Source organism: Urtica dioica, chromosome 6 (assembly GCF_054948205.1).
Source record: "Urtica dioica subsp. dioica isolate 48M chromosome 6, U.dioica_male_clone48M_v1_H2, whole genome shotgun sequence".
NCBI classification, from domain to species: domain Eukaryota; kingdom Viridiplantae; phylum Streptophyta; class Magnoliopsida; order Rosales; family Urticaceae; genus Urtica; species Urtica dioica.
Genome location: NC_142761.1, coordinates 7,874,523 through 7,945,793, shown reverse-complemented (window position 1 = coordinate 7,945,793; position 71,271 = coordinate 7,874,523). Strand labels below are relative to the sequence as shown.

The following is a 71,271-nucleotide window of genomic DNA, read 5'->3' as shown; positions in this document are numbered from 1 at the left end:
ATCGTCACCGATAACGAGTCTAAGTACAAGTGTGCGGGGAAGAAGCTTATGAGGAAGTACAATTTGTACTGGACCTCTTGCGCCGCACATTGCCTAGACCTAATGTTCGAAGATATCGGAAATAGGCCAAGTGTCGACAACGTGGTGAAAGCCGCTCGGCAGACGACCAAATTCATCTACAATCACAGCTCCGTGTTGTCCAAGTTGAGAGAGACTAGTACGGGTGAAATTGTGAGACCCGGGGCGACAAGGTTCGCTACCAACTACTTGGCTCTCAGAAGTCTCCGAGCCAAAAGATCACTTCTCAGGAACCACTCACTGGTGGGAGGATTTGAGGTTGTCGTCCTCTCGAGAAGGGAAATGGGTTGCCGAGAACACTTTACAAACCCGTTTTTGGCAAGGAGTTGACGACGTGTGTGCCATATTCGAGCCATGTACACGTGTTTACGACTAGTGGACTAGGAGGTGCATCGCACCATGGGGTTGTTGTACTTTTTGTTCAATGAGATGTGAAAGCGGTTGGAATCACTTCACGGACGTCACTGGATCGTAGACATCATCGACAACAGGTGGAACAACCAATTAGGCCACCCGTTACATGAAGCAGGTAGCCTCTTTTTTTAAATTTTAATATTATAATTATGTTCCTAACATTATTTTAAATTATGTGGAACTTTTTTCCTTAATCCAAATTTACAGTACAATATGGAAATCCATAAGGATAGTACCCATATGGCCTCGGTGACCAAGGTGTTCGACACTCTACACCTCGACGAAGATTCATCGACGTTGGCAAGTGAGTTGTTGTCATTTCGAGATATGCGAGGTGACTTTGGACAGAAAAGTGCAATGTCTACTAAGGGGACCGTGAACGCAGGTACAATCTTATGAAGATGTTATTCAAGTTCTATTAACTTATTAACTACATTGGTATTCAAGTTCTATGGCAAATCTTATCGCAAACGGCGTCCTCATCTGCCTGTGAGAAGAATTGGAGTACGTTTTCTTTGATCCATACGAATCAAAGAAACTGTTTGGCGCACTCAACGCTCGACAAGCTTGTCTTTGCAAGCTATAACATGAAGTTGAGCTTGAGAGAACGGACGAAATGGAACCTCTCGATCCTCTTGATATCATTGAAAGGGCTTTCAATAGGTCAGGCGCAGATAATGATGGCGACAATGAGCTTTACCATTGGATCGATCCGATCCACATGGATGGTGCTGACAACTTGCCCCGGGCAGAAGGAATAAACATCGAACAAGTTTTGAGTTAAGAGGTCGAAGTTGATACCCGTGATCATGATTCCGGTGATAGTGGTAATGACTCCATTTACTCTCGACTTTATTGTTTCAATACTTATGGTTCGAATGATTGTGTGTGGCAGGGGCAGGTGGTCGTAGAGGCCATCAATATAGAAGTGATGGGTCGTCGGGGGTAGCGGGTCACCACACAAGGGCGGCGAGTTTCAATATGTAGGCGGCAGCGGCGGGGAGCAACCCAGGGCTGGAGGATCTCAATAGGGGGGTGGCGGGTATCAATACCAGGGCGGCGGGGAACAATACAGGGATGTGCCATTCGATCCGATTTTTTTTTTGCTCTGGGAAGTGGAAGGAATCAAGGCGGGAACCAAAAACGTATGAACGATGCGATGTCAATGTCGGGTAGTAATGACGTTGATATGTTGACTTCTGAATTTTAATTATTCTTTATTACGCCCGACGGCTCTGAGACTAGTTATCCACTGCCAACGGCGTCATATGACCCTTACGAGAATCAGTCTTACTCATCCTACCCTTACGTCCCCATCCCCGTCCTCGTCCCCGTCCCCGTCTCCGTCCCCGTAATATCCGTAATCGCACACATGAGTCGTACAATGACAACAGTCAAACCCCTTTCACACATGGGGAGGGCGGATATTGTCCGCACTCGCGGCCCATTAGTCTTAGCCAGGAGTCCTACGATTATCACTTACGTACGTGGATGAACACATTCTAGTTCCATGACGTGGTACCAATATAACATGATGGTGGATGATCAACCAGCCGCAGATCTAGGTCGCGCATATCTCCACCCCCGAGACACTCCACTTATAATTAGTGTATTTTGTCGTATATGTTGTAATAAATTTATACTCCACTTATGGAACTTTTTGTTTAAGAACTCAATTTATGTTTGGTATGAACATTTGACGTTTGAACTATGAAAAGTATGTTATTATTGCAAAATATTTGTTTGAATACTCCTCGGTTTCCTACATTTTTTGTCGGTTTTCTCTACGATAAGCGGTTTCCTACGGTACCAGTTTCCTTTTATTTTTTTTGTTTGAATACTGCTCGATTTCCCCTCCGATAAGCAGTTTACCCCCAAAATTGAAGTCCTGATACGGTAACGATAACGGTAAGGCGATCATTGAGTAGTAGATTAATTTTTTTTGCTCGAATAATAGTAGATTATTGAGTCAGCTGTGCTGTCAGAGTTACCGCTCTATAGTCTATACAAATATATAGGGGAAAAGCGAATTATTCTTATCTGTAATGAAATGACGCTTTTAGATTTGACTTTTAAGTTTAAGCGACAAATTACACAGCTCATAGGACGGTACTAATTAACTGTCACATTTCTTATTTATCCGCCATTTCTTTTTTTGTATACTTTTACATAGGGCGACGCAAAAAAATCAGTAAAATCGTAAACCGGACCGAACCGTTGGTTTTTAGACCATTGGTCCGGTTTTAAACGGTTTAAAATTTCACCTGTCCGATCCGGTCAGGTTTAAACTTTTAAACGGTCCGCTCCAGTCTAAAAAGTCTAAACTGCAGTTTAGACTAGACTGGACCAGTTAGTATTTAAATAAAAAATTAATAAAAAAATATGTGTAAAACAATCCGGTCTAAAAGAAAACCGGACCGATTATTATTTAAGAAAAATATGAATAAAAATAGGCTAAAATAAAACAGTCCAGTTTAAAACGGTTTAACAGTCCAAAACGGTCCGGTCTAAAACACTTTAAACGGTTTAAACCGGACCAGACCGTTTTAACCGGTTCGGTCCGGTCCGATTTTTTTCTTATTTGATCCGGTCAGGTTTAATTTTTTTAAACCGTTTAAATCAGTTCGATTTGATTTTTTGACAGGTTTTAGACCGGATGTGATCGTGCACACCCCTACCTCTACATTTTTAGGTATTTAATTCTGTATCGATTTTTCTAAAAAATAATCTGAACCTGTTTTCAAATAAATAAAATTGGTCGAATTTTTAAAACAAAAAATAAATTTTCGGTACGGGAATAACGAGAGTTTTCAGAGAAAACCGTAGCTATTTTGGACATTTCTAATAAACGACAATGGTCACAATAACGAAAACGACAGTGAAATAAATAATCCGAGTTATAGTTACACATCATCAAGCAGCCATGGTGACTTCCACTCAGCATCCATTACATGTACACGTGTATACAGTCATGGTGGACCCCACAAGGAAACCCAGCTTGATGATGAGCTTCCTCTTCTCTTTCACTTTTCCTTAAATAATAAAACTAAATTAAAATTAAGACAAATTCTCATCTAATATTCCTCTCTCTCTCTCCGACTCTTCTTAATCAAACATCTCTATCTAAAGTCTAAATCCACAACCTCAACAAATTCTTATTTCTCTCAACTCCGAAGCAAAATACCCCTGAAATTAGGGTTTTCCTTTTTTAAGCTCTTAATTCAAGTCGCGAATCGGTTGAGCTTCGCCGATCACAATCCTCTCAATCATCTCAATTTTCAGGTTTGCGTGATTTATCATATCTAATCACTTACGGCTATGTTATTTTTCGTTGGCTGGATCTGAAATCCAAGTTTCAAGTTCATACGATTCGTGAACTTCCGATTTTGAATTTCCTTTTTCGCTGAGCCAATCAATTTCGTTTTTGTTGTAGGATTTTCGCATACTGACCTTATTGTGATTCGGGAATAAATAATATGGGTGCGTTGATGTCGAGAATGTGGTTCATGATGTTCCCGGCGAAAGAGTACAAGATAGTTGTGGTTGGTCTTGACAACGCTGGCAAAACGACGACGTTGTACAAGCTACACTTGGGAGAGGTTGTGACTACTCACCCAACCGTTGGAAGCAACGTCGAAGAGCTTGTCTATAAGAACATCCGATTCGAGGTTCGATGCTTAATTCTTTATATTTTTGTTATTCTTTATTTTGTTAAGAAATCTTTGCTTGACTTCAGTGTTCTGCCTCATTGTTTGGTGACCTAATAGATCAAAAGAATTCAATTAGTGTTGGCACCACGGAACATTGTTCTGATTTGTGATTTGAGGATGGTGTTATTCTTATGAGTTTAGAATGAGTTGAATTCAGTAGATTTAACCTACAGTTTGTATAAGTGTATAACGCATCACGTTGTTGATTTAAAACACCAGTTCTTTGCGAAGTTGTTAACTTGCTTTCATAGCTGATTTGCCGATTGTTTAAATATCTTTTGCCCTGTTATGATCAACGAATGTAGAAACTTTTGCTTCAAGATTCCAATGTTGAACGCCCTCGTCTATGTATCTGAGGTTATTATACTCATCTAAATTCAGTTTTCTCTGGCTGTGTTAGGAAGATAGGTACTGACAATATTATAAAGACAGTTAGATAATTAGTGGGTGGTTATATATAGAAACCCTAGAAGTTACGTTAACCTATAAATTAGAGGGTCTTTGTAGAGAATAGCATCTTCAAAATTGTATGACAGATTAGTTGGAACTTTTTCTTCAAGATCCCTACTGGCAGAGGTCTGACCTCTCGAGTATTTGAATCAATGCAGAGCCTTACTAAACACAGTCGTAGTTTAAGTTGGCTATGATTTCAATGGGATTGCTTTCTCGTTGCATAAGACTATTTTTCTTTTTCTATACTCACTTCAAGTAGTATTTGTTGATGATAATGGTGTGACGATGATGAGATGAATAATTATGTTTTTGCTTCAATTCTTACATCTGCCAATTTTTTGTCCACATTATCAGGTATGGGATCTCGGTGGGCAAGACAGGCTGAGGACATCATGGGCAACATATTACCGAGGCACTCACGCTGTCATTGCCGTCATAGACAGCACAGACAGAGCCAGGATTTCGATCATGAAAGACGAGATCTTCAGGCTTCTGAGCCACGAGGACCTTCAAAGCTCAGTCATATTAGTGTTTGCCAACAAACAGGACCTTAAAGACGCCATGTCACCGGCCGAAATCACCGACAACCTGTCGTTACACAGCATCAAGAATCACGATTGGCACATCCAGGCTTGCTGTGCCCTCACCGGAGACGGTCTCTACGACGGTCTCGGTTGGATCGCCCAAAGAGTGGCTGGGAAAGCCACAAGTTAAAAAAAGAGAGAAAGATGACATTTTTTTTTAATTTTATTTTTATATATATCATGTACTCATGATCTGTGGAGACTGCTTTTGGTTGTAAACATCATCGTGAGTTTGTCATTTCAATTACTATATGAAACATTTCACTCGGAAAAAAGAAAAAGGAAAACTGCCGTTACACTCTTCTCTTTCAAATGCATTTCAATAGTTAATATCAAAGTATCACTGTAAAAACTGACATCTCTGCACAATAAAAAAACCTGAAAAAAGGAATAAAGAGCTTCCGTGAATCTGGATATGGAAGCCTTCTGTGGGAAGAAATCGAAAAATTGCGACTTGGGAAAATTAGTAATGGTGAGTCAGAGGATCCAGCATCTGCAACCGCTCGAATCTTGTGGACCTTCAAACCATCGATCCCAACTCGGATTCACCGGGCCATGAGTTCTGACAAATCAAAGAGAGTTAGATCTCTGAAAACAAATAATATATACATATATATATACATATATACATATATATATATATATATATATATATATATATATATATATATATGGTTTTAAGTTTTCAAATCTTGAAAGGGAGATCATTACGCATGAAGTAGTGGGTCGGGTCTCGTTTCTACATTACAGAGAATCCTGAAATTCACGAAATTCGGAAATTTAGTGTCGACATATCCGATGTGCTACAAAAGCGTTCACATGGATGATCTGAATATTTGATTATTTCGTAATTGTATGCTTACTCGTTGCACACAGTCGTGGATCTGTCCAATCGTTCAAGCTGTTCAAGCTCTTCCTGCGAATTTCAAGGAGTCTCGTCTTAAATGTCAAAGTAAAGGGTTTAAATTTGCAAGTGCTAGTAAAAACAACTAGCAAATGAACACAGAACGGAAGGAACATCATAGAATTTGAATAAACTTAAAAAGAGAAAAATCCAAAATGAAATACTACATGTGTAGTAAGATATAAACAGTCCTCTTGTGTCTATTTTTTTTTCTTCGCATTGAAATAAAATATCTCAAACTTGGTAAACAGTTAAGAGATCTCTAAATTTCTTTAAATAATAATATAAAGAGATAAAGAATGAAAAGAAAAATAATTTACAATGCTAGTGACTCTGTAAATGCAACAATAAAAGAGCTTCTTCTTCATCTTCTTACTAATCCATGGTATATATTACAATAGTGTGGATCAAAAGATTAGAAAGTCAATGTTCATTGCTTCGTAAAGCAAACTCCACCATAGGGTCCATAGGGTGATAGGAAAGAGGTAAAAGTCAACTCATGAACAAATGCTGAAGAGCCAGTTTTTGTGTCGCTATTTCGTAGTTGTTTCTTTCTTTGGAAAAAAAATCCAAAAGATATTTAAAATAATCAGTTCATATAAAATAAAGAAGAAGCTAATTTTGCTGAATATAAAAAGCCCTAGAAGCATTACTTTTCTTTTTCTTGCAGAGTAAAAAACACTCCAAACATTGCACACAAAATCTGGAGGACTGGAATTTTTTTTCCTCTTACACAAAAAAAAAGAAAAAAAGAAAAAGAAAACACAGCTTAACCTTAAAATAGTTTATCGTCGCAGATCGTACATACCTGAAATGCTTTTTCCATCATAACACTTCTAGACAAATTCATCGGAAATACCCAATTATAAGCTCCTTAATTATCGAAAACCAATCTAAAACTGGCAAATTACGTGCAAGTAACAAGTTAATAACTCATAATCATAGACCAAAACTTAGTCGCACCACAAAAGTCCACAAATGAGCCACAAATTAGGACACTAAATACAAACCAAAGCAGACACACAATTGTCATTCATTACAAAGATAAAAACAAACGCAATTCCTCGTCTAGCTTCGTAGAAAATAACTTCAAAGGATTTCCTTATAATTTCTCCATTGCAATCATTTGTATAGGTAAGAAAAAGAAAAAGAGCTAAACGGTTCAAAACACAAATCGATGAACAAATACCATCACAACAGATCAAAATCCAAACGGCATAGCAGCAACAATACAGCCAAACTATTCCTGGGAATCAACGGAACAAAAAACAAGAAAGAAAGATAATCTTTCGTTCAAATTTGTAAATAGAATTTGGCTGACCTCTAAGAATCTGGTTTCTTGCTCAAGGCGTTTGAGCTCAGCTTGTATTCTGTGCTTCCCGCGAGTATCACTGGCTGACATGGACGACTGAGTCCTGTTGATCGTCGGACTCGCTGACTCGGACCCACTTGATTGCATACCTTCTTTTATTTATTTATTTTTTGCGACAAACAGAAACACCCAAAACAAAGGAAAAAGAAAGTCCACTTCTTTCCTTCTCAAGGACCAAAAAAGAGAGCGAATTGAATTGATCAACTCATGAACTCTGCCATTACAATGGAAAACAAGAACCATCCAGAAGGAAACGAGCGATCCTCATGGACCCCTCAGAGCCAGGAAAGAGATCTAAAGAAAATAAAAAGAAGTTGGGTTTATCCGGGTTTCTTAATTTTTTTTTCCAACAAAAACCGAACCTTTTTTGAGTTGGAGAAAAAAATATTTAAAAAGCAATGAAGAAGGCTTTCTTTTTTTTCTCTTTCTTTGTTTGTTGGGGTCTTTCTGTATGTCTGGGTGTTGGATTAAAGTTTTGATTTTTTAATTCTTAATTTTATGTGTTGTTTTCTTATATTTTTTTTTAAATATAATATTTAATTTGTCTTTGTCTTTCATATTAGACCCTATGGCTTTGGGGTTCGGTATTTTTCATGTTCTTTGCAACCCCACGCGATTCTTTTTCTCTATTTCTTTTCACTGTGTGAGAAGGAAAAGTTTGTTGAAGTGACTGTTAATGTGGGTTCAAAGCACGACAGACCAGACAAAGTTTTATTGCTTTTTCATCTCTAAAAAGAGAATTTTCAAAGGCACGAGGAATATATGCAGTAGAGTAACAGGTTAAAGTTTGAACAAGTTGAAGCGGGGCTATTATTATTTTCTTGTTTTTGTTTTTGAAAAACAGTTCAAGAAGATAATTCGATTCGGTTGTTCAAGGTTTAAAATATCGGCGATATATCTGATCGATATCCGAAGTTCGATATAAAAATTAATATAACAGTTAAATATCGATTTTATTCATCAAATACCGATATTTATGAAAAAATGATTATATCAGTCAGAATAAAAAAATTATTCATCAAATATCAATTTTTATGGATCTAAACAAACCTAAAATTTAAACTTGAGTTCTTGGGCCGACGAAAGCCCATTGTTGCTTCTGAAAGTTCATAGAACTACATAGATTTATATGGAGTGAACTATATTTGTTAGCTAAATAACATCAAAGATATTTTATTATTTTTGTTTTTTTGCATTCTCTTGTTTCAAGTTAAAATCAAGTGGTTCAAAATTAAAATAAATGTTTTATATATTCATTCATTAAGTATATTTATATATATATGTTATATATATCTATTTAAAATATAATTGTTATATGTATCATTAAATGATATATACATAATATCTATTTGTTATAGAATTTTTGTCGATATATCCGTCGGTAGTCGGTATATCATCGATATATTATCGGTATCATCGGTAGTCGGTGTTGAAATTGTTATAAGATACCCGTCGATATATTTGTCGATACTCGATATATAAAAAAAAAAAAAACTTCGGTATCGGTATCGATATTTTAATCATAGGTTTGATTCAATAGTATTTAAGAATTAGATAACCCGATTTCAAAAAATGTGCAACTTCTTTTATTCAATTGAATCTAACTTAAGTTGGATCTTAAACCTTCAGTAAAATGTGTTTTTACTCGTACATAGGGGCCGAGTCACCTTCGGCTTAGGAAAGACAAATGTTCCCCATCGACTTTTAGAAATTATATTTTTACTCTAATTTTTTTTAGCATTTTCTATATTTTTACTCAAATTTAGGAGTGTGTACGATCCGTTTAAAATTGTCCTTCAAACTAGACCGAACTGTTGTAAGCGGTTTGAAATTTTTTAGATCGGACCGGACTATTTAAGAAAATAAACCCCAAATCGGACCAAATCGCTTTAGACCGATCCGCTTCGATTTAGACCGTTTTGAGTATTTTTTTATAAAATTTTTGTACAAATTTAATTATAAAATAGAAAAAAGAAAATAAAAAACTTAATATTAACATAAAAATATATAAATTATGTCCAACTCAAATTCGTTTATCAAAATGTCTTAGTATTATTTAAATAAATAAAACACTTTACAAAATTAAGACCGGTTCAGTCTAAACCGCGGTCTAAAATTTTCAATACAGACCGCACCGTTTTTGACCGGTCTTAAAAACCGGACTGGACCGGATTAGATAAAATCGTTTTAAACCGGACGGTGGTACATTTTTTTTTTTTTTTTTTTTTTTTTTTTTTTTTGCATACCCTTACCCAAATTAATATGATTTTTTTAATTTGTCCTTTTGAATTTTTTTCAAAATTTTCCCCCTGAATTGAGTTTCTAGCTTCGTAACTGGTCGTACATATCTTAAGGTTATAGAAAGTCGTCCTTGAAGGTGACCGAAATTTTCACCACGTCTCTTGATTTTGGAGTTGTAGTACTTTTCGACTTTGTGCAGTGAGGCGGATAAAGGCCTCGGACCTCTTTTTGTCGATCAAGTCTAACTCTAGGCGCATGACCTTGTTGTTGTCTTCCTCGTTGAAAGTCTCAATTCAGAATGTGGGGATCTCACTTTTGATCGGCACCATAGCTTTGATCCCGTAAGTGAGGGAGAAGAGGGTTTCCCCTGTGGCATTCCGGGCAGTCGTTTCCGGTTAGTCCATAGGATGAATTGCAACGCCTCTACCCACATGTCTTTTTTCTCCTCAAGCTTCCTTTTTAGGTTTCTTTTTATCATATTGAATTGATTGCTTCATCTTGACTGTTGGCCTAAGGATGGCGTGACGATGAGAATGTCTTATTGATCTTAAACTGAGTGCAGATCTCCCTTACTCGAGCGTTGTCAAATTGTGCCCTATTGTCGATCAAATTGAGGTCGGGATCATGTGACGACAAATGACGTTCTTGTAGATGATGTTCGTGGTGTTTTCCTAGGTGATCTTAGCCAACGACTTGGCTTCCACCCGCTTGGTGAAATAGTCGATGGCGACGATGGCGTACTCGTACTGGTTTGGCGCTCTCTAGAGCTTTTCGATGATGTCCACACCTCATTTGACAAAGGGTTGTGGGACAATGATGGTGCACACTGGTGTTAGCAGCTGCCTCGGATCATGAGAGAAGCGTTCGCACCTGTCGCATCTCTTCGCCCACTCGTAGGCATCTTTCTTCAAGAATTGCCAGAAATAGTCTTGTTTGAGGGCCTTCTGTGTGAGGGGGAGTCCCGTAGAGTGATTCCCACAAATGCCTTAGTAGATTTTGCGGAGGACCTTGCACTCGGCTCTATCGAGGCATCTAAGCACCGATGTAGAGTGACCGTGATCATACGGTACACTCTCTCTCAGCGTGTACTTGGATGCTAGGGTTCTCAATTTGTTAGCTTCTTTGCGGTCTTTGGGGAGTCCTTATCTTCACATGAATTCCAGTATTGGGCTCATCCAAGTGGACGGAGCCATATTTTTTATTATCCCGACCTCGTCTCGTGAGATGAACGGCCGAGATAGTGACTAGATTGGGATAGTTCCCAGCCTTTCTTCATCGATGTTAGACCCGTGATCAGCAAATGCATCAGCCTTCGAGTTTTGTTCTCTCGGGATTTGGAGGATCTCAAATCAAGAGAAGGCGTCGTGCTTTGAGTTTGTTTTTTCCAAGTAGGCAATCATATAGGGCTCTTTTGCCGTGTAATCGCCTTTGACCTGGTTGATGATCAACTAGAGTCGCAGTGTATGCGAAAGTTTTGACCTTGAGTTTTTGTGTTAACACTAGCCCCATGATGAAGGCTTCGTATTCGGTCTCGTTGTTGGAGGCATGGAACCCATAGTGGATGGCATACCTTAGCTTTTCCCCGTTAGGATTTGTTCATACGACGTCGGCACCAGCCCTCCGAGCATAAGATGCTTCGTCTTTGTGTAGTTCCCAGATGGGACCCGTTGGGTCGACCTTTCTTTTTCTAACCAACAAGTCATCGAATTCTTCTTGTTCTTCTCTTCCCATGTCGGGAGTGTAGGAGAATTCTACCAAAAGTCAGGTTAGGCTTGACCTTTGATGGCTAGTCTTGGGCATAACTCAATCCCGTACTCGCTCAATTCTTGAGACTATATCGCCATGCAAGAGAATGATCCTTTCTGAAGAGCTTTATTGATTTTCAGTGCGAACTGCGATAGACTGAGCTTGAACTTCTTCGCCACCATTACGAGAGCTAGAGATAGCTTCTCGATTTTGATGTAGCGCGTTTCAACATCAAGTAAGGCCTTGCTCACGTAATAGGTCGATCATTGGACCTTATAGAGCGTCTCAAGAATATAAAGCGTCTCGCCTTCTTTTGGTTTGGAGATGAATAGTAGTGATCCGAAGTAGGCCTTCATCTCTTGGAAGGCTTTCTCGCAGTCTTCGATCCACTCAAAGCCATCCGTTTTCTTTAGAGCTTTGAAGAATGGTTGACACTTGTTGGTTGCTTTTGACACAAAGCGCGTCAGAGCAACAATCCGACCAGTTAGACTTTGCACCTCTTTGACTCATCTTGGAGATTTCATATCAAGGAGTGCCTTGATCTTTCCAGGATTTGCTTCAATCCCGCGCCGACTGACTGTGTAGCCTAGGAATTTCCCCGACTTGACCCCAACGGCACATTTGTTGGGGTTGAGTCTTATCTTGTATCAACGGAAGATTGTGAACATCTCCCTCAGGTTGTGTACGTGGTTAGTCGCATATAGGATTTTAACGAGCATTTCGTCCAACATACACTTCCATTGTTTTTTCAATTTGTTCGGCGAAGATCCAGTCGACCAGTTGTTGAGATGTGACTCCCGCGTTCTTAAGGCCAAAAGGTATGACCTTGTAACAGTAGAGACATCGATCAGTGATGAAGCTCGTCTTGATTTGATTGGGCTAGAGCATGCGAATTTGATTGTAGCCCGAATAGGCGTCCATGAAGCTGACCAATTTTTCGATGCGCGGGAGAGGGAAATTAGCCTTAGGGCAGGCTTTGTTAAGATCAATATAGTCAATGCAAATGCGCTACTTTGTGCTGGGCTTTTTCACCACTACGACGTTGGCTAACCACTTGGGGTACTTAGCTTATCAGATGAATTTTGCGGTGAAAAGTTTTTCGACCTCTTCATTTATGAGCAGGTATCGTTATGGGTTGAACGTTCGTCTAGTCTTCACTTTTTTAGTGATGTTTTGATTGTCGTTCAACCGCTGCACTATGACCTCGGTGTCAATTCCAGACATGTCAGTATGGGTCCATGCGAAGACATCCTCGAACTCCCAAAGGAAGGCAGCGAGTTATGTTTGGTATAATTATTCATATATATGTATATATATATATCTTGTGTTTTAGTGAAATGTCGAGTTTAGCCTTTGGTTTTAAAAAATTTCGACTTCATAGCCTCTGTTTAACTAAAATGACGAAATTATACCCTGAAATGAATAACGAAGTCATAAATCTCCCTTTCATTGATATTAACTCTTCTTTAAGAAAAACAGAATCAAATCCAAACCAGTACCCTAACTTCCAAATTCCCAAATTTGAAATAAAAATAGCATCAAATTGAAATTAAATAATAAAATTCATATATCCTAAGAGATGATTTCATTTCTTGTTTGAATTACAACTCTGAATCCTTGATTCTCTATTCGAATATGTGATTTTGATGACTACAATTGTCGATTTTTACACCTTTTTATCTTTATGTGTTCTTCACGATTAAGAGACTGATGTTTATTTTTTAGTTTTTAAATAAATTATAGTCAACATCAATGAGAAGTCAATAAAAGGAAGATTCATGACATTGTTGTCTGTTGCATGGTATAATTTCATTATTTTAGTTAAACAGAGGGTATGAACTTGAATTTTATGAAAACCAAATGTTAAACTCGATATTTCACTAAAAACACAAGATATATAGGCATCATTTTCCCGTTAAGTTTTGATTGAGAGTTGAAGTTTGGCGCTAGTCTTTACAATCTGGTCAGGTTTAGATTCTTCGAGGATGACCGAAGTAAGACCGTCAGAAGTGTCAACTTTGAGCCTTTCGATTTCGTCACGAGGATCGAGTTCCCCGAACTTCCTCGCATCTTTAGGGTCGCATGGATAATTGTCTTCTAGTTGGAAGATCATGTTAAACATCTTTTTGACAGTCTTTCCATTGACCCCTTGGATGTAGCATATCTTGCATGGGCTTGATCGCGGTCATGGTCCCAATTCCATTTTCAGTGGGGAATTTTAACAGTAGGTGATATATGGACATGATAGCCTTTAATCTGTTCAGTGTGGGCCGTCCAATGATGATGTACGACGATGGTTGGTCACCCACTAGAAAGGGGACCATGTGAGCGATTTTGATGACCCGGGGAGCCCTGAACATGACTGGTAAGTCGATGGTTCCTTCAATCATGACTCTTTCTCTAGCGAACCCAAATAGAGGTGTCTGGATTGGAGTTGGTGATAGGTGCGTTTCATACGCGTTAAACTCTTGTTTTCTGGCTTGGATTTCACAAGCTCTAAAGTGCTTTTGATTAATTTTAGTGTATTTTTTTTAGTGAATTACCAGTTTGAGGGAGTATTTTGGTGTTAACGATGTAATCAGAGCAATTCAAGACGATTCAAACACGTTTGGATAGCTTATTACAAAACACGAAACAAGACGTCCTATTTTGCACGATTTTGAGATGTTATGTTGAATACGTTGGCTTAATTCTTCCCATCATTGGATAAAGCTTTCTCTTAGCTTTCCAATACATATTTATTTGTAAAAATCGAACATCGGAACAAGGAGATATAGCCGTTTCAAGCATGGGTGCGTGTTGGAAAAATATCCGCGCTCCGTGCGGACTGCCTAGATAGCAACATTAAAATTCACGATTTTTGAGAGTTTTGAGCGTCGGATGCCATCCAAGGGTTATTCAAAAACACCTTGTAAACCTACACATACGACTTAGAGACTCTATAAATAGAAGTTTACTTTTTTTAGAGTTTAGTCTTTCTGTTTGGCTCGTCGGAAGATAAAGGGAACGGAGAAGAAGACCCGTTCCACCACCATCACCACCAAGACCGAATTCAGCGTTACGTCTATCCTCTTATTCTCTATAACTCTCGTTTATTATGCTTTGTTTTAATTTAGTTTTCATGATTTGGTTTTATTTATTTTACTTTTTTTACTATCGTCGCCATGAACTAATCCCCGAGAGAGTGATGACAGCTTTGCTTAAATATGGTTGTGGCTTCATGTTTATTTAATTGAAGTATTTTTTTTGTTCATCCTCTCTATCGCTTGAATTAATTATGTGCTTAATGCTTGTTTGAGATTCATGACTTCATTCATGATTTTTAGGATTGTTTAGTTGCTCGAGAGAGAATTAGTAATCGTGCATAAGGATTAGTTCACCCTAGTACATTCCTAAGCTAGAGATAGTTAGGTGAGTCGTGTGTGCACTCTTGTTTGTAATGCTTTTCATATTTTTAGGGTTTAATATAGAGAGATAAAAATCCGGTATTGACATAGATTGTTAGATGTTCGAGAAAGATTTATTGATAATATTACGTGAGTGAGATTAGTGAAGAGAAAGAATCGAAAAATTGTGAGTAGTTCTAGGAATCCCAACCATAGGAGAGTTTAGGGAAGCCGTTGCCCTTGCCTTTCTTATATCCGTTAACTCGTATTTAATTTTGTTTGATTATTTATTTTCTACAGTTTTTAGTTAATAATCACCTTGTTATTCTAGAGTTGAATTCGTTTTGTTAGTTAGTTAAGTTTCGGTTAAGAAAAGTCCTCGTGAGATCGACTCGTACTTATGATTATATTACTTGAGCGACTACGTCCACTTGCGTATGAAAAATATTGCAACAGTTAGGCGTAGCCTCCCGAGCTTCATGCGCTCCAAGGTGGTCTTGAATATCACGTCGGCTGAGCTGCCGCTGTCGATGGAAACCCTAAACACCAAGCTGTTGGCCATTTGAGCCTTAAGGACGATTGCATCATTGTTCGGGTGCACAACTCGCTTTGCCTCTTTGTTGGTGAAATATATTGCCTTGTGTGGCATTGACAGAGGTTCCTCGTACGTGAGGTTAATGTGTCCTGCGGCGCCTTCTTGGGATGCGGCCCTTAGGAATTTCTTCCTTTGTCGGGCTGAATCAACACCTTGCGGATCACCTAGTATGGTGGTCACAACGTGAAGTTGCTGATCAATGGTTGATGTAGCCTAGGTTTGGTTGGTAGCGGCTTCTTCTTCTCCTCATTTGCTAGATAGTGGTCTGTCTGAGGTGGGGCCTACAACGCCTATTATATGCAACACTAACTCTTTGAGCTTACCCCGTTGGATCAGGGTCTCAATTTGTCTTTTGAGTGGGAAGCATTCAGAGGTAAGATGACCACATGTACATCTTGGTCTTCTTTTGGACCATAGATCTAGCGAAGCGTGCCATGAACGTGTCCTTCAGGTCTTTGAATGATTAGATGCTACATGGTCTTAAGTTTCTTAACCATTCGAAGCCGAGTCCACCGAGTGTGAGATAAAAGGCTTGCCACATGGGATCTGCTTAACCTCGTAGGGGGCAAGGTTTCGGAGTTTGAAATTTCTTGTACACATCCCGACCAATATTTGGGCCGTAGGCTCCGCTACCGCCTACACCGTATTCTCGGAGGTCATGGACTTCGTTTCTAAGGTTGATGAATCATTGTGACGACATCGAGATCAATGGTTGGAGTAAGCCTTTACTCGGGAGGAGTCACTTGCCGCCTTTTGTTTGACCCTTGATCCGTGAAGTGATTCCCATTAGTAAGGGCCACATGAAGAGTGTTAGGTCGAGAACTGACTCGTTCTATCAGGTCTTTGCCACGCGCAGTGCGTTGGGCGGTACAGTGATCCCTAAGATCTTGGTTCGCATCACAGAGGGGCGAGCTTCATCTAGGACATCTTGCTTTTCGTGTACCTTTCTTTGATCAAGTCGATCAAGGGCCGAAAGTTGAGAGTTTCCTTTTTGGAAAACCATAGGTGCGTTCCTTATCTTCGGCGGACGATTCGATGGACCGATTTACTTCACGGTGGGGACTCCCCCATCCTTTGTGAGAGAAGTTTCGATATCCTCGAAATGCCTTCGTACTCAGGATCGTCATAATGACCTTCGTTAATGAGGTTGTTGGGTTCTCTGTTAGAGATTCCCTCGGTGTATATAAGTTGTTTTGCAGCCAGTCGGCTACGAAACCTTGCATTTGTTGCCTTTAGGCGGCGAATATCCTCATCCATCTCCTTAATGCGGGCGTTCGAATTATCCGAAGATGGAGATTGCGAGCGGGTTGTTGATTGCTCATCTTTTCTCAAGTCTGAGAAAATTGACTTTTTAAAAGAAAAGAAGAAGATGATTGGAAGAGACTTCAGGCTGTTTGAGTCGGAAGTCCCCCCTTCTAACGCCAAAATGTTGTCGTTGAAAATTGAATAACTATTTAAAGCTTCAGGCTGTTCAACACAAGGTCAGACCAAGTGACCACACCCGAGCCAAGTGGGGGATACTCAAAAGTCATAAGCGTCGCTCCTCTAACTTAATAACGCTCTTCGCTCGTCGCGGGGATCTGAGAATAAGAAGAAGAAAAAATAATATTAGAGGCCCGCATATGCAGTGCATCAGGTGTGTTCCGACGCTCAACATTAGTCTGATTGCTATGGTTAAAGTTGGGGACTGATATTCGTTAGTGAATATTTAGGAGATTAAAAGGCTCGATTATAGGAAACTATGCGTGGAGGGTTATCGCCAGCGTTTCAAAACTCTAGAATCGAGTAAGGAGATGAGAATTTTGTGTCGAAATGAGGCACAAAAAGAGACCTTGGAAGGAGGCAAGGAGCACGCACGATGGTCTTTTAGAAGCACTTGCGAGGGATTATCCTTGTCGCGTCGGCGTGGTGCGTTGAAGGGGAGGCGCGGCATTCCAACCCCCTTGATTTTTGAATGCCTGCCTTTGCGCGGTGTACGCGTGTGCTATGCTGCGTGGGTGAGCGCTAGCTTGAATTGGGCCCGTCTTGAGTGGGATTTGGATCTTTGTTAGGCCTTGATGTTTTAGTGGCCTGGACCGTTGGATTTTCGGATACAGAATCCAACGCAAGTCGCGTTTAATTTAATAATTCGGATTTTCTTAGAACAACCGACAACAATCATGTCGAACCCTGAGAAAAGTGTAGGAATTTAGAGTCGAATTAAAAGACGACATTCGATGGAAAATAATTTCGTTCCTCAAAAGAAAAAAAACAGACCTTCGCATGGACAACTGAGGACATGCATGGGATAATAATGGATGTAACCTCACAACAACTCAATTTTGATCCGAACATTAAGCCGGCAAGACAAAAATGAAGAAACCTATGCCTCGATCAGGCCAAGTAATCAACGAGGAAGTCGATAAGCAGCTGAAAGCCTGCACTAAGGGAGGTAATATTCCCAGATTTGTTGGCCTATACGGTATAGGTGAAAGAGAAAAAAATGAAGTATGCATCGACTATATCGATACTTGTCTAAAAGACAACTTTTTGCTTCCACACATCGATCGTGTAGTCAAAACAATACCATGACATAAGATACTACTCATCATGGGTGCATTTTAAGGGAACTTACATATCATAATGTATCTTGAGGACCAGAAAAAATACCGCGTTCATAAGAGATCAGGGGATTTACTCCTACAAAGTAATGAGTTCTCCCCAGATTTGAGTACTCAGCGCTATACAGACCACCTAGGTCTGCCACAAACATAAGTCGTTGACTTGTGGGTACCACCGACACAAGTTTAATTAAAGTTTGGGTACTCTGCGGCTAGCAGCGTACACGTTAAACTTATATACGGAAGAGCGTAACGGGATAAACCCCGAAAGAAATTATTATTTCCCTTTGAAGCTCGTTAAGTGTTTTAAGCTGAAAGCTCGAAATGTGACTTTCGAACTCTCTACTCCCGATTGAATTCGAGAGTCTTATCGCTCTTCCGTCTTCTCGATTCTAACCTACTTCCTAGAGTTAGAAGAGAGGTCTAACTATACACATAGAAAACGTGGTTGGTTCAAGTTAGCGTTTGAACCTAACGGGCGTACCCGAATTAAATTTTCAAGCAAGAGTAGCTGAAGCCTTAACTTTTAAGTTTATTCATTTTAGGGCTTTCACCTACTCTTGTTCACTAGCAAATAAATGCACAAACAAACATGGTTATTCCCTTGGTAAGTAGTTGACTTAGGTCTCCTCACTTACCTCTATCTCCAACTCTTGCTGCTTGTTGGTCTCAACGCTTTCCTTCGCGTGACTACCAAAGCTAACAGAGGAACAACCTGCAAAGGTCTGAGCAGAGTAAGATATGTTATCATACTTGCTAAACAACGGATCATTGAAGAGACTCTGGCTCGCAACGCTAAAGGAATTGAATTCTAGGTTGTGCTCAATAACTTAACTTATCATTTATTAATATAATTTGGTTCCCCGATCGAGAATCTGAAAGTCTCGTACCGTAAAACACGATACACAAAATAAATTCCTTAACCAAACAATTAAAGACATCATAAAAGGAATTTATCGACTTTACACAGATTCCAGACTTATAATACGAGTATATCTCTACAACGTGAAAATCGCAACTTTAACAATATCCAGTTTAACCCTTTTTCGAATGAGTCCGGGGTTTCCAAATTATATACGAACGATAAACCGAAATTACAAGATTAAAATATGAGCACAACGGCGAACACAAAAGTCATAAACTCTACGATAGTGCACTAGACACGTGACGATCGAACATAAAATCACGAGTTTATATACCAATTTCTTCTTCCTCGTCTTTCACCAGCCTCGTCGAGTTGAAAAGTGCCAATACTCGTTCGCTGACTCTCGGTCTTCTACAACCACACTGCGGGTCAAACAATACACCAACAATTCAGAATTACGCAGCCAAAACAAGTCGCACGGCCAAGTAACACACGGCCCACAAATCACACGCACACGGCCAGCCTTAACCAAACGAATTCTTGAAATTTAACGATCATCACAACTCAAGCATTAATTCAAAATCAATTCCAGCAAAACAATCTCAGAGTCACGTCACAAAAATTAATCAAGTCTGTATCAAACCCGAACACACGGCCGGAACAATTTCAAATCCAAAATCAAGAACAAATCATCTCTAACTCTCAGAAACATCATCGAACTCTACTTTTGAATCATTGATTCCGAAAACAAACGTCTAAACAAAATCATTTCAGACGGAACCCTAATCCACAACAAATCCCCAATTTGATTTCCAATCCCTAGCTTTTCAATGAGGGGATTTTGAAGGAGAAGAAATAGAACATAAGTTAATCTTTACCTCGCGGTCTAAATCCGGCGACTCCTCTCGGCTGAAACGCTCGCGCGAGGTTGGTTCTGGGTCTCGGTGGCTGTCGGCCGAGCTTCCACTTCGCGAGCTCAGACCTCGTCGCTCTCCTTCTCTCTATCTCGGTCTCTCTCTCTCTCCCCGCGTTCTCTTGTTCTTTCTTTCTTTCTTTCTTTCTTTCTTTCTTCTCTTTTTTTTTTCTTTCCTGCGTGTGGTCTTCTCTTTTTGGGCTGGTGGGTTTTGTTTTGCTCGGCTAGAGAGACTTAATGAGGAAGGCAATAGATGAGGATAAGTGATGAGTTGGCAATGCTAAACTTATCCTTCTATTTACAATCCAACCCCTCTTCTCCTTTTTGTTTCAAATGGGTCCAAAAAAATTGTTACAACTAAGTCCTTATCATATAATTATTTAATTAAATCCATAACCAAACGGATTATAATTATATGATTCAAACCGAGAATTTTCTCGTTCGTTCTCGATTAATTTAAATATATTCAAGGTTTCTCGGAAATAATTATCGTCCTTGAGAATTTATTTCTTAAATTAAATTTCGACATGTATCTTCAGAAAATAATCTATTATTCGAGGCGAACTCGATAAATCCTTTATTTATTCCGAGATTTTCCACTACCTTAAAATAATTTAAATTAACTCGATAAACATATATGTCCATCATTCACTCATTAATTTAATTGTAACAAACGGAAGCTCGTTTATTCAACGTAAATTACAAACGGCGAGATTCAAAAGTTATCCTTTACACACACACACTCTCTCTCTCTCTCTCTCTCTAATTTTTTTTATTTAAAATAACCTATTAGGTGCGACAAAGTCGCATCTGATATGAAATGATCAGCTTGGACATTAGGTGCGGCATGTCGCACCTAAAAGTGTCGCACCTAAAGGTATATATATTAGGTGCGACATGTCGCACCTAATACCTTTAGCGACGGACTTTTAGGTGCGACGATTGTCGCACCAAATACCTCAAAAGTCGCACCTAATACTATTAGGTGCGACTTTTGAGGTATTTGGTGCGACAATCGTCGCACCGGATGACTATATTTGTCCTAGTGATATAAATTTATTTATTTTGAAAACTGTTGAGATGATATCGAGCAGGTATTTGAGATTCAAAAACACTCGAAACTAAATATAAAAAAGTTATTCTAGAAAGAAAAAAAAGCAAATGATTTCTCTCCCCTCACACTAAAATCACACATGATCATTGAGGTTAAAATATATAAGGAAGGCTAAAAGTGTAAAATGATTAAGAAAATGTCCTCGATGCAACAATGTCTTTCTTGTGTTGGTGCTTGTGGACGTGTTAGTGACGGTTGTGCCACTCGGCGGGGCGGATGGTGATGTAATTGTTGTCGTAGTGAAATTAAGTCATGGTGCTCCATGGAGCCGCTCGTCACGGTGGAGCACATCGAAGAAGTGGAGATTAAGAGGAAAGTATTTTTTACAGGTTGTACCGGGGTGCAAGAAGGTTGTGCCACATTACATAGAGAGAAACTTTTCAAGCTATGGTGCAGACTGCGGTACAACAATCTTGTACCGCGGTATAGTTCCTTTTTTAAGAAAACACAAAACAATTATAATAAAACATAAAAAATAATTGGAAAGAAAAAAAGAAAAAAATATAATAAAAATCACAAGTTGCCTCTCGGGAACCGCTTGATTTAGCGTCTTCGGCCTAACGTGCTGTTGATTTTACTACTCAAAGTATGGTGTCCTCCATGAATAATGGAAAACGCCACCACAAACAAATCTTTGTTGTCTATGTCCTCAAGCTTGGAATGTTGTTAGTGGTCAGAGGATTGCGCGCAAACTAGATCGATTTCATTGAGTTACCTATATGAGCTCTAACGAACATTGGTTTCGTTGGTGGAGAGGAAGCTAGCCACATCGGGTCCTTATCGATTGAATATTCAATTATCAGTGTTAGCACACTAGATGAGGGTTCATAAAACTTAACCTTGCAATTCACGACCTTCGACATCTTCGTGTAATGAATCATCAAATATGAAGTCAAAATGCCTAATTTCTATTGGACAGACTGAAAAGGATTCTTCGATGATGAACTTTAGTGGCACCTCCATAGTATTATGCTCCAATTGGCTTAAGGTGGTAGCCAAATAGCTCGCATGATTATACAATCTTTGAAGGTGAGCATTTGTACTTTGTTGGAATTGTTGAACGCCAATACCTTCATAAGGTCTTCTATTGATGCGGCTTCTTGTTGTTGAGTGTCATAAAATATCAGCTAGATCATGTTAGACTCGTTCTCCCAACGGTATTTGTTCATTGAACAATTCCAATTCCAATAATCAAATTCTTCCATATCATCCAACATAAAATAGGCATGATCAATAGATTGTTGTTAAAAAGAGAAGTTACCATTTCCATGTTCATCCTAAGCCATTGCTCGTGCATTCAAGTTGTTAAGAAATATGTCGAGTTGGCATTCTCGTGAGAATCCATGATATATGGAAACCGGTAAAGCAAATTATTGAATCTCCACCAAGAGTTATGCAAATATTCCAAATATTGTTGCGAAAGCGACATGCGATATGATAATGCGAAACCTCGAACTAGAAAAGCAAGACTAAGAAGGAAAAAAAGAAGAAAATTAATAAAATAAAAAAATCTGAAACCGAATAATTAAATAAAGGTCCCCGACAACGGAGCCAAAATTTGATGCTTCTCGTTCCGCGATAAAAAAAATAAATTCCTTAACTAAACACCAAAGTCTAGCAGGAAATAAGGGTCGAACCCGTAAGGACCTAAATTAATTAAATGACTACATAATTTCATAAAAATAAATAAAAAAAACTGGGGTTTTTGAGAATTAAAAAGTTAACCATGAAAATCAAATGGAAAAAGGACACGGTCAAGGATGCATTCTCTCCCGCAATAATCCTATCTAGTCGTTGTTCGACAACACTCACACAACTCAATTGAAATCAGCGTCCACAGAAAATCGACACACCCGACCTATAATCTCCAAATCCTTTTTAAAGAAAATTTTTATTTTCCGCCGCTTGCTAGAAACGTTAAATCTTTTCTTAACCCTAGATCAATTCCAACACTCTCAAAATCAACGAAACACATGTAAACACTCAAATAATAACATGCAATTATAAACGTGATTTTAAGTGATTACAATGAATAATATGATAAATAATAATCACAAAATGAATAGGAACTTATCTATGAAATATCATCAAGTTGAAAGACTCATATGGGAAAATATCCTTTGCCGACATGGGATCTCGTATGAGATAATTCCTGACAATGGGTCACAATTCATCTCGACAAGGTTCAAAAAGTTCTGCGCAAGCTTGCAAATTAGGTTAAACAAGTCCATGTCTCGTTAATTTCTTGAAAAATATAGTGGAAGCAAAGAAGGAGAGATGGGCCGATGAACTACCCTGGGTCATGTGGGCCTATGGGTCCACATCCAGGATAGACACCAGAGAATCAACATGCACACTCGTATCTGGAATGAAAGTTATCATCCCGATGTAGACTGAGGTCCCAACATCAAGGATAACACATGCCCGTCCAACCAATTAGTAAACAATCAAATGACATGGATGAGTTGGACCTCATCGAGGAAAGGCGTGAGTGAGTTTTGGTAAGAGTGCATGATTACCAACAAAGCCCATGCCAATACTACAACAAAAATGTGAATCTGAGAACGTTTGGTGTAGGATAACTAGTCCTAAGAAGGTTTTTCCAAAACACTGTTGAAGAAAATGTTTTTTTTGGGAAACTATGAGTAAATTAGGAAATACCCTATCATGTAAGGAAGATAGTTAAACGTGGTGTCTTCGACTTGAAAACCCTAGAAGAGGTCCCAGTCTCCAGATCTTGGAACGTCCAACATCTTAAAAAAAAATTACTACTAAAGTAGTAAAAAATTGAACTACATCAATACTTGATCTCATGCAATGGTACGTAGACACCTTGCTTGCCAGATCAACCCCCAATCTATCAAATCTACTTTAAGTTGGACATCAAGTTCGACTTATTCCTAAAATTTTAGTAACGAGCTCGCATATTCTTTAAGACGGACAACGAATCAAAATTTACTGCAACGAGCTCACGTTTTTAAGCCGAGCAAAATGAGCTTGCATATACTTTAAGCCGAATAACGAGTCCACAATATTTCCTAAAAACTGAGCAATGAGCTCACACTTACTTTAAGTCAAAGAACGAGTCCGCAATTATTCCTTAAATCGAGAATCGAGCTCGCATCTACTTTAGCCGGACAACGAGTCCACAATTGTTCCTAAAAACATAGCAATGAGCATGTGTTTTTAATTAAGCCGAGCAACGAACTCACACTTACTCTAAGCCGGACAGCGAGGCTGCACCACTCCTAAGAACCAAGCAATAAGCTCGCAATTTTTTTCCTAATCCATACAATTTCCTCCTTGAAAGATACTTTCTTAAAATATGACTGTCATTTCAAGAACTTGAATGTCCTAATGAAGTCAAAATATTTATAAAGTATTTAACACTTCAAGGAACAAAACATTCAAGCGAAAATATATATATATATATATATATATATATATATATATATATTTTTAAAGGAACAAAAAGGAGGCACCGGGCCTCCAAACAAAGTGATACTTGTCTTCAAATAGATAAGAAAGACCCAAAACATTCTGACAAAGTACTTGGCAACGAAAAAAATGTAAAACCTAACACATGGAAAATACTTAAAAAATCTAAAGCAAACTGAAATTATGTTTAGAGAAAGAGGCAAGATGTCGCACACAATGTAGAGTCAATGTGTTCGACAACTTGCTTTAACACAGATAATGGATAATGGAATAAGCAGTGCGTAGAGTAAAAGACACACAATATAGTAATACCATGTTCGTTGCAACGTCACCTACATCTGAGGGCTCTAAACCAGTGGAAAGGAATACATTATCAAGTAGTCAATAGTACAAACAAGGACTTACATGAACAACACAATGCCCTAGAAACTATTACTACAAGTGATTACCAAAACAGGGACTCCCCTTGAAATTGACACCCCTCTCAATTCCACTCTTCAAGCATGCTCCAATGCTTGGTCAGCTTCAAAATCAATGCACGTGAAGACTTCAATTACGTAGACACAAAACCCAATCTCATAGACACTCGGACTTGTGGAATAGTGTTTAGAATTACACCGCTCTTATCAAAACAAATACTCTCCCAATCTGCCAATCGTGCACGTCTAGGAACCCCAAGTATTTTAATAAAGCGCCAAGAACTGCTAAGGGGGGGGGGGGGGGGGGGGGGGGGGGGGAGGGGGGAGCATTCGTCTTTTACAGCAGTCATACAAGTTAGGAAGTCAATCTAGGGTTTCCTTACCCATAAACGCGTGAAGATCATCAAGGAAAGTCTTCAGCGATACGATACGACAAAATAAGAAACTTGCCGGAATTACATTCTGCGCACAAAGAGAAAGATGTCTCTACAAATCCCGAAGCATGTTGACCGACATCTTTCCTTAACAACTTGCATAAAAAAAATAAGCCAACACATATCGTAACAACAAACTCCTCCTTTGGCTATTTTTTAGGCAAGCACTTCAAGAGCAGTTCTCAGTCACATAAAGTCTCAGCCAAGGTTAAAGGCATGATACCAAGAGACTAGCAATCAAATAAGTCAAAATAAATGACAAAATGACTGCCTCTCCCCTTGATTGCCTCAACAACATACCAAAGGCACGGATAAATCAAGACTAGGGAAGATAAAATATCTGAAAAAGCACACGAGAACCAAAGCAAACAGCAGAAAAAAAATCACAATCAACATAGTCTGAATACACATACTGAAGAGAGAGCAGAGGCTGATCACAAAGAGAAGCCAAGGAGTGTACAACCAGAACAAAAGCAACTAAAAGTGACCAAACATTCAAATAATACAGACAAAATAAAGAGAGAATCTAGAAAGTAGGAGTCCCGACAGAACCTTATCATCCTCATCTTCATCTTCCTCATCATCACGATCGGCCACATCTTCTTCTTTTTCCTCATCTTCATCTTCACTCTCTTCATTTTCAGGAGCAAGCTGAGCAGAATGTGCCGGTTGTGAGGTAGAAGCACCATCAGTACCAGGTAGAGGGTCATCACCTTAATAAGACCCTCACAAACAGCTTTCATGCGAGTAGATGTCTCAATGATCTCTTTGAGAGAAAAAACTTCCTCATAAAGAGCTTTGAGAATGTCAATCTGCACAGTGTCGGAAGGAATAACAACTTTCACTGTTCCACCAGAGGCGACAGATGTCGCGACAGAAGGCATGACAAGGTCACGAGCATGATTCCCTTCAAACAACTTGTAACTAAAGGTCAGTTCACTTGGAGTCTTCCCAACAATATCATCAGAACGCAAGAGGTCCTTCTTTTGAGCCAAAAGAATCCCAGAGATCAAAGAGGGAAAGCCAATAGGAAGCTTCACAACATAAGACTTGTCATATTTGACCAAGTGCTTAAAAACAAACTCTCCAAAATCAAAAGAAGCTCACGTACCTATCTAATTAATGAGACAGGCCACGTCAGCCTTGATGCTTGACCCGTGAGAGTAAGGTGCCCAATTGGAAATACCTATGCTGTATAGAACGGAGTACTTAGCAGAAAGATCAGACGAAGATAGGGAACCTTTCTTCGGCAAAGTCTTCTTCTCATCATTTGAGAGCTCTTTAGCCACATCATCTATGGAAGGGAGACGGTCAACATTAATAATCTTCCCACGACCCAAGAAATCGTTGACCACAGAAGAAGAAACATCAAAGCAGTGGCCACACACACAGACTTTTCTGAACTTTAGACAATGTGGCTGATTAATGGACGCATAAAGATTCACAACAAATTCCTTTAGCAATTTGGGATAGTAAAGACCTATCTTTGTGACAGTCTTGAGCAGCTGTGCATCATGCATAAGCTCCATAATCACATCAATCTTCAGAGCCTCTTTGGATAGCTCTTTCTCAGGGAACACAGTCCTATGGTAAACATACCCCCACTTCCTCACCCGATCTTCTTCATGGAAGATGACATTGTCCAGATGGGCAGGAGGAACATCTTTCGGGAGCTTTTGACCTCTAGCAGATTTTCTATTAGCCAAGGATAGGCTCTCAGGATGAGCAACTTCTACATCTTCCTCAATGTCTCCCAAAACGTCGGTGACGTCTTTTTTAACGTTCCTCTGTCTCATCTTCTTCTTGTTTAAACCCATCTTCTTCTTCTTCTCATGAGTCTAGGACAGCACAGACTCCACCTCTTCCACATGACCCTTGTCCTTTACAGGTTCTTCTTCTTCCTTTTGGCATAAAGGAAGCCCAAATTTCATCATCACCAATGTCTTTCCTCTTTCCAGAAACAATCACTTCTTCTTCAATCTCCATAACAGCATCACTAGGAGGCACCCTCACATCCTCAGTTTCCCTGACATGCTCACTGTTAGGCAAGCACTACTACAAACTGGGGATTCCACAACGGTACAGAACCGTTGTGGAAAGCTTCCACAACGGTTCTGTACCGTTGTGGAATCCTCCGCTGTGGAATGTTTCCACAACGGTACTCGTCCCGTTGTGGAAAAGTAATGATTCCACAACGGGACGAGTCCCGTTGTGGAAATGTCCATGATTTCACAACGGGACAGTCCCGTTGTGAAAAAATTTAACAGATTTTAACACTTCGCCGCGACAACGTGTATAGTTCGCCGCGGCAAATCTTTCCACAACGGTACAATCGTACCGTTGTGTAAAGTTTCGCCGCGGCGAAATATACACGTTGCCGCGGCGAAATTTTTCCTGAGAGTTATTTTTACAGTTTTCTAATTAAAAAAACCTGAAATGAAATTATATATCCAAAACCAAATATCCATAACATCCAAAACATATCCATTACATCCAAAACCAAATATATATCCAAAAACAACCAAAACAAATATAGATATCATCCAAAATCAAACTAATATTCTCATTCTATAAAAGTTTGTACGTAAAATACTCACTCCTCTTGAACGTTTTCTAAGTTATCCGGTGTATATGACTTCTTCAATTGTACGTAAAGTTTGGTTGACGCTACTTCGGGCTCCTTGGTTGTCAAGCTTGAAATCCGAAAAAAAATCCTTAACGCACAACAACAAAAAACATTAGAAAACAAATATTCGCGAAATTAAATACTTCAAATAACATGTAATTAATTTACCTTTTTATCAACTTCCTTGGTTGTAGTAGACATAATCTATGAAAAAACAAAATTAAATATAATCTCAATTCAAACCAATCCCAATACAAACTCAAACCGAAATTTAATTTCAATTCAAACTAATTCCGACATAAACTTAAACCGAAATTCAATTTCAATTCAAAACAATTCCAACACAAACTCAAACCGAAATTCAATTTCAATTCAAACTAATTCCGACATAAACTTAAACCGAAATTCAATTTCAATTCAAAACAATTCCAACACAAACTCAAACCGAAATTCAATCTAATATTCTAATTCGAATCCAATATAAACTCAAACCAAAATTCAATTCCACACTCATTTTCTACATAAATATCAAATTCAATATTCAATTTCAATATAATTTAGACACAAATAAACAATTCTAACCTAATTTCAACATAAAAATACAAATTAAATAAAAAAAAGACTTACCCGGAGTGAAGACGATGAGCATTGAGCGTGGTGAATCAATGAAGTTGTTGGAGATGTGGGTTGTGGTCGGAGGCAAGGTTTTTGTTATTGTCTACTACAACAACAAAAAAACATTAGAAAACAAATATTCGTGTAAATGAAATACTTCAAATAACATGTAATTAATTTACCTTTTTTATCATCTTTCTTGGTTGTAGTAGACATAATCTAGGAAAAAAAAAAAATTAAACATAATCTCAATTCAAACCAATTCCAATACAAACTCAAACCGAAATTCAATTTCAATTCAAACTAATTCCGACATAAATTTAAACCAAAATTCAATTTCAATTCAAAACAATTCTAACACAAACTAAAACCGAAATTCAATCTAATATTCTAACTCAATTTCAACTCAAACTCAAGGTAATCAAATATTCTAACTCAAATCCAACATAAACTCAAACCAAAATTCAATTCCAAACTCATTTTCTACATAAATATCAAATTCAATATTCAATATCTATATAATTTAGACACAAATAAACAATTCTAACCTAATTTCAACATAAAAATACAAATTAAATAAATAAAAAAAATACTTACTTAGAGTGAAGACGACGAGCATGGGGCGTGGTGAGTCAATGAAGTTGTCGGAGATGTGGGTTGTGGTCTGAGGCAAGGTTTGTGGGTTTGTGTGGGGGTGGGTCGGAATGTTTGGTGGGTTTGTGAAGAGTGGGTTTGGTGGGTTTGGAAGAAGGAGAGGCGGAGAAGAAGAAGGAGGGCGGAGAAGAAAATGGAGGACGGGGGAGAAGAAATGGGCGGAGAAGAAAAATGAGGCCGGGGAAGAAGAAGAAGAGCGGAGAAGAAGGAGAGGGTTGCGGGGAAGAAGAAGGGCGGGGAAAAAAAGGTGAGAAGAAGAGAAGGGTGGAGGAAGAAGAGAGAAGAGAGAGAGAGGGCGGCGACGGCGGCGGAGGGGCGGCGAGTGGGCGTGGGTTGGAGAGAGAGAGAGATAGTGGGGTTGGGTCGGGGGGAGAGAGAGAGAGAGAGAGAGAGAGAGAGAGAGAGAGAGAGAGAGAGAGAGAGAGAGAGAAGAAGAGAATGAAATTTTTGAAAAAAAAATCGAGAGGAAAGTTTTTAAGTTCCAGTCTGCGACATTTCGCCGCGGCCAAATATATACGTGGCCGCGGCCAAATGTTTCCACAACGGGTTATTGTACCGTTGTGGAAACATTTCGCCGCGACCAAGGCTTAAGCTCGCCGCGGCGAAATGTTTGGTTTTACAGTTCTCCCACAACGGTACCCTGTACCGTTGTGGAAGAGTTTGGCCGCAGCGAGTTTATGCCTTGGCCGCGGCGAGATTCAACAACGGGTCACCATCCCGTTGTTTAAACCTTAATTTTTTTTTGAATTCCACAACGGGACAACTGTCCCGTTGTGGAATCATCAAGATTTCACAACGGGACAGTTGTCCCGTTGTGGAAACATCAAGATTCTACAACGGGACTCTTGTCCCGTTGTGGAAACGTCATGATTCCACAACGGGACAACGTTTCGTTGTGGAATATCCGTTGTGGAATCTAACATTTGTAGTAGTGAAGATAGGTGCATGGACATCTTGTGCAACATCATTCTCATCGACCAGATTGGCAGCAACAAATTTATGAGATAAACCAAGAATCCCTCTAATGACATCGGCATGAGGGGGATCAGTGGAAACTAGTAGAGAATCTCTTTAATACTCACATGAGGGGCCTCAATCGACGGAGCAGTGTCCTGTTCCTTGGATGGAACATCTTCATTGTTGTGATCTGAGACGCTGACATCAGCACTCTCACCTATTTCAGTAGACGAATCACTGGAAGAGACAGACCCAGTAACATCTTGGATTGTCAAGGCGGTCTTCCTTGGCGCAAACTTCACAACTTTCTTTTTGGGAAGAACATTTTCTCTTGTAGGCAGAGTCTTCTTGGGTTGATCACCTTCGGACTGACCATTGACACTCTTCCCAGAGGAAATTCCCTTGACATGAACACCATGTTGGGTGATTTGAAAATCCGAAGCTTCCTTCGCGACAACTTTCTTTTTCGCCATGGCAGAGGTTTTTTTCCCGCTCCTTGTTTCAACTATTCTGGAAAATTTTGCAAAATAACCTCCAAAAAATAATACAAAGAAATGAGTGGTTACACTAACCAAAAAAATCGCGAGAAGATAGGGCGAAAATATAGGGATTTTGAAGCTCAATAATTTTTAAAAATGAGTAACTTCCTCGAAATACAAACCTTCAATTGCATGAGCTGGGAGCAGACAAAACATAGAACGACGTCGTGAGATAAACTGGGTCAATAGATGATTCAAGCCCAAGTAGTGGAATCAAAATGGCATTAAAGCCTTGTACGCACGTCGAATGTGCCAACCAGATAAATGGACCCATGAATAAAAATAGAAGAAATTCCAAAAAGTAACTATCCACACACAATAACTCAAAATAATCAAAGGCCTTTAAGGAACAATACCGCCATAGACCTAGTAATTGCTATTGATTAATAACCCACAACCTAACTGAGCATCGGAGATCCTCAAAACGATTAGCATCTAATGCCTTAGTGAAGATGTCAGCTAATTGTTTTTCAGTGTGAATATACTCGAGCCTAATCTTCTTGTCTTCCACAAGGTCTCGAATAAAGTGGTGTCTGGTCTCTATGTGCTTATCTTGCTGTGTTGAATAGGATTTTTAGAAATATTGATAGCACTGATGTTTTCGCAGAACAATGTCATGACATCTTGCCCGGCACCATACTCAACAAGCATTTGTTTCATCCACAAGAGTTGAGTGTAGCTGCTGCCTGCTGCAATATGTTCAGACTATGCAGTAGACAGGGAAAAACAGTTATGCTTTTCGCTGAACCATGAAATCAAGTTGATTCCAAGATAAAAACAACCACCTAAAGTGCTTCTTCTATCAAATGCACGTCCTGCCCAATCAGCATCACAATATCCCACAAGATTAGATGTGGTATCAAAGGAATATAATAGCCCAAAGTAAGCAGTTCCAGAGATGTAACTTACAATGCGCTTAGCCTGAGAGATGGCTAGCTTTGGGATTGACATGATACCGAGCACATACACCAACAAAATAAGCAATATCTGGACGATTGACTGTAAGGTATAAAAGACTTCCAGTAATACTTTTGTACATGCTTTGATCAATAGATTCACCATGTTCATCTTTAGTAAGTTTAACATGAGTGGCAGCGGGAGTACGTTTAAGAGAAGATTTTTCAAGCCCAAACTTCTTCACAATATTCTTGGCATACTTAGTTTGAGATATAAAAATTCCATCATCCATCTATTTGATCTGAAAACCTAGAAAGAAATTGAGCTCACCAACCATGCTCATTTCAAACTCAGATTGTATTTGTCGCACAAAAAGGTCCACCATCTTGTCTGACACCCCTCTAAAAACAATGTCATTGACATAAATATGTGCAATCATGATATTTCCTTCTTCATTCTTTATGAACAGAGTCTTGTTGATTCCTCCACGAACATACCCATTCAACACAAGAAATTGAGTTAGTCTTTCATACCAAGCACAAGGTGCCTGTTTGAGACCATAGAGAGCCTTTATGAGCTTGTACACGTTCTGAGGAGAGTTAGGATCAACAAATCCTTTTGGTTGTGCAGCATACACCTCTTCATTCAAGTACCCATTTAGAAAGGCACTTTTGATATCCATCTGAAAGAGTTTGAAGTGTAAATGGCAAGAGATGCCAAGTAACAATTTGATAGCTTCAAGTCGAGCCACCGGAGCAAAAATTTCATCAAATTCCACTCTTTCCACCTATGTTTAACGCCGCGCCACAATTCTAGCTTTGTTCCAAGTTATATTACCATGTTCATCGGATTTATTCTTGAAAATCCATTTAGTTCCAATAACATTTACATTTTCTGGTTTAGGAACTAATTCCTACACTTCATTTCTTTCAAATTACACAAGCTCTTCTTGCATAACACTAATCCAATATTCATCATCAATAGCCAAAGTAACATTTTTAGGTTCGATTTTAGAGACAAAGCAGACATCACCAACATTTCTTTGTAGTTGACTGGATTCTTCGTCCGATGACCTCTTCAACAAGATGATTTTTCTGAATTCTCCTAGAAGGCAAAGCTTCAGTTTCCTTGTCGTAGCACAATTTTTTAGAAGGGGAATCATCTTCCGAAACAATGTCATCTGTCTTATCAGCAACATCTGTCCTGACATCTGTGCTACTAGGGGTAGTATCATCATCATCATCATCAACACTCACAGAAACATCAGGAGAATCATTAACAACAACATTTATGGATTCCATCTTAGATTTAGTTCGCTTGTTAAAGACACGATAATCATGACTGTTTCTATAGTAGCTAAGAAAGATACCTTCGTCACTCTTTGGATAAAACTTCCGACAAGGATCTCGATCATCCAAAATATAGCACACGAGCCAAAGACATGAAAGTATCTAACATTGGGCTTTCTCCCCCTCTAGATGTCATAATGAGTTACAGTAGTACCCAGGCGAATGGTAACTCGGTTGTGAATATGGCAAGCAGTATTGAGTGCTTCAGCCCAAAAGTGTAGTGGAATGTCTTTGGCAAGCATCATTACCCTCGTCATTTCCTGAAGAGTGCTATTCTTTTTTTCAACAATCTCATTATGTTGAGGAGTAATAGGAGCAGAGAATTCATGAGCCATGCCATCTGCAATACAAAAGTTAGAGAAACTAATGTTCTCAAATTCCCTCTCATGATCACTAATAATTCTGACCACTTTACTAATGCTTTCACCTTTCTGTCTTTGCACTTGTTTGCATAAGGCTTCAAAAATAGCAAAAGTGTCAGATTTATTGCGAATAAAATCAACCCATGTGTACCTGGAGAAGTCATTGATACAGACAAACACATATCTATTTCCACCAAGGCTTTCAATCTGCATATGACCCAACAATCCCATGTGTAAGAGCTCAAGAACACGTGAGGTGGTAAGATGTTGCACCATCTTGTGAGACTTCTTAACCCGTTTCCATATTAACAATCACTACATATTTTTCCTTCAACAATTTTAATGTCAGGAAGGCCAAAAATATCCTTTTCATTAACAATCTTGTTCATGCTTCTGAGATTTAGATGATCAAGCTATTGATGCCATAATTTAGCTTCATCAACTTGTGAGATGACACATGTTTTGACAAGCGAGCCTTTGTTTGGGGACCACACGTAGCAGTTGTCTTGAGATTTGAGTCCTTTCATAAGCTCATATAGTTCCTTGTTAATCACAACACACTAATCACGAGTAAAGTTAACAGAAAGATTCCGATCACAAAGTCGACTAATACTTATGAGATTCACGTTAAGAACTTCAACCAATAATGCTTCTGTTAAGTAAGATAATCCAAGATAGTTAGCTGAAATTTACCAATAATTTTGGCCTTGACTCCATCACCAAAGGTGACATGGCAATTTGTGTAGGGCTTTATGTTGGATAGAAAATTCTTAACTCCTGTCATGTGTAGAGAGCACCCACTATCAAAATGTTGGTGATTATAGCACCTTGATAACCATATTAAGAGCGGAAAGATCTAGAGTTACTTATTAATTATTCATGAAAACAATGTCAAGCAACCAATAACAGTAATGTTCAGAGATTCAGTACTTACATGTTTTGGATCAGCTACTGAATCTTCAAGCTTTGACTCTTCTGTCTTCAGTCTTAAGAGAGTATCTTCAAGCTTTTAGCTCCTCGATGCTCTGAACTCGTCAGTGATGATACCGTAATCTTCCGAGACGTAATCTCCGAGACGAATAAGAAAGATGAGTGGACACAAGCTTTATCTCACTACGATTTACAACGAGGTGTTTAGATCACACCGTATTTATAGGATTGGAATCACGGACTTCCAAGAGGGGAAAGGGAGAGGCTTCTTGGTCGAAAATTTATAATGCAAAAAAATCTGTTTTTCTCTTCTCATGAACCCCTTATTTATAGTAGTGGAAAAGATATATTCTTGGTAGTTTCCAAAATATATTGTTTCCTTTTATTATGTTCACACTAGTGAATCTAAGCTTGGCAATGATCTCATCTCATGAATCCTACTTTCTCTCTTAGTCATCAGATCAATATCTATAAGATTTTATTTCCTGTTTAAATAGAGAATATTTATTAATGAGAGAATAAAGGAAATTTCTTATTTCCTTTTAAATATTATTCTCTCCTAATATTCATGAGAGAGAATAAATGTCAATATCTTATTTCTTTTTAAATATTATTCTCTCCTAATATTCATGAGAGAGAATAAATGACAATATCTTATTTTCTTTTGAATATTTTTTCTCTCTCCTTTATTTAAATAAATGACAATATCTTATTTTCTTTTGAATATTTTTTCTCTCTCCTTTATTTAAACAACTAAAGAGAAAATATTGGTAAGTACCAATAATAGCATGGACGAATTTTGGCACACGGCCAATGAGGAATTTGCGCAAATCTTGTGTCGAGATCCTCAAAAATTCGTGCACCTCAATATGTGCAAGGTCCAATTGCTTAAAACTCAATTAATTATTTATTTACTTGGTCCAACAATACACAAGTAAGTAATTGATTAATTATTTACTTGATCAAACAATAAATAATTAATACTACCATAAATAATTATTTAATTATGCAAATACCCATATTTCAGAATTGATGTTGTCAATCACAACTACAGCTAGTGAGATTATAATAATGAAAACATTATTATTCGAAAGTTCTCAAAATCGCTAATCTTGGCCAGACTCCACTTTGCAAGCCAAGACTGAATCCTCCTTGGTACTAGAATTATATTTACTCATCGTGACGAGTGTCCACTGATATAGTCAGTTCGTGATCAAGATCCTCCAGGTTCAATCCGTGTCGAGAAAAGTCAATTATTCCGTTATACTTTTCTTGACACCTATATGCCCTAAACATTGTTGCTTCCCCAGCGAAAGATTCTTCCGAACGTACAAACTTCGGAAGTGCGCGCAATCTATCGGTTATGGAATAAACCCTTAGGTGAGAGAACATTTACCTTCTTTCCATGAAGGCTGGATTCCGTATCTGTAAATCACTTCCCACTCGAACCATGTTCTTCAATGCTCCCAAGACATAAGCCGTGAATAGAATGATAATGGCCTTTGAGCGAATGAGTCAAAGAGTGCGGTAACATAATCTAGTGTCCATGATCACTTCAAGATTTAGATCAAGTCTCACTGTGACCATCATTTGTGATCTCTGTTATTGTGTCGTAACGGTCTTTAAATGACACATCTATAAGCAAGATCTATCCAGGTCGTACACTTACCACAAGTGTCGAATGCTCCCATTATGTGATCAACCTTCACTTGTGTTCCATATATATGATTTCAGATTCAGCTACCCAGGCATGAACCAATCATCGACTAGTTTCAATTCACCGCCCAAGCTTAGATGTCGTGCATGTGACTCAGTTTGATATGGAGACTATGGGTTGATGAATGTTTGATAAATCTTAATATATAAGAAATAAAGCTTTCGATTCGAATAACTTATAAATGTCAAAACTTTATTTTATTAATATTTCAGTGAGAATTTACAAAAGCATCTTCTCGTGGGCAAGAATTCCCAACAATCTCCCACTTTGACCTAGAGAAGATGTGGCATATATCTAAGACCCATCCCTTCTATGTATTTCAAGAACACACGTTCAAGAAGCCCCTTAGTCATCGGATCTGCGATGTTATCTAGCATCGAGATCTTCATGACATCCACTTTTCCTCTTCAAACTATCTCCATTATGAGGTGGTATTTTCGCTCTATATGCTTTCCTCTCTTATGGCTACAAGGTTCCTTTGAGTTTGCAATCAGTGGAGTTGCACAGTCTCGTTCATATCAGGAACAACCTCCAGTTCGGCTAAGAAGTTATTAAGCCAAACAGCCTCTTTGGCTGCCTCGGATGCTGCAATATATTCAGAGTTCGCGATACTAGATTGCTTAATGCTTCTCCAGACAATCGCCCCTCCATTGAGAGTGAACACTGACCGAGACGTTGACTTCAACATTTCAGGGTCTGCTTGAAAATCAGAGTTAGTGTATCTTTGTAGCACCAAGTCATCACTTGTATACACAAGCATCATGTCCCTAGTTTTCTTAAGGTATTTGAGGATATGCTTAACAGCTATCCAATGATCAAGACCAGGATTTGACTGGTATCTACTAAAAACTCTCACTTCATAGCATATGTCGGGTCTAGTACACAACATGGCATACATCAGACTCCCAACCACAGAGGCATATGGAACTCGACTCATATCCTCCACTTCTTGAGGTGTCGGTACTTGAGTTAAACATCCTGACACATTTGGTCATCTGTTCAAGGTCACCATTTAGCCAGCTCACTTCATGCTTTAGCTCTACAATGGTTTCCAGGAGCCTCATTTTATCCTCAGTGAGAGCAAGAATTAGATCATTTTGCTTATCTAGAACCTGAGATTCTTCAACCCACTTAGTATGCAAAACACTATAAGCATCATTAAGATTATCATCTGATAATTCATCCTCATTAATAGGTAACAGTATTAATCATAGTGGAACCAGCAACATCAGTATGAATATCATAAATAGGATTAGGAATAGTGGCAGTAAAAGCAACAAAATTGCTTATCTTGTCAGAATCACTCTCATCTGCTCCATCTTCGGAAAGAGTGGCATTGTACCATCTCTTTTGCTTCTTCAAGAAATTTGGAAATTCTTTCTGAATATGCCATAACCTTCACATTCATATTCATGACACTGAATACCTTTTCCTTTGCCATAATTTTTATAGGTTCTGTCTCCGCCTTTGCCATTTTTGTGGAAATTTCCATTCTTCTGAAACGTTTGTTGGAAGTTGTCCTTGAAATCTTAAGAGACATTATTGCCGGTCATCTGGTTGAACCTCTTCATCACTTTGTTATAATTCTTGGAAATCATAGAAATAGTGTCATCAATGTCATTATCTGAGTTAGAGTATACCTACTCTTTCTAATCGGAGATAGAGCTTTTTAGTGCCATTCCTTTATTCTTCTTCTCAAGTTTAGGAAGAAACAACTCAAATGTCATTAGTGATCCCATGAGCTCATCAAACTTCAAAATCTTCAAATCATGAACCTCCACGTTGGGACTTAGAGTTTATCTGACTAGTTCCTCATCAGTCATCGGTTTCTTGAGGGAACATGATTCATTAGCCAAATCCCGAATACGCACGTTGAACTCAGCTACAGACTCATCTTCAAACATGGTAAGGGCTTCAAAGTTGGTAATGATATATTAAAGCTTTTGCTCGCGCATTTTGGTAGTCCCTTCATAGGCAACAACAAGAATCTCTCATTCTTCTTTTGCACATATGTGGGTATTTATGAGCCTGAAAACATTCGTGTCAACCCCATTAAAAATAGCATAAGAGCATGAGAGTTACCCAAGGTAGCTTCATCCTCTGTAGGATCCCAATCCTTCACACGTTTAAGGCCGGTTCAATGCCTTTATCATCTTCAGTGAAGGAGCAGTCCACCTGTGAATAACGGTCTTCCACGTCTTGCTGTCAAGAGACTTTATGAAGGCACCCATGCGAGCCTTCCACTAGTTATAGTTTGTTCCATTAAGAACAGAGGGACGATTAACATATCCTCCTTCCCTGGAACTAATTATTATAAACAGAAGAGATTATACAGGAAACCACCCTAACATTTGGGTGCCTGCTCTGATACCAAATGAAATTCTGTTTAGAGAAAGAGGCAAGATGTCGCATACAATGTAGAGTCAATGTGTTTAAAAACTTGCTCTAACATAGATAATGGATAATGAAATAAGCAGTGCGTAAACTAAAAGACACAATATGATTACCCAGTTCGGTGCAACGTCACCTGCATCAGGGGGCTCTCAGCCGGTGGAAAGGAATTCACTATCAAGTAGTCAATAGTACAAACAGTGACTTATATGAACAACACAAAAATCAATGCCCTAGAAACTATTATTACAAGTGATTACCAAAACAGGGACTCTCCTTGAATTTGAAACCCCTCTCAATTCGACTCTTCAAGCACGTTCCAATCATGATTCACACTATCGTATTTTGTGTATTTTCAGTTGCTCTTGAACGATTGGAAGATTGAAATCCACAAAATAAACTAGCTTTTGGAGTCTATTTCGCACATCCAATCATGAAGCACACTATCGATCAACATGTTTAACATATAGTCATAGTACTGTTGGAAATATAGTAAGTAAAGAACATTTATCAACAATTGTTTGACTGATTTGTGGCTAATATTTTAGTGGTGACCACTTAACAAAATTGGATAATTCCAGCATATTCGTAATCCTCGTAGCAAGGGGTATAAGATCGAATATTTATTTTCCAAAATCGGAGTCAAGTTAAATGAGAAATTGATAGGGCGGCGCAAAAAAACCGTAAAAACCGTAAACCGGACGGGACCAATGATTTTTAGACCGCCGGTCCGGTTTAAAACGGTTTTTTGTTTTCCCGGTCCGGTCCGGTCTGGTTTACTCAATGCAACTGGTCCGGTCCGGTTTTTTTTTTTTTTAAAACCGTTAAACCGGACCGGACCGGTTTATTTATAAAAAAAAAAAAAAAAAAATTAATGTCCAATTAGACAAATTAGACATTTGTGCATGTATTTAACTCCCATATATGACTATATGTTTGTGTTTTGGTGGAAAATTAATGGTTTTTATTTTTTTTTAATTATGTAAAACGGTTCAAAACGGTCCAACGGTCTAAAACGGTCCGGTCCGGTCCGGTCTAAACGGTTCAAAACGGTCCAAACGGTTCAAAACGGTCCGGTCCGATCTAGATGATTTAAAACGGTACGGTCCGGTCCGGTTTTTACAGTTTTTTGGTCCGGTCTGGTTTGGGTTTTTTTGAACCGTTTTGAACGGTCCGGTCCGGTTTTTTGGCCGGTTTTGGATCGGACCGGACCGTGCACATGCCTAGAAATTGATGCTCTACCTCTATGTGTGTTGGAAAATACCAATATTTGTGAATGAAATTGAATGTGCTGTGGTTGAATATGTACATTAAAGAGTCCCACATGGACAATTTAAGAAATTCACAAAATAAACTAGCTCTTGGACGATTGGATGTGCGAAATGGAGTGATGAAATTTGAATAGAGAGTAATTGGATGATTGGATGTGCGAAATGGAGTGATGGAATTTTTTGAAAACAAAGTTTGATGTCATGTGACTTTTTTTTTGTCTATTTCGTTTTGTGTTTCTTAATTTAGACCTTTATTTAGACCTGAAACGTTCATGAGCATGGCACCTTGAGAATCATTGTTCATCCTTGGGCGCGCAGGTACTTGGAAGACATCTATTCTTATCAAGAAATGTCATCTTTTTGTTACTTGAAGCACAAAGCAATGCAAAGCTGTCAAGCATACAATAAACAGAACGAGCAAAATAGATGACAAAATTGAAGAAGAGGTCAGATCATTCGTTGATATAAAGTCCGGCTCTTTCCTTTTGTTACTACATTTCATCAGTTTTTGCTTAAGATGGATAAATGCATGGAAAGCTTTTTTTTTTTTTTTTTTTTTTTTTTTGCCATTGTAAAACCCAATGAACCTTATGATGGATAAATGCGTGGAAAGCTCTTTTATCATGATAAGTGAATTCGCCTTCTTCAAGTACATTTGTGAGGCGCTAAGAATGGATAGGTCTTCTGTGGCGATACTGTGCAGACAATCTCAAAAGGAATCGAGGACTTTTTTACACGAAATTCCTTTTGGGTAACCATAAAGAGAGGAAAGAAAAAGGAATCATTTCTGATCTTTTCGCCTTGACTGAGAATTTTCGGACTCATTCAGAACTTTTAAAGCTGTACAAGAGTTTAATTGTCTTACTCGTGCATTTCTTCCCACGTGCGATCGACAATGTTAAACCCGACGAGAGTTTGGTTATAGAGAAAGCTCCAATGTTGGTGCACTATGACAGACTAGTGAAGGAAAACAATTTGAGTTTGGTGCGGAAAAAGTTTTTGTTGTTTAGGGACGAAAAGTATCGTGAGGAGCTAACAAACATCGTAGGGAAGAAAAGCATTGTTCTTGATATTTTTGAAAGCAAAGGACTTTAATTCCAGGTGATTTATTGAGCTTCTTATGGTCTATAATCAGATTGGAGGGTCATATACAATTTCATGTATGTGTTGTACAGGATATGATATTGTACAATTTCTTTGGGACATCCCCATTGAAAAATTGGAGGGTCATATACAATTTCATGAATTCCAAGATTCATAGCTGCCCGAAATTTGATATGTCCAAGCACTATGTATTAAAGCAGATGTAAGTTACTATTACACGAGCACGAAAGAGGCTATGGATTTGAGAAACCACAGAATCATCGAAGCCGATGTTTGATTTATGGAAAAAAAGTATGTGGCATGGAAGTCACGGAATTCACCGAGTCGCTCGTACGAGCTATGGAAACAATGATCACTCAGGAAGAGTGGATAATAAAGGGAATGGAGGTACAACAATCTTGCAATAATATTTTTTTAAATAGCCTTTACATTCTGTGTTATTCTTATGTTCTATCAATATGTAGCTATACGAGGACCTCGACTATAAAATGGCAAGAGTATATTTTGAGAAGGCTGGAAAAAAAGGATTGGGAAGAACTGTGTAAAGCTTCTGGCTCCAAGGCTATGGCTCAGCCTATCGAAACCTCAAACCATGGAAACCAACAGATGAGATTATTTTCGGCAAGTCTGTGGCGGATCATGATGGCAATGCAATACCATGGACAATTTCAAGACTAAGCTTGAAATTGATTTGAACCATTTCGGTATGACATGTGATGCCTTGGACAACTTAGGGAATGAAAGTGGACAAGGGCTGATCTCAAGTGCAAAGAAGATCAAGGTAACATTTTTCTGAAAGTATATTAATTGTGTTTCTTCAACTGTTGTTTGACTAATTGATCCCTGAAATAATATGCTGATTCGTTCGCGAAAATTGATGAGTCCATCGTGTGTTTAGAATTTACAGATGCAGAAGTGACTACCAAATTTGAAATCTTAAATTCTTGGACAAAATCTTTCTCGATGGCTCAACCAGTTTTATCAATGCTGAGAAAAATAAGTAACTTGTTGCCTACAAGGTTAGCTAGTTATATTTGATCCTTTTTTTAAAGTAATATTTATTCTTCTTTTAAAGGTCAGCTAGTGTATTTTTGTTGTTCTTGTAGTGAGAGAGGAGATGGTAACAACTTATCCGAAATAAAGAAGCTTACCGACAAATCGAATCTTCATACCCTGATGAGAATATTGGGAAGCAAGACGAGCGAGTTTCTTTGTGACTACGACAACGTTATGCAATCAAGTGTGAAATCGGAGAAGAAGATTTTCGAAGTGGGTGAAGCTTCGAGAGCTGGTTCTTCTTCTACTAAAAAGAAGAAGCTGAAGAAAACAAAGAAAGGAAAGAAGTGATACCACTGAGCCCACAAATATTTCCGTTGCAATTTTTTTTTTTTTTTTTTTTAGTATTTTGAAGTTCCAGAATATTAATTGCTGTGCAATTTTATGCTGAATTTCAGTAAATAAATATCTAGAAATTCCTCTGTAAACACTTTTCTAAGTTTTGAAACAAAATTTGGATTTCTTCTTGTGAAATTGAGCTCTACATATATTTGAGTAAATATCAAGAAATTTATCTTCAAACCTCTTATGTATTTCGGGCTCCCGGATTTCTCGTTGCGAACCGAATTAATTCAATTCTCGTTCATTCCTACCAAGATCCTCTAATGAAGTCCTTCAGAAGATTGTTATCCAGGCTTTTACTAATTATATGATTGAGCACCTTTTGAATTCCGAACACAATTATTTAATTGTGAAGATGACCTGCACAGTCAGCGTGCCACCTCAGCAACACCTCCATGCCACCTCAGCAAGACCGTGGTGATACACACTCGATCACGTGCTGAGCACACTTGTAACCAACTAACTAACTAACTAACTATAACTGAAGTGTAACTTAAGTTAGCTTAGTATATAAGCAATGTACATTTCAATGAAAATCAGTTAAAACGAGTTCATCGATAACAAACACAATTCTCTCTTCTTCCTCTCTATTTCCTATTCTTCTCTATAATCAAATAAGTCAATAGCCTGCGCGCTGATTTTTTTGTGGGAAAGCAACGATCAATCAAAGAAGATCGATTGTCTTTACTGATCCAAACAACAATGTAAGAGCTTAAGCTCAGTGGAAGATTGAGTCGATAACATAAGTGTCTGTGTCTCAACACCAATGGAAGGCAATCCCATAACGTACCAATAACGGTCAACACTAATACCAGACTCAATTATGTGGCTCTCTAAACGTAACGGTTATTGTGGAACAAAACGATTATCAAATCTATTATAAATAATTTTTTTTTTTTTTTTTTTGATCACCATCCATAAAGTTACACCTTGTTAAATGAATGGTGTAGACAGAATTAAAAGAGCTCATTATTTAAATCTTTAAGTATTTAGTAGTGAAACTTAATTACTAGGATATCCAAATTATTCTAAATATAAAATATCTTCGTTTCTGTTTTCTTTTTTTGAATAAAAATATCTTCGTTCTTATAAGTTTCAGCTAATTATTTGCTAATTAACCATTAAAAGCTCAATTAAACTTAATTAGAACGAATTTTTTCTATTTATGGTCCATTAGATATATAATCTTATTAAGTTTTTGATAAAAAAAAAAAAAACCCATGATAAAAAATTTACACACGTAAATTGATATAAAAAAACTCTATTAAAACGTTGGTTATCTACCTAAAACTTAGAAACGTTGAATATTTACCTAAAATTTATAACATGTTGACTAATCAGAAATTCGTCTAATTTTAGCTAGCTAGTTTGCTAATTATTTGTTCGATTTAATTATCCATGTTATTTTTATTGAATAAGAAGTCCTTTCTAATCATTCTAAAATTAAATGTCAAATGGATTTGAAGGATGTCACAAGCCATACTCGCAAGAATTGGGAGTTGCCATTGCCTCCACCATGTCATAATGTCCACGTTTTCTTTGAACAAGGATAAGGATACGTAATCTTAGTTGTTATAACTTTGAAGCTCGGAGTGGTAAGAGACTATACGTCAAGTTTCACTTATTGGAGATGAATGCATAGACTACGCATTTAATACTATACTAATAGCTTTTGTGGCAGTTTTTTAATGCTACTAAACACAAAATATGACATTTAAAAAGTATTATCTATATAAGTGTTACTAAAAATTATTTACTTTTTAATGACGATAAAAATTTATATAGCGGTCATTATTTAAATGTCATTTAATAAAAAGGACCGCCACTAAAGAAATGCTTCAAAAAACATTTGTCTACTAATTTTTTTAGTGGCACTATTATCTTAACTGCAATGTATTTGTAATTATTTATTAACGTACTAATTTATAATAAATGTTTTATTAAAAAAATATATATCATTTTTATTACAAAATTACAAATTTCGAATTTCATATTTAAATATTTCATTTGCACTAAAATTAAAGAAAACAAGTAGATAATTTATACTGCAACCAACAAAAAAAAACGTATTACAAAGAGAATTTTTGTTATTAACAAGTTTTCAAATACTAATAACACACTAATGAAGAAATCATTTGCGAAGTCCTTAGAGAAACCGAGTTAGAGTATCTGCCCATTCACTTCGGAGTTCATCGATCTCTTTTTGCATGTAAGTGATTTTTTTTATATACAAAAAGAGAAAAATATCCGTTAACACTCGTGTTTTAAATGTGAAACACATTATTGATGTAATATAATTTTTTCTTACCACATTTCCATCAAATCAATAGCTCTTGTTGTAGAATAAACAAGTGCTCGCATGTAAGACAAGATATAATATCCGCATTCCACATTCGTAGGTTGACGGGGACACTATAAAGGAAAAATAGAAAATTTTTTCAGCAATATTATAATAATAGACGGAATATAAAGACAATTTGCAAAAAATTAAATCAAATTGATTTTCCTGAAAATAATAAAATAAATTACAAACCCAAAAAAAAACATTGATCGGTGTGAACACAAGAATGAGTGAACAGAAAATAAAGCGTCAAGGCCCGTTGGACGGTTTCCTTGAAGCTTTTTATCGCCCTTCACAGATGCTGGATTAGTTGAGTGAAAATCTCTCAGGATACAACGACAACAAGACAAGCTTAGCACCACTTGGCTTGACTTCGGCGAACTAGAACTTTATTACCAGAAACTACCACCAGACTACGAATAAAAACAATCAAAGAAAACATTTTCGGAGAGAGGAAGCTATGAAAGACTTGCTCTTGATGATTTTCGAATGAGAGACTTCGACCTCTTTTTATAGGAGAGGCCAAGCACAGTTACAACCATTGTCCATCAATGCTCGGTTACAAAATGTCTCCATACGTGCATGGTAAATGCACAGCTACAAGCCTTGAAAGCTCGTCCAACCAAGCTCAGAATCGTCCAATTAAATGGTATGGTTACAAGCATTAAGCCCATGCAAAACCGTCCCCTTTAACACCAATTAATAAAATGATTCAGAAGGAAAAATTTAGGATCTAGGCCCAAGCCCGACCGGACGGCGGCGGCGGTGCACGCCCGTGTTGGACTTGGTCTTCCTCGAGCCTTTGCCCCTCTACAAAATTAGGTCACCCTTGGGAAACCAAACCATTTTCCACGCAATTGGTATATAAGCACACACAAAGTTCACATATCTCTTCCATATAGGACTCTTGCATGTGCACACACATGCACAACACATTTCATTTCCTTCACAACATTGGTGTTTTCCAACCCATTTTGAGCGTCTATTTCTCATTCAATATAGCATTGGTTTTGGAAAATAGACGTTCAATCTTATACTCATTGCAACGAGGAATAAGAGTACGTAAGAATTAGTCAATTCCGATGAGTGGACCTCACTCAAATCTTAGCCACAAATTAGCCACACAATTGTAAATAAATACCACTTATTACAATATTTCCAACAATCTCCCACATGAATGAAATTGAGCGACGACAATAAAAAAAAAAGATATGACACGACTTGATGTGGTGATAGATTCTACGGTCAATAGCAGTATAGGATAGAAGGCAAAGCCTTTGAACCTTCCCTTAGAAAGATACGCCATCTTTACCGACTACTCAATAGACACGATGTCCTTGAATTGTTAGTCGTTTTGTATAAACGTAAATATATAAATAAAAAAAATTGGTTCAGAAATATAAAATCAAAGATATCACTTACACAGTATTGATAGGAAAAAAAAGTTGACCATCCATAGCTAAAGCTAAACTATTTTTCACAATTTTCGCTCGCTCCTCTAAAGAACCGATGCGAAACGATCTATAAAAGAGAATGAAGAACGCTGACTTTATCGACCTACACTAAGACAAATATAGTCATCCGGTGTGACGATTGTCGTACCAAATACCTCAAAAGTCGCACCTAATAGTTTATTAGGTGCGAATTTAGGGGCGACAAAGTCACACCTAAAAGTCCATCGCTAAAGGTATTAGGTGCGACATGTCGCACCTAATATGTATACATTTAGGTGCGACACTTTTAGGTGCGACATATCGCACCTAATGCCCAAGCGGATCATTTCATATCAGGTGCGACTTTGTCGCACCTAATAGGTTATTTTAATTAAAAAAAATAGAAAGAGAGAGAGAGAGTGAGATGTAGGCGGTGGCGGGGCGCGGGGGGGCTGATGTAGGCGGCGGGGCGGGGGAGGCTGGTCACCGCCGGCGGGGCGCGGGGCGGTGGGCTGTCTGAGAGAGAGAGAGAGAGAGAGAGATTGAGAGACGGTGAGACGGAGAGAGAGAGAGAGAGGGGGACGTACCGGAGCGGGGGGCGGGCTGGTCCATGCGGCGGGGCGGGGGAGGCTAGTCACGGCCGGCGGGGCGCGGGGCGGGGGGCTGGCTGAGAGAGAGAGAGAGAGCGCGGGGCCGGGGAGGCTGGTCACGGCCGGTGGGGCGCGGGGCGGGGGGCTGGCTGAGAGAGAGAGAGAGAGTGAGATTGAGAGACGGTGAGACGGAGAAAGAGAGAGAGAGAGAGAGAGAGAGAGAGAGAGAGAGAGAGAGGGGATGTACCGGAGCGGGCGGCGGGCTGGTCCAGGCGGCGGGGCGGGGGAGGCTGGTCACGGCCGGTGGGGCGCGGGGCGGGGGGCTGGCTGAGAGAGAGAGAGAGCGCGGGGCGGGGCTGGCTGAGAGAGATAGAGTGAATGAGTGAAAGAGAAGAAGAGGCTCGGGGTTAAAACCCATAAAACTATTGGGTCAAATATTGTCGCACCTAATAATCATGAAATCCCATATCCGAAAAATTTCAGAGGGATTCTGCGGGGAAGTTTAAATTTGAAACTCATTGGGTGCGACATTTGTCGCACCTAAAGGTATTAGGTGCGACATTGTCGCACCGAATAACACTAAACATTAGCGAAATTTTTAGTCATCCGGATGAGTATCCGGTGCGACATGTCGCACCTAATATGGGCTTAGGTGCGACATGTCGCACCTAATACCCTTCCGCACCCAATATGTTAATTTGTAGTAGTGCTATGACTTCATCTAGATACCTAGAAGCTCAAGTACAAGATAAAATATTAGAACAATAATAATAGACTTATAGTTACTAAGAAAAAAAAATAAACTAACCTTCTGTAGAATGTTGGAATCGATCTAGGGTTTAAGAAAATAATTAACGCTTCGGTAAGCGGCGGAATTTTAAAAATTTTCTTTTTCAAGTAAAACGGTTTTTACTAACCTAGACAAAGAGCAAGTACACGTAATTAAAAACTATTATGAGCTAAGAAGTTTACTAACCTTTCTTGAAGCTTGATCCTTGAGAAGCTCTTAGAAAGTTGCAACGCTCGTCTCCCCTCGCAGCACGTCTCTCTTTCTTTCCTCGGCACCTCGAGCAACCACGAAAGTTTCTATCACTAAATCACTCGAGAGAAAAGGAATTAGTGAGTGAGCACTTTTAAACACTACGACTTAAGAACGAGTCTTGAAGTCGCAGAGCTAAACACTAGGTCGAATGAGGACCTAGGTGCCAAAACAAAAATCGAAAATAAACTAGAGAGAGAGAGAGAGGAGTTCGGCCACAATGTCTAGAGAGAGAGTCTCTCAATCTCTAACTTGTGTGGAATGAATAAAATGAAGGGAATGAGGGTCCTATTTATAGGAGAGGGGTTGGCCTTGGAAAGAAGTAGTTTCCTCTTATTTTCCAAGCCTTTATGAGCAATCTTTTATTACCCATTCCTATCAACATAGGCGCCCACCTCATTCAATCCACAAGGCATTAGTTTCCTCTTTTGTTTTCCTTCTTGGTTGCCTTGGCCGATTCTCCTTGTTTCCTCATAGAGGAAATTTGTTTCCTCTTTTTCTTTTGGCAAGTATCTTGATACATTTATGCACAAAATATTCTCTCTACCTATGGGTATGTTGGGCGCCCAAACTCATTCTAGAAGGAGCTTCTAGAAGCTTCTTCATTTGTTCATGACAACATGAGAAAAGCCCATTAAGAATTTTCAATAAAATTCTTATGAAATGAAATTAATCCACAAGGCCCAATTAATCATATTATGGCCGAGTGTTACTTGTCATCAAATGACCATGTCAAAAAATTTATTGACATTCATTTCATCCTATGTCTTAAAAGACAAAAATACCCTTTTGACAATTTTCGTTTTTGTTTTGACTTAGCTTCTAGTTTAACTATTCCTACTCGATGTGATTCGTGACAGTGAGCTCATGGACCCAAATGAACAAAGTTTGAGCTAAACACTTGGACTCAAAAGTTCACAAACCTTTTCCAAGTTTAGTTTAATGTCAACTGACTCCACTAAAGAGTTGACACTGAAAATCTCTCGGTTCAAATGAATTTATTTTCTACTCAAGAATTCAACCTAATTATGATGAACGGATCCACTGAATATTATCTATGTTTACCCTTCATGAATGTCATCAGCTAGTCGGGATTTACTAAATTACCATTTTACCCTTCTAGCTGTTATTTCCTCAACTCCTTTGTCGCTTGTGAATAAGTTAGAAACAATGTATTGACGAGGAGCTAACAAGTCACATTGTTTCATCCAAAAGAGTCAGGACTCAATTTGGACACTGGCCAGTTCATTTATTCACACTCCAAGGAACAAAGCATGAGGTGACATACATTGCATTTTCAGCAATCTTGTACATGAATTCCATATCTATGAGAACTTCACAAAGTTACTCATGACATTCTCACAACTTAGTACTTCACCAATAGGCCCTGTTCGGAATCACATAGTGAGTCCGAACTCTGACTTTCTCAAATGAGAATACTAAGGTGTGAAATGACATGTCTCATTTCAGGATTAAGGTAAGCATGATGCAATTCATACATAGTGACTTCGAGACATAAGAGGTTAAATGGTTTGTTCTTATCTTGTCTCTAGAAGTGCACTGGTCAATTTAGTACCTTCGGAAGATACTTAGAAGAACTATAGAGTCTCCAACTCTCAATGCATCATAACCAGACATCATAGATTCTTCTAACAATCGTACTGACGTCGATAGTCCTTTGACCATATGATTGCGAATATATCGTTTTAAGCAAACTACGAAGAGTTTGTTCATGCAAATCTACATTTGTCTCTTCGTAAGTTGTTAAGTTTGTTTATGGACTAAAAGACTAAGGTTTTATCATAAAGCTTCAAACAAAGAAAGAATGAATGAACGTTTCAACTTTATTATTAAATGAATAGGCAATTACAAGCAAGAGTCTTCATGAGACTTTATTACATCAAATGTACAAAATAAAGACTACAATTCTTCTTGTGGGCACCATTGACAACATAGAACACAACACAAATGGCAGATATTTCTTCCATTCTGCAAAATTGTATAATAACCTCTTGCGGATATATAACATCTCGATGTACCCAAATACTTTGAATGGAACTTCCACTATACTGAACGATTCATATTCTTACGAGCATAAATGAGCAAAAACTTGCAAGCGGTGGGAAGATTTTCTAAATCGTCTAGAATTTCATTCAACATTGTCGATTCTTTAAATCTCTAGGCTCATGATCTGATTGTGCAACAAAATCCCCAACTTCAAATGGTGATTGAGTTTCAATGAATGTTGGGTAATATGGAGTCGGAGATGTAGTCTGTTTTTCCTTTTATGTGCGAGCTTGTTTTGTATCTGCCTTATCTTTTAATTCCTATAAAATATAAGTGCATGTCACTGATTTGAATCGAAAAAATTAAGTAATGTATTGAAACGAAATTAAGTGTAAGAGAAAATTCCATCAACGCCACTAATGTTTTTGGCCATTCAACAATTGACCCAACTGCATCATTTACACTGACTATTTCATCATCGACGGGAATAGGAATTTCAATTTCACCTTTGCCTTCTAGTGCAAAATCAATAGTAACATGGAAGTTCGTTGCAATCAGAGGTCTCCCATGGATGGTAGGATTTATTGTATCAATCTCTAAGATGTTTCCTGATGCAACAATGTTGTCAATTGATTCGATGGCCAACTCACATGCTTTCACATACGATAAAAATTGAACAAATGCAATACATAAATAAATATATATATATATATAAATAACAAGACAGAGACATTTTTGCTAACCTTTGGAGCTTGATTTGGAAGATTAGGATCCAAATCTTTATATGTTGGTAAAGTTGGATCTATATCGTCAGTTGTTTGTGAGCTGGAATACTTCACACCAAAAAACATGTCGTCCTCTTCTTTTTCTCCTAATCGAGCTTAAAGTTCACTGATTTTTAGAAGAAGTTTTTCTTGAGTTGCTTCATATTTCTCCATTTTCGACTATTGTGACTGTAGCATTTCTCGTTGTTCCCTCAATAATTCTGCTTCTTGCTCTTTAAATTGTTTTACATTGTTTTTGGATTTTTTTTGTAGAACTCCTTCATAGTGACCCTAGCTCCAACACCTCGAAGGCGGTCAGAATGATCAGGTTTATCCAAAGCTTGGGCTAGGATGTCATTGGTTTTGGGTACAAGAAGTAATCCTTTCTCAAGCAATTGAATGAATTCTTCCTACAAAAATATTTAAGAATAAAGCTAGTACAAATTAAAAATATGAAAACTTGGAAGTAATTGATATCGTACAATTCTATTTGCATAATATCGACTCTCATCGTTCAGTGATTTTGCTTTCTTATCTTTCCATGCTTCCACCCATATTTTTTTCTCGGTCGTAGAAACATCACTTTTCGCTTGCTGTAAAGAAATAAAATAATTTGTTATACCAAACAATAAGAAATAATCCCAAGTAACTAATTTACCAATTTTGCTTCAAGTCAAGCATATCCTTTACGACCTGTGCGATGAGGACATGTAATTAGTTTTTCCCTTTTTATTGTTTCTCACTAAATTCTTGCAAAATCAAGCTTATATTAAAAGCATTCTAAATGAATAAATTATAAAAATATTATCTAGTTAACCTACCTAAAAACATGCTGATTTTTTTTAAGCAACAAAAAGATACCAATCAGATTGAAAAATTTGTGGATATTTGAGTGGAGGTTTCTTGAATGTCGCCTGATTTTTAGTCTTCACAAATGGCCTTATGTGTTGGGTATCCAACTTATTTTCAAAGTTGCTCCATTTTCTTCCAATGGAAATCAGTTCTTCTCTCTTATGTCCTTTTCTAGGTCAAAAGTTTGCTAGACATGAATAGAAATGTTAGAAAATCTTTCAAAATGTACTTGATATGTAATTAAAAAAAAAGATTACTTATCACAAGAGCTTCCCAAAGCTTGTCTTTGGTAGTAGATGGAACCGCATGTCAATCACTAATTGCCAGCGAAATAATATTTCTTGCCATGACACCATGATAGCTCTTTAAATTCAAAGCATTAATTCTTACTCCTCGATTGTGACGGTTGTAACTGACGTTTATTTTTCTCCATGACTTCTTTTGTGTGTGAGATTTTTCATGATCGTTTGACCTCTTACTTTTCTATTAGACTTGTCCTTTCTTTATCCTGGTTAGGATTAGGTGGTACTTCTTGTTCAGAATCCATCTACAAACATAATGACAAAATTATTATTATATATGTATTGTATACATAAATGATCAGTCCCCTAATAATAAAGTAAGGCTTTGCATATCACAATAATCAAACAACATGTATATCAATCAAAACTGAGCCATGTAAAAATGAAGTACTCAATTATGCATTCTAAATAAACCAAGCATCTAAATGCATTAAAAACGTAAAAAAAAAAACCCGCTAGAGAAGGCGTAATAAAAAAAAAACATGTATTTCAATCAAAACTGAGCAGTGTTAAAATGAAGCACTCAATTACGCATTATAAATAAACCAAGAATCTAAACACATTAAAAAACATAAAAATCTGTTAGAGAAGATGTTGTGGCAGAGATGACAGTGGGCGCCAAGACACTCGTCGAGCATAAAAAAATCCGAAGAACTCGTCGTGCAATTCAGTGGCAATGGGAGCCACAACGCGAGAGGCGGAGAAGTCGTGGAACAAAAGCTAACACTCAATATTACCTATGTTTTTTAGAAAGACAGCAGATAGTACTTAATCATTTTGTTTTAACTAAAGAAGTGTTCTTGTCCTTATTTGAATGAGTTACCCAAACATGGCTTCGACCTGATATCCAAGGTTTCTTTTCTTTTGCTCATTTTATCGCGAGCTTCTTAACTTTTATGTATTCAGGAAGAAAAAAAAAAGCTACTCACCCTCCATTGAAACGTCCTTTATGACCTTCTCATTTGCATAACATCGCTCTATTGAAAATTATGCATTCTAAATAAACCAAGCATCTAAATGCATTTAAAAACATAAAAATCTGCTAGAGAAGGTGTCATGGCAGAGAAGACGTTGGGCGCCACGGCAATCGTCGAGCATCAGAAAAATCGAAGAACTTGTCGTGCAACTCAACGGCGATGAGAGCCACAATTGCATTCTAGAAAATTGGCTTAATGAGTTCCATTACTTTTTGTTAAATAATGTGTACGCTAAGGGGTGTTTTTTATTTTAAAAAAGAAAAAGAAAACAAAGGAAGGGGTACATCACCTCTTTCCTTCTTACGATTTCCAAGTCTTAGAAGATGGAAGAAAAAAATATGGAATCTAACAGTATAAGTTTGTAAGCGTTATAATTATTAATAAAATTTATTGGCCGTATTGGTATATATATATATATATATATATATATATATATATATATAGAGAGTTGAATACTCAATCTATAGTTGGACTAAGATTAGAATTAGTTTCTTACAAATATTAATACGTTTAAGATTTTATTTTATATTATAAATAACAAGTTCTTTTTGTCTCACGTTTAGGAGAGTGAAAGAAAGAGGTTAGACTTTTTATTTTTGGCATTAATTTATATAATACATTATAATAAATAAATAAAATAAATTTTTTTGGTGGCGGTTATATAATACATTATATAATATCATATAATACAATATCCTGAAAATGATGACTATGTAACAGTAAACAGTCAACTCAAACTTATCTTTCAATTATATTTATTTGACCATATATAATTACAGTGAGATAGTGATGGTTGGGATGGCCTAATTTGCTGAGTTGTTGGGATCAATCTTGGCGTAGTCCAGAGTCTTCTTGCCTTCAAGCTTGTTTGCGAAATAGTGCTTGCTATAGTCTTTATAAATATTAATATCATATAATACATAACGAGTCTTTTATTTTAATATGTTTAAGATTTTATTTTATATATAACGAGTCTCTTTTGCCTCACGTTTAGGAGAGTGAGAGAAAGAGCACCACATCCACATCGGTTAGACTTTTTTGTTTTCAGGCATTAATTTATATAATATCATATAATACATTATAATAAATAAATAAAATAAATAATTTTGGTGGCGGTTATGAGTGTCATATTTTTCAATGATTTAGAAACGTTTGATTTATGAATGCTTTTTTTTTTTGTATGTTAATTTTTGGTGGCAGTTTGAATACAATTGAAAAATATAAAATAGATAACAGTTTTTCAACAAAATGTTATCTTTCAAGTGCCACTAAATATAATTTTTCTAGTAGTGATTAATATCTTGTCTTCATAATCATCGCTAGTTAAGACTTCAAATATTTTACAAAATCGAAATAACTTTCCTATTTAACTTGGGGGTCCATAATCCAAACAAATCCGAAAAAATGGAATCTTTCTTGGACCCCAATATATTTTTTTTTTCATGGAACGGACCTACACAATTTTGAAAGTTTTGATACCCAGTGTTGTTGAAATTGCTTAGCAACCGCTACTATGGAATGCATAGCTAAGTGAGCAGTAGGTGAATAAACAAGACATTTGACATTTTTTGTTGTAAAATAGTTCTAGAAAAGTGACAAAATAAGAAGCCAATGCAATATCATATGGGATCACGAACGCTACTATAATCTCAACATACTTTGGATTAAAATATAATTGTTAACATCATATGGATTTCGTTGTGTCTGTGGATGGTTTAAGTTTTGACGATTATGTTTTGAAGATGAGGTTGCATTTGAAGCGCTAATTACCGTCAGCTAATTCACCTTCTTGAAATATCCCACACATGATAATATGCTAAATAATTTATGTATGGAATTATAACAATAGACAAATCAATCCGCAAGTCTCAACGGTTTAAACTAGTTGTTATTTTATTCCGTGCTATGTGGCCTCTTGCCTCAAGCTTCCGAAGACACTAATATCGGAGATCCATTCGGCCATAGCAAAGTTCTGGTGGGGGAATTGCAACGGGACCAATAAGACGCACTGGGTTGCTTGGGAGGTCCTCGTGCGGAACAAGCTGGAGGGTGACATGGGCTTTAGGGACTTGGAAAAGTTCAACCAAGCTCTGATTGCTAAGAACGTGTGGAGATTCCTCAGACGGCCTGACAGTTTAGTAGGCAAGGTCTTCAGCGAGAGTTACTACCCACACTGGGACATCTTGAGTGGTCACTGCGGGTCTAACAGCTCCTTTATGTGGCGCGCAGTCTGGTTTGGGGGAGGGAGATCATCCTAGCTGGCACGAGATGGAACATTGGGGATGAGAAGTCTGTCATGGTTATGGGAGATAAGTGGATTCCTCGACCGAGATCATTCTCGTGGGTTGAACCCCCTCTGATCCCCCCGGATATGAGAGTTGCAGAGCTGATGAGGCTGGACGGAGATTGGGACGACCCGCTTATTCGGGCTATGTTTGGAGAGGAAGATGCCAGGGCTATTTTGAGTATCCCGTGCGGTGGAGAAGGGATCCCTGACCGATGCCGTTGGCACTACACGGAGGACGGGGAGTACACGGTTAAGAGCGGGTATCGGGTGGCTATGGAACCCATCCATGAAGCTAGTTCGTCCGACCAGTCGCTGATAGAGGAATGGTGGAAAAAATTCTGGAAACTAAGAGTTCCTCCTAAAGTGAAGCTCTTTATTTGGAGAGTCTGCAAGGGTCGGATCCCGACTCGCACCGCCCTGGCTAGGAGGAAGGTTATCACTGACAATCGCTGCCCTATATGCACCGGTATGGCTGAGACGGTTCACCATGCACTTTGGGGTTGCAAGTGGAGTAGGAATGTTTGGAAAGAGGCGGGATTCTCCCGGCGCACGGGAAGGGCGAGGCTTTTGCCAACATTCTCAGAGCGACGGACTCTCTCGAGGTGAGTAATTTTGAATTCTATATCACTATCATCTGAGAATTGTGGAATCACATGAACAATGTCGTCTCGGGGAGAAAAGCTTGGAATCAGTCAGAGCTTGTTCAATGGAGTGGGAGTTTCCTCGAAGAGTTCAGAGACGCGAACAAGACAACATTACGGGGAGAGGAGAAGATGACGACCAAGCCTAGGTGGATCCCTCCGACGCAAGGAACAATCTCGGTGACTGTGGATGCTGCGCTAGATCGGGACCAGGGAGGATTCGGCGTGGAGTGCATTGCTCGCGACCACACCGGAAGGGTGATAGCCTCGCAAACGTTTTCCCAAGCTAGAGGGTTTTCCCCCCAGCTTGCGGAGGCGTTTGCGGTTCTACAGGACGTAGTTTTGGCTAGTAGCATCGGCGGGTCGAGATTGGAGCTTCATTCGGATTACTCGGAGGTGGTCAAAGCGGTGGCCGGGGGAGAGATTCCAACGGCTGAGCTCAAGACGATTTTGCACCACATCAAAAGAGAGGTAAATAATTTGATTGAGTTTAAAATTATGCATATTCCTCGTATTTGTAATATTGCGGCACACAATTTAGCCCGTTTTGCTGTTATTCAAAGTTCGAACTCGAGATGGATGGGGATTGTCCCTCCGTGCTCGGAAAAGGCTATTAGAGCCGATGACAGAGAGATTCAATCCCACATGTCGGGATAGATTTTTTTTTCGTGTTTGGTTTGCTGAGTTGGATGCGTGGCTGTGTGTTTATTCCTTATCTCTTGTATCTACAGTTTTCTCCGTCATACGTGAGTACTTTTATGATATCTCCGTGGCACCGCCCACGTTTCTAAAAAAAAAACTAGTTATTTTGGAAACGTTGCAACTACAACTGTTATTTTTGTAATTTTTTCCATAAAATAACGAGAGAGTATAGAGAGGGGTGATTGTCAGAGTTATCCCGATTTGATTGGCCTTTATCTGCCTGACGCACAAGTGTTTACGAAATTCAGTGCCACGAACTTTAAACGTGCTACGTGCCACTCCGAGGAGCTTCTTTCATTCCTCGATAAAACAAAAAATTGGGTACTAATTCATTCACTCTCTTCATTCTAAAAAAAAAAGAAATCTTGAATAATGTCTTCTTCACTATGTGCGATCTCAAACTCCTCTGTTCTGAAAAGAGCAATCCCCTTAATAGCCGCACGCAATTTCCCAGTCACCGCCACGAAGATCAGTCCTTGTAGCAACACCGCACTTATTCCTCTCCAACAACGATGCCACGTCATCAAAATCCGGGCTGTTGATCCTGGTCGGGTCGGTGACCCGCCACCGTGGGGCCCTGACCCGGCGCCGGATATCGAGTTCCCGGTGCCGCCGGGCCCGGACATATTGCCACCGGGACCGGATACCATTCCGCCGGAGATACCGGGGATTGATCCACCGAATTTGCCGCCAGGCCCGGAAATATTGCCACCGGGACCGGATATCATTCCGCCGGAGATACCGGGGATTGATCCACCGAATTTTCCGCCGCCGCCGGAGATCAAGCCGCCACCCGGTGGCCCATTTGGGGGATTTGTTTATTAAATATTTTTTCCGATCATGTTCTTGGGGTCTTCTTTACCGTCAAGCTACCTTTTTTTTTTTTTTAGAAAAAATAATTAGACAGCAGTGGTAAACCTTTTTTTTTTTCCTTTTGGCTCGAAAGCTAACAATGATAATAACAATAATAGTAAAGTTGGTGGTGATGGTAAGCTTGTATTATCTTTTTTCCTTGTACGAGTGATTATGTTTGGACGAAAAAGGGGTTTGTGGTGAGACTTTTGGTGATTTGATAGAAATGGAATACAATGCAGTAGGCCTGTGCACGGTCCGGTCCGGTCCAAAACCGGCCAAAAAACCGGACCGGACCGTTCAAAACGGTTCAAAAAAACCCAAACCGGACCGGACCAAAAAACTGTAAAAACCGGACCGGACCGGACCGTTTTAAATCATCCAGACCGGACCTTACCGTTTTAAACCGTTTAGACCGTTTTGAACCGTTTAGACCGGACCGGACCGGACCGTTTTGGACCGTTGGACCGTTTTGAACCGTTTAACATAATTTTTTTTAAAAAAAACCATTAATTTTCCACCAAAACACAAACATATAATCATATTTGGGAGTTAAATACATGCACAAATGCCTAATTTGGCTAATTGGACATCAATTAATTTTTTTTAAATTTTTTTAAATTTTTTTTATAAATAAACCGGTCCGGTCCGGTTTAACGGTTTTTTTTAAAAAAAAACCGGACCGGACCGTTTACATTGAGTAAACCGGACCGGACCGGACCGGGGAAAAAAAAAACCGTTTTAAACCGGACCGGCGGTTTAAAAATCCCCGGTCCGGTCCGGTTTACGGTTTTTACGGTTTTTTTGCGCCGCCCTACAATGCAGTGTTTGCTTGTGACCAAAAAAACTGCAGATGTTGAGTTGAGTTGAGTTGAGTTGTGCTAGTGTACGAATGACTTTTTGGCCTTTGGCATTTTGGTATCTTTTGTTTGCTTGTTTGTGTGATTGTAAAGAGAAATTTCATAAAAAGCAGACCTCTTGAGTCTTGAAGTATCAAGAATGGCCACCTAATCCTAAAATATTTGGTTTTTGACAAAAAAAATAGTTATAAATGTCATTCAAATGAAATTTTATCATAATTCATCGTATTCTATTGTATTCTGTCATAATTTATCGTATTCTGTCATAATTCATGGCAATTTTTTTCGTAATCTATTTTAATTTTTTTTTTAAATTTCATCGTAAAATAAGTATAAAAGTGTTGAAAGGACAAATTTATCTGTGTTTATTTTTTTTATTTTTTTTTTGTTAATAGTTCATTTTTAAATATTTTGCAATTAGGAAGTTAATCTTTGATATTTTTCTGTTTAAGATTTTACATTATCAAATTTCTTATTGTAAATTGGGTTTTGAAGCTTGAGGAGGAACAATAATTGAGGTGTAAACGAAACCAGATGAGTGATGCTTTTTCGAATTTCGAATATAGTAGTTGGACTATATATGTGTCTTGTGGATCCTCGATCCCAAACAAAGAAAGAAGGTCTCATGTGAATTGAATATGTGACGAGAAGTGAACGACAAACAATTGATAAAAAAAAATGTAGAGATTGTAGATAATTTGAAAAAAAAAAGGAATATAAATAAATAACTAAGTCACAAATATTCCTACAAACGATTAAAAGTGTAATTTTATTTCCGCAAATCTCAATTATTTCCTTATTTATATTTGTAGTTGTACTTGTAAGCTTGTATTGTAAGTTGTAACTACGGATTCTTTAGAAGTGGTTTACATAAAGAATTTAAAAGTAGCAAGGAAAATATTTAGGAGGATACAATTAGTTTAGTAGCAAGGAAAAAAAAAAGGATAAATGGACACAATTATCAATTTTTTATTACTTAAAATGGTTAATTTATTATATTCGCTTTTACGGTAACATGTCGCTTTTATCAAGAGTTTAGTAGAGAAAAGCGACAAAAATGTCATATTCTTCTCTTTTTTTAATGTCATTGTATGGACAAATTGTCATGTCGTTTTTCTGTAGTAGACGACACTCAATTAATTCCAGCTGAGTTGTCTTCGCGCCGACCGTTAATTCAGATTCAGTCACATCCCACGAAATCTTGTATCGGCTCCACCAATTGCCACGTGTACGTCCCATATTACGAGATTCACGTACTTCTCGAGAACTAGGTTTGAGATACCAAGAAAAAAAAAAAAAAAGAGAGAGATACCAAGAATTAATAAATCGCTTAAAATAAAGAAGTTCTTCTAATCGAACCGTTACAGTGAATCAAGGTCAGTGAAAAAAAAAAAATAATAATAAAAAAAAAAACCCTGAGAATCTCCAACATTTCTTCGACCCTACGGAAGGGCTAACCGTTCTGATTACCCGAAATGTATCAGAATCCCAAAAATACCCCTAGTCATTTCCCAAGAGCTTCGAAATCACCAAACATTTTATAGCGCCACAGCTTCGCTTACACAGTCACAGCGCGCTCTCTCTCTCTCTCTGAAACAACAATGGCATCTCAGCTCGGAGCAATCTCATACTCCGCCGTGATTCCTCGATGGATGCCGGTCGGTCGATCGTCGGCGAAGTTAGGCCCTTTCAGGCTCGGAGCCACCACGAGCGGCGGTGGAGGAGGCTCGTACCTCGACATGTGGAAGAAAGCGACGGATCGAGAAAAGAAGACGGCGGATTTTCAGAAGATCGTCGAGAACTCGGAGGAGATGGGAAATATTGGCGGAAGCGATGCTTTACCGGAGTTGGAGAAGAAGAGCGAGGAGTTTCAGAAGATTCTGGAGGTTTCGAGAGAGGAGAGGGACCGAATCCAGAGATGGCAGGTCGTCGATCGCGCCGCCGCAGCAATCGCCGCGGCTAAGGAGGTTCTCGAGTTGAGCGCACCGCCGAGAGAGGTTGATTCCGGCCAGTTGATGTCCAGTGGAGCTGGAGCTTCTACCGAAAGCTCCAGAAAAGGTTATAAGTCGTTAAATCTCACAAAATTTTGCTGTTTCTGTTGACTACACTGGATTCATTGTTGAAGATATTTTAGTGTGATTTGTTAAGTGTAGTATGATAGTTTCATCGTGGAGAGAAACGTGTAATTTTGCTTGAATTGGGAGAGAACGAAATGGCCTTTTCTTAATCCCACTGAGCAGAATAACTTATTCTGTATTTACAGGTTGAGTCGAATTTGTTTCCGGTTCATTTCTTGTTCTTATGTGGCGGAATTGGTTGTCAGTCTTGGTTAATGTGTCTGACTAAGTTCAAAGATTAACAAAAATAATTGAGATGCTGTATCTGTGGCGATTCGGTCTGTTGATTGTAATTTGTATCTGAACATTACAGGAAAGAAAAGTTGGAGCAGAATTGTCACTCCTTCGGATCCTTCACGTAATGGAATTCCAGGTCCTGACTTTTGGTCTTGGACTCCCCCCGAAAGCGAGAGCGTTGACGTAATTTCTGAAGATCCACAATTGGAATTAAAACCTTTGGCCAGTCCAGATCCAACTCCAAGCCTACCAGTCGCGAAAAAAGAACGCTCGCTGGAGATTCTCTCACTCCCGTTTGAGAGCAAACTAAAAAAGAAATACCCATCACTACCCCCTCTACAGTCCCTAATGGAGGTCCAAGCGGAGCAAGAGACTGAATCATTATCCCAGGAAGAGGAACACGAAGTCAGTTTTCAATCTTCGGAGAATGCCGCGGAAGCGGTTCATGCCCTCGAGGAGGAGGTAGTGCCTTCCGGAGTGACAGAAGACGGTACGAGGTGGTGGAGAGAGACGGGGTTCGAGCAAAGACCCGACGGCGTGATTTGCAGGTGGACAGTGACTAGAGGCATCAGCGCCGACCAAACTGTCGAGTGGCAAGAGAAGTTTTGGGAGGCTTCGGATGAATTCGGGTACAAAGAGCTTGGTTCGGAGAAAACAGGGCGCGACAAAACCGGGGGTGTTTGGCGGGAATACTGGAGGGAGTCTATGGGACAGGTTCGTTAGGATTCAAAACTTTGTCCCGAATTTTTAAATTCTGTTACTTTAGGTAGTTCGTGCAATTACCCAAGAATATAAACCATAGAAAACACAATGAAGTACAATGGTTTTTAACTCCTAGACGTCGTAGAATTCTTTTTTTAGTTTGTCTCATATGTACTTCCTATGGTTGGGTATAAATTCTTGTCATGGGTTTGTTTCCCATGGAGCCAAAACCTTGGCCCACATGAGTGTCTGCCGGCTGATCTACCACATATTAAATTCTCGTTACATAACCTCACCTTTTAACATTTTCATAAACGAATCTGAACGAAGAGTTCCGAACTATGTTTGCAGGAGAAAGGGATCGTGCTCCTCGAGAAGACAGCAGACAAATGGGGAAAGAATGGCAATGGAGACGAGTGGCAAGAGCAATGGCACGAACGCTACAAATCCTCCGGGGAAGCCGAGAAATCGGCTTATAAATGGTGCAGTATTGACCCGAACACGGAGCTCGAAGCTGGCCACGCTCATATATGGCATGAGAGGTACTACCCAATTGTTATTCATCACATAAGGTTGATATCGAAATCAAAACGGCAGTGGGAGAAAAATCTTCATAATCTTATAAATTTTGTTAAAATCTATTTACGTTAATGATGTAAAATCTTTATCATGCTCCTTCAAGGTAGTTGATTTTACCGATGTTCGCTTTAGCTCGTTTTGGCTGTAGGTCCTTCGAGGTAGTTGAACCCTCACATAGGTCCATCTATCTTTTTTTTTTTTTTTTTTTTTGAAGGCAGCTTTGCTGCAATGGGGATTGAACCCATGACCTCCACACAGGAGGTGGTGTGGAATTACCACTAGGCTATCCTAGGTACTACATAGGTCCATCTATCTAAACACGAGAATGAAATGAGTTGTTGCAGATGGGGCGAAAAGTACGACGGATACGGTGGGAGTTCCAAGTACACTGACAAGTGGGCGGAGCGGAGCGAGGGAGACGGGTGGACCAAGTGGGGAGACAAGTGGGACGAGGGTTTCGACGCGAACGCTCATGGGGTGAAGCAAGGAGAGACGTGGTGGGAAGGGAAAGGAGGGGAGCGATGGAACCGAACTTGGGGCGAGAGGCACAACGGCTCCGGGTGGGTTCACAAGTACGGGAAGAGCAGCAGCGGCGATCACTGGGACACCCACGTCAACCAAGAAACTTGGTACGAGCGATTCCCTCACTTTGGATTTTACCATTGCTTTGACAACTCGGTACAGCTCCGCCAAGTTCCCAAGCCTTCTGATATGTCCTAAAGCCGATCATCGGCCTATAAATATTGTGTATAGGTAGATGATAGAGTTTTGAGTCTCGGTAATGAATAAATGTAATGTTCTCTCACACGAGATTAGGTGAGATCTATGAACTTCTAATATAGGGTCATAATGCTCAAACTTCTCTTGCTTGTCAAATTTGTGATTCTGGTCCACAATGAATGGGAGAATCAACTGTTGTGTTGAGTCTTAATGATTAATATTTTCTCAAATGGGAGGAGATCATGACCCCGTTTTCCGTAGTATTTTGAGTGAAGACAATGTACTTTTGTAATATTTTCTTTTGAAATGAGATGAGATCTATGAACTGCTGTACAGCCAAAAGTGCACGTAGTTCTCACGACTCTCTGGTATTGTCCCAATGAAGATTGTCATGACTATCAATTTTTTGAATCTACGAAATGACCACATTAAATATTAAAACTATAACAGTTTACAACTGCGTGACAGCCTCAATAACCTAAGAGAAAAAAAATGAGATACAGACGAGCAAGCAATTTGTCACGTTCTTTACTAAACCTGGCCTAACGGTAGCGGGACGGGACGGAATCCCCGCTACCGTTAGGCACAATAGCGGGAGCGGGAGTCCCGCTACTGCAACCGGGACGGGACGGGAGTCCCGTTAATGGGACTAATGGGATACGGTGATCCCGTTAGTCCCGGCCGAGGATTTTGTTTTTTTTTGTTTTTTTTTAATTTCGGCCGTTGGATCTTGCCGAAAAAATAGAGCCGTTTTAAAATATAGCCGTTTTAAATAGAGCCATTGGACTATTTCGGCCACTATTTTAATTTTTTTTTTTACCCATTTATTTCTAAAATCTATAAATACCCCCCATTTCATTCATTTTCTTCGCACATTTCTCTCAAACTCTCTCAATCTCAATCTCAAATTCTCTCAAACTCTCTCAATCTTAATCTCAAATTCTCTCAAACGCTCTCAATTTTTCATGGCATCCTCATCCCACAACCGAGGAGGTCGAAGGGGAAGAGCTTCCCGAGGTCAACAAATGCACCAATTTGAAGAAAATTGGTTGCACTTGTCTCAAAACGCCCCCGACCTAAACACCGAATACAGTTTCGATCCAAATTATGTTGCTACTACTTTCGGCCATTCGAAATTCACCGAAATTCCAAACACCCAAGTGTCATACTACCCTCAAATGGATCCCGAGCAAGCCTATCAAGCTCAAATTCCGTCATCCAAAGTGGCTTATGAATCATTTCAAGAATACGAGCAACATATGCGTGAATCCCAAAATCCAAATGAAGAACAAAATGACGATGAAACCCAAAATCCAAATGAAGAAGAGGAGGAGGAGGAAGAAGAAGACCTACCACCACCACCACCTCAACGTCGAAGTCAAAGTCAAGTTCCACGACCTCGACAACGTGAACAACAATAGGAGACACAACAACGACGACAACGACGAGCACGACAACAACCACCTCAACAACAACAACAACCACCTCAATAATCACAACAACAACCACGACGTCGTGCTAAGTCCGTTGTATGGACGTGGTTTGAAGAGGTGGTTCGAACGGTGAAAAAGCCAGAAAATGTCACAATTGTGGCAAAGTCTTCAGCGCTCATAACAAGAATCGGGACGTCGCTGTTGTGGAGTCATCACAGGCACTGCCAAGAGACGCAATCTGGAGCCTCGTCAAGCACTGTAAGCCACTTCGATCCTGTACTCTTTAGACGTGATTTAGTAGAATATTTTGTTTTCATCGATCAATCTTTTAGTCATATCGAATCTCAAGGCTTTGTTAGATTCATGAGTTCTATAATTCCAAACGTTCAAATCATGTCTAGGAAAGCCTTGAGATCCGATATCCTAAAATGGTTTTTAGGAGAAAAGAAACAAATGAAAGCCACAATATCATCTGGTAGGTATAGTGTAGCCTTAACCTCGGATATATGGATTGGTTAATCAAAGATGGATTTCATGAGTGTTGTAGTGCATAATATAGACGACGATTGGAACCTCAACAAACGTATCATAGCATTTAGGAGGATAGAAGGTTCTCACACTAGTCAAAACATCTTAGATATCATAGTTAGTGTTATAGCTGAGTGAGGTTTGACCAATAGGATTATCTCCGTAACCTTAGATAATGTCATAAGCAACAACGCCATGGTTAGAGAGTTAAAAGATAGAGTTTATTGTGACGATACCCTTTTGCATCAACGATGCGCTACCCATATCATAAACCTTATAGTTCAAGCTGGAGCCGCTAGTTATGACCCTTCCATCAACAAAATTATGTATTACATTAGTTGGATCAATAGTTCAACTTCTAGAGTAGACGAGCTTAAGAGACGCCTTAGACACAACGGTCCCAAGAGCGCACATTTCATCTAGATAACAAAATTAGGTGGAATTCTACATTTCTTATGTTGACCAACTTTTTATCCGAGCATTATGTCAATGTTATTATTTCTTACATTAACAGTGAACATGGCGATGACGTTATCACCGAATATGATATTAAGATGGCTGAATCATTTGTTTGAAACCGGAGATGGTCGAAACATTGACATTTGGTAAGGATTGGATTCAACATAGAAATCGAGCACAAGAAACATTCATGTGCTTTGATATTCTTGACGATTTTGAAGTTGATTTTGCAAATGTAAACATCAATGCTTAGTCTAACTTGTATAACTAAGGAATATCCCGGCCCTTGTCCGGGATAATTTTTCAAATAATTAACGAGGAAAGGGGTGCTCTTTTTCCTCACCATCGCACCTTTTTAGGGGGTCGGTGATGTTTTTTAAGAGGCCAATTTTTAAATTTACATTCTTCTTTATTCTTTTTTTCTACTCACTTAGTTTAAAATATTTTCAATTACATCATTCTATTTAATTATTTAAATTCTTTTAAAACTTTTTTTTTAATTTTTTTTCTTTTTTTTTCTAATGTCTAACGGGTCCGAATCCTGTTAGGCGGGGGCAGTGGCGGACCCAGGTGGGAGGCTCAAGTGGGCGGGGGCCCGCTACCGTCACTGGGCGAGGGCCAGTCCCCGCTAAGCCAAGTTTAGGAACCTTCACCGTTTCGTGCCTGTATCTGTGTCGACGACACTAGTAAATAAAAATTGTTGGCTTTCTATTCCTAAAGCAAAGCAACAAGTGGTCCACTTTCATCCATTACCTCGAGCCTCAAGTGCAAACCCCTACTTGTTTTTTTTGTCGTATTTCCACAGATATACCTCTTCAAAACCGCCTCAAAATTCAATTTGTACTTAGTAATTAACCCACTCTTAAACTCTTAAATCTTAATCACTTGAGCCATGGCCCACATACAGAGCATTCATATAACAAGTGAGAAAGAGACAATACCCATATCTTTCTTTGTGAGTTCTCTTTTCTTCTTCTTCTTCTTCTTCTTCTTCTTCCTCCAATGGTGATTCCAGTCCTCCACGGAGCCGAAAAGCTCAACCCCGCCACCATTTCCGGCCTCAACTTCAACCAGAGAGGCTTCGCACAAAAGGGTTTCTCAGTCTCTCAGTTCCGAAGGCAGAAAGCGAAAACTCTGGTGGTTCCGAGATGTAGTATGTCTTCGTCAAGGCCAGCCTCTCAGCTGAGGTTCATACAGCACAAGCAAGAGGCTTTCTGGTTCTACAGATTCTTGTCCATCGTATACGACCACGTCATAAACCCAGGTCACTGGACTGAGGACATGAGAGACGACGCGCTTGAGCCTGCTGACCTAAACGACAGAAAACTGACTGTCGTTGATGTCGGAGGAGGAACTGGGTTCACCACTCTGGGGATTGTCAAGCATGTGGACGCCAAAAACGTGACTATTCTTGACCAGTCTCCTCATCAGCTTGAAAAGGCTAAGCAAAAAGAGGCCTTGAAGGACTGCACTATTATTGAAGGGGACGCTGAGGATTTGCCTTTCCCTACTGACTATGCTCACAGATATGTCTCTGCTGGAAGGTAAACAACTTTTTATTTATTTATTTTTTAATCTTGTTTTGGGTGTGTGAATTGGGGTTTGAATGTTTGATATTGATGTTTTTCGAAAGAGGTAAGTGAAAATTAATATGGTGATTAAGTGAGGTGTGCGATGTGAATTAGGATCAGACTTGAACGGGGATACTGAATTTTTTATTTTTTGAATTTGAAAATTAGATTGCATGGGTGTACTGTATTGTTCAAATACCAATTCTCACTGAGCATGTTTTAAGTGGAAAACGAATTATTATTTAAATACTGGTTGTACATGATTAGAGGTAAGCAATGTCTTTCTCAAATTGAGACCCAAAATCTAAGTTGATATGCTTCAAAATAGTGTTGAAGTGGGAAATATAAACTTCATTTTTTGAGAGTAGTGTCTCATTGAGTTCGTGATGAGTTGGCGTGGCAGCATCGAGTACTGGCCGGACCCACAGCGCGGGATCAAAGAGGCGTACAGAGTGTTGAAGATAGGAGGGAAGGCTTGCCTGATAGGCCCGGTGTACCCAACTTTTTGGCTCTCCCGTTTCTTTGCGGACGCGTGGATGCTCTTCCCCAAGGAAGAAGAGTACATCGAATGGTTCAAAAATGCCGGTTTCATTGACGTCAAGCTCAAGAGGATCGGCCCAAAGTGGTACCGCGGTGTTCGTCGCCACGGGTTGATCATGGGTTGCTCTGTAACCGGTCTAAAGCCCTTCTCCGGCGACTCGCCTCTTGAGGTAAAGATCAGAGCTATGAGACCTTCCTCGGTTTTTCAAACATTTCGGATTTTGATAAATTGTCTATTTGCTGCCTCTTTATTCGATAGGCTGTTTCATTTTGGTTCGTGATTCCTTATAAGTTATATTTCGTGTTAATTTTAGGTATTCTATTGAGATTTCATGGTCGGGTTTGAAATGTCATCATTGCTGTGTTACTGTTGAAATTCCATGTTCCGGCTTGAAATACCATCATTTGGGCAATTCTCTACGTAAAAGATGGCATAATGGCTATATTGATATGATGTATGTGTATGATAAATAAGGACCATTTCAGAGATTTCTTCTTTAATCTTGGCAAAGTGGCGTAACTACAACAATTCAAGGGACAGATTGACTAGTTTATTAAAAAAATGTAGAAATGAGAATCTTACTTATATTATCTATATCCTTCGGTGTTCTTTGGACGATTTAAGGCTGACTCGATCCATTACTATTATTATTTTTTTCAGCTCGGTCCAAAGGCGGAGGATGTGAGGAAGCCCATTAATCCTCTCACCTTCTTACTCAGATTCATCCTCGGTACGATGGCCGCGACTTACTATGTTCTGGTTCCGATTTACATGTGGCTCAAAGATCAGATTGTTCCCAAAGGAATGCCTATCTGAAACAAGAAGAAAATGAAATAGGGACCATATCTACACCATTTACTTGAATTTAAGTGATTGTCAAACTTGTTTATTTCTCTTGGGCTATGGAAAATAGTGTTATACTGTCTTAGATTTTTGTGGGACCTGAGGAAATGGGTAGATTTCTTAAGGGTGTCCGTCTAATCTTTTCCAACTATACAAGTGCTTTGCTATTTATGATATGACTTTGCAGATTAAAAGATCGATTGCTCATTATAATCTACAAAAGAAACGGCATTCGGAGTTCAGACAAGGCTTTGAACTTTTCAAAGATTACAATAAAAGAAACGGCATTCGGAGTTCAGATACAATAAAAGATTGCATGGGTGTACTGTATTGTTCAAATACCAATTCTCACTGAGGCATGTTTTAAGTGGAAAACGAATTATTATTTAAATACTGGTTGTATATGATTAGAAGTAAGCAATGTCTTTCTCAAGTTTCCATGAAATTAATCATCAAGACCCATTTTTCTTGTTATGGCCGAGTGACTTAAATTCTTGTCATCATATGACAATGTCAAAAAACTTATTTATTGACATTCATTTCATCTTATATCCAAAAAGATAAAAATACCATTTAGACAATTTTCGTAAAACTTGTCTCGTTCTCGTTTTGACTTAGTTTCTAGTTTAAAAAATAACTATTTTGTATCGTTCGTTTTGGAAAAGTTAGGTTTAAATGTCTTCTATCGAAAACCTTAATTAACAAATATTTTTATGAAATAAAGAATATTTTCCGATTATTTTCAAATCAGTGCGTAGACCTGATTCGCTGGTCTGACCTATTTCCGATTTTCAGACTTTAAAACGTTTAATGTGGATTCAAAAATTATTATTTTGCATTGATTGTTTTTTTAAACGTTAGTTTTACATGTCTTCTTTTTTAAAAAGTAATAAAAAAAATATTTTCATGCAATACATAATATTTTATCATTATTTTACGATCGATCCACATACCAGTTTTTCACAAGTTTTTAAAATAAGATGTTACACTTGTTTTATTTTTAAGAAATAGTTAAAGGATGTTTTTAACAATGATGCCTTTACAAAAAGTGTCCAAATTTATTTTTTATAGTTACATTTTTTTACAGAAGTTTTTACAGAGTTTTATTTTTCCCCCGGAACCTTAGTAGCAAAGGGTATTTTAGTAATTTCACGTTGAATGTCGATTCTGAAAATTTCCAGAATCTAAAGTACGTCTTGAAATCCGTTTCTAAGCTGATCCCCGAAAATCTTTTTCGTCGATTAGGTTCCAAGCCGCTTAGCTTTTCCGAGCCGTTTAGTTTTCTCTAGCACTTTCCGAAATGGAGGTGAGAATAATCTCACTGCAACACGGATTTGTTCGAAAATAAATACTTTGACATGATCTGAATTAGATAGAGTGTGTGTTTTTATTTGTGTGATTTGTTTGGATATGTCTATTTTTTTGGACATGTCTGTTAGTAATATTATGTGAAAGGTTAATGATATGATATGATATGAGAGTTTAGTATGTGAAATGTTATGATATGATACATATGAGAGTTTAGTATGTGAAATGTTATGATATGTCGAGTTGATGATATGGTATGTTATATTGTGTTATGTGATGATACGTTGTAAATTGGAATATTTATAACATGTTCTTATTTGTAGCTATGTTATCATATATGTTTATTTTATATTTCATTCATTTATGTAACGAAAATAATCAAGTGAAAAGTTAAGTAAGAGAGTCGTACCGCTTCGATCTATGGAGGTCTTAAGGAGAATTTTTCGAGCCGACTTATAGGCCCAAATGGGGAAATTTCTCATATGTTATAAGTTTATATGATGGAGCGAAGTATGCAACCTTGCAACCTCAGTGACGACCCGACTTTTCGGACCGTCTTACTTCTACTTGTTTTCTAAACTTTAATAAATTCTTATAGAAAAATTGAAGGAATTTTTTTTTTCTTTTTAAAACACATCATACAAAGGTGAACCAAAATTTTAAAGATTTTAAAAAGAAACAAAAGCATTAAAGAAACATATAGATTGCATTTCAAAATATCTTGAGAAGTACTTAACAAAAACAGAAAATATGAGATACCGATTTTAAACCAAAGATAGTAGCAAAGTAAAACGTAATCCATAAAATAACTTTCAACGAACTAGAAAACCGTAACTTGTAGTGGAAAACATATTTTTTAATAAAGAAAACAAAACCATCAATTTATTTCTTAATAACTTATAGCGGAAGACTTATTTCGTGAATGGAAACCATGACCCGCCCTCTCGCTATCGATGCCGCTAGTCCACCCTTCTCAGTTCCTTGCAAGTTGTTTACCTACAACACAGACGTATATTTTTTTTTCGAAGAGATGAGCTTACTGAGTCAGCGAGAATAATATAAAGCTCACAAAAAAAAGAGTAATGCAATGCATGAATCGATTATTAGTATTTTAAAACTAATTTATGACTTGATCTTTCTTTTCTTGATTCTATCAACTTTTAGTTCGGGGTGCCCCTAGGGTAGTCGTACCAATTTCAGTGTACACTTTAGATACGAAGAGATGGGGGTTATAAAGTCCCACACTTCGCTCTATCTTTTAAACTTATTAGGGCCTCGGCCCGAGAAATTTCCCCATTAGAGCCTCGGCCCGGGAAACTTCTCCTTAATACCTCTCGAGGCGATACGACTCCCTTGCTTATCTCTATCTTTTCACTTTTAAGATAACATTACATACTGATATGACATGTACATAAAAACTTTAAAACATATGCTTATACAATACATGACTAAAAGAATATAAACCATGTACATTCTCAAAAATCTACTTTAACTTAACGCTTCATAGTTGACCAAACATAAATCTAACTACTACAATCAATCACACAATCAAAAAGAAAAACATACTCCAACATATAAAGCTTTAAACAAACTATAACATGAATTATAAATCATCATATTTATTTTTGAACTAATGTGTGTTGTAGTGAGATTATTCTAACCTGGATATCGAAAGTTACGATCGTAGATCGTCGAAGGAAAAGGACGTTCAAAACGACTTGGAACCTAATTGGGATAAAAAGCTACCGGGATCAGCTAAGGAAAGGATTCAAGACATACTGTAGGTTCTGGAAATTTTCAGAAACGATATTCAACATGAAATTACGAAAATACCCTTGGCTATCAGGGTTTCGGTGAAAAACTAAAACTCTGAGAAAACTTTTGTAAAAATTTAAGTACGTATAAAACATAATTTTGATCATTTTTTGTAAAGGCACCACGGCCAAAAACATCTTTAACTATTTGTTAAAAATAAAACAAGAATAACATCTTACTTTAAAAACTTGTGAAAACTGATCTGCGTACCGATTGGAAAATAATCAGAAAATATTCTGTATTTTATGAAAATATTTTTCGATTAAAGATTTAGATAGAAGACATATAAACGTAACTTTTCCAAAAAGAATCGATGCAAAATCACGATTTTTGAAACCACGGTAAGCGTATGAAAATTAGGCTATATAGCAATTAATTTGAGAAGACCACGAATTACATACCTAATTTTCTCAGTAGTGATGGAAGATAAAACCTTAATGCTCTTAAAACTAAAACAAAGTTATGAATGATCTTTTTGTTTGGTGGCTAGAGTTTAATTTTTTAGTGAAGGATGATGAATAAGGAAAGAGATGAAGAGGGAGAGCAAAGTGTGAGGCTTTCAAAATTTGTTAATCGAAAGAAAACTACTAACGCACAAAAGATCTATTTATAAAAAGCTTTGGGAAAGCCCTAACGTATACATTTTTTTTTATATGTATATATATTAATAACACACGTTTCCTTTTTCTACCGAA

General features: G+C 38.3%; 5 protein-coding genes and 2 long non-coding RNA genes across 7 annotated transcripts; 4 read left to right on the top strand and 3 right to left on the bottom strand.

Moving 5' to 3' along the window:
* The first annotated feature begins 3,566 nt into the window (after window positions 1–3,566).
* Window positions 3,567–5,369, top strand: ARFC1 (ADP-ribosylation factor C1). The gene is made up of 3 exons (XM_089617172.1): window positions 3,567–3,774; window positions 3,926–4,160; window positions 5,010–5,369. The coding sequence occupies exons 2-3, from the start codon at window positions 3,969–3,971 to the stop codon at window positions 5,367–5,369; spliced, it is 552 nt and encodes a 183-aa protein (XP_089473298.1). The 5' UTR covers window positions 3,567–3,774; window positions 3,926–3,968.
* Window positions 5,370–5,540: 171 nt separating this feature from the next.
* On the bottom strand, window positions 5,541–8,373 carry LOC149393242 (guanine nucleotide-binding protein subunit gamma 2-like). Its single transcript, XM_089617174.1, has 4 exons — window positions 7,465–8,373; window positions 6,103–6,155; window positions 5,951–5,995; window positions 5,541–5,801 (listed from the first exon to the last, which is right to left on the bottom strand). Exons 1-4 carry the CDS (start codon window positions 7,600–7,602, stop codon window positions 5,717–5,719), a joined length of 321 nt encoding a protein of 106 aa, XP_089473300.1. The 5' UTR covers window positions 7,603–8,373; the 3' UTR covers window positions 5,541–5,716.
* A 9,823-nt stretch (window positions 8,374–18,196) lies between these two features.
* On the bottom strand, window positions 18,197–19,956 carry LOC149393241 (uncharacterized). Its single transcript, XR_016299883.1, has 3 exons — window positions 19,827–19,956; window positions 19,283–19,370; window positions 18,197–18,798 (listed from the first exon to the last, which is right to left on the bottom strand). It is a non-coding gene; the product is annotated as an uncharacterized LOC149393241 (long non-coding RNA).
* Window positions 19,957–25,588: 5,632 nt separating this feature from the next.
* On the bottom strand, window positions 25,589–27,083 carry LOC149393240 (uncharacterized). Its single transcript, XM_089617954.1, has 5 exons — window positions 26,400–27,083; window positions 25,962–26,300; window positions 25,819–25,917; window positions 25,654–25,743; window positions 25,589–25,606 (listed from the first exon to the last, which is right to left on the bottom strand). The coding sequence occupies exons 1-5, from the start codon at window positions 27,081–27,083 to the stop codon at window positions 25,589–25,591; spliced, it is 1,230 nt and encodes a 409-aa protein (XP_089474080.1).
* A 14,262-nt stretch (window positions 27,084–41,345) lies between these two features.
* On the top strand, window positions 41,346–41,964 carry LOC149393239 (uncharacterized). Its single transcript, XR_016299661.1, has 3 exons — window positions 41,346–41,459; window positions 41,577–41,697; window positions 41,785–41,964. It is a non-coding gene; the product is annotated as an uncharacterized LOC149393239 (long non-coding RNA).
* A 17,139-nt stretch (window positions 41,965–59,103) lies between these two features.
* Window positions 59,104–62,408, top strand: LOC149393238 (protein LIKE EARLY STARVATION, chloroplastic). Its single transcript, XM_089617061.1, has 4 exons — window positions 59,104–59,781; window positions 60,154–60,791; window positions 61,131–61,321; window positions 61,703–62,408. The coding sequence occupies exons 1-4, from the start codon at window positions 59,325–59,327 to the stop codon at window positions 62,076–62,078; spliced, it is 1,662 nt and encodes a 553-aa protein (XP_089473187.1). The 5' UTR covers window positions 59,104–59,324; the 3' UTR covers window positions 62,079–62,408.
* Window positions 62,409–65,426: 3,018 nt separating this feature from the next.
* Window positions 65,427–67,651, top strand: LOC149393237 (2-methyl-6-phytyl-1,4-hydroquinone methyltransferase, chloroplastic-like). Its single transcript, XM_089617593.1, has 3 exons — window positions 65,427–66,042; window positions 66,473–66,779; window positions 67,271–67,651. Exons 1-3 carry the CDS (start codon window positions 65,501–65,503, stop codon window positions 67,424–67,426), a joined length of 1,005 nt encoding a protein of 334 aa, XP_089473719.1. The 5' UTR covers window positions 65,427–65,500; the 3' UTR covers window positions 67,427–67,651.
* The last annotated feature ends 3,620 nt before the right edge of the window (window positions 67,652–71,271 follow it).

Bases quoted from the DNA above. Each gene is read 5' to 3' on its own strand.
- ARFC1 (XM_089617172.1), top strand. From the start codon at position 3,969: ATGGGTGCGTTGATGTCGAGAATGTGGTTCATGATGTTCCCGGCGAAA. The intron at 4,161-5,009 runs GTTCGATGCTTA...CCACATTATCAG, and splicing joins ATAAGAACATCCGATTCGAG to GTATGGGATCTCGGTGGGCA.
- LOC149393242 (XM_089617174.1), bottom strand. From the start codon at position 7,602: ATGCAATCAAGTGGGTCCGAGTCAGCGAGTCCGACGATCAACAGGACT. The intron at 6,156-7,464 runs GTCAGCCAAATT...TGAAATTCGCAG, and splicing joins AAGAAACCAGATTCTTAGAG to GAAGAGCTTGAACAGCTTGA. The intron at 5,802-5,950 runs GTAATGATCTCC...TTGATTTGTCAG, and splicing joins CCCGACCCACTACTTCATGC to AACTCATGGCCCGGTGAATC.
- LOC149393240 (XM_089617954.1), bottom strand. From the start codon at position 27,083: ATGGGTTTAAACAAGAAGAAGATGAGACAGAGGAACGTTAAAAAAGAC. The intron at 26,301-26,399 runs GCCTGTCTCATT...TATGTTGTGAAG, and splicing joins CAAGCATCAAGGCTGACGTG to CTTCCTATTGGCTTTCCCTC. The intron at 25,744-25,818 runs GTTCTGTCGGGA...GGTCACTTTTAG, and splicing joins ATGAAGATGAGGATGATAAG to TTGCTTTTGTTCTGGTTGTA.
- LOC149393238 (XM_089617061.1), top strand. From the start codon at position 59,325: ATGGCATCTCAGCTCGGAGCAATCTCATACTCCGCCGTGATTCCTCGA. The intron at 60,792-61,130 runs GTTCGTTAGGAT...CTATGTTTGCAG, and splicing joins GGAGGGAGTCTATGGGACAG to GAGAAAGGGATCGTGCTCCT. The intron at 61,322-61,702 runs GTACTACCCAAT...GAGTTGTTGCAG, and splicing joins GCTCATATATGGCATGAGAG to ATGGGGCGAAAAGTACGACG.
- LOC149393237 (XM_089617593.1), top strand. From the start codon at position 65,501: ATGGTGATTCCAGTCCTCCACGGAGCCGAAAAGCTCAACCCCGCCACC. The intron at 66,043-66,472 runs GTAAACAACTTT...TTGGCGTGGCAG, and splicing joins AGATATGTCTCTGCTGGAAG to CATCGAGTACTGGCCGGACC. The intron at 66,780-67,270 runs GTAAAGATCAGA...TATTTTTTTCAG, and splicing joins CCGGCGACTCGCCTCTTGAG to CTCGGTCCAAAGGCGGAGGA.